Source organism: Stegodyphus dumicola, chromosome 6, assembly GCF_044657685.1.
Source record: "Stegodyphus dumicola isolate Sdum_Otavi_A_Nest chromosome 6, ASM4465768v1".
Classification (NCBI taxonomy): Eukaryota; Metazoa; Arthropoda; class Arachnida; order Araneae; family Eresidae; genus Stegodyphus; species Stegodyphus dumicola.
In genome coordinates, this window is record NC_140773.1 from 138419767 (window position 1) to 138491855 (window position 72089).

The following is a 72089-nucleotide window of genomic DNA, read 5'->3' on the forward strand; positions in this document are numbered from 1 at the left end:
TTAACCAGTAGGAATGAAATAAAACAAATCTCTTTTATTCTTGACATAGCTTTCATGTCATCAATCCAATCCTTTCTCGCTTGCTCTCCTGCTGATTAAAACACAATTTTCGGAATTAAACTTCCTACATATGAGTTCACTCTTTTTTTATACTTCTACTAAATTTATATTAGCAGATAATATAATCAATATTTCTTTAGTAAATAATTAATATATATATATACTATATATATTGTATACGAGCCAATTTCACTTTGAAAGTCCTTCACGAAGACATCTCTTCCCTTAAGCAGATAGCCCTAGTGTGCTTTGCCATAGTAAATTAAACTAAACCAAAACAAACCTAGAGAGCAAATGAATTACGCGAACATACAAAAAGTTTTTAGCCCCGAGCTAATATTACACTGTTGAGGGAAAATGAAAGGGAATTTACGGAAACCTTACGGTTGTGAGTAGGCGCGAATCAGACAAGAGGGCAGGGAAGTCATCGGACAGAGACTGCCTCACTGCCTGAAGGTAGGGGGGCTGGCCGATATTTGGGTCGGAGGTCTTTTGAGACACTGCAACTCTGACCTGCAGTCAATCAGCTGTACAGCGATAAAGTCGCTGAACAGTGGTAGTTCGATCTGGGGTTCGAATCTCGGCCAACGGGCTGGCCGCACGGGGTTTTTCATTGATTTCCTCAAGTGCGACATGTATACGAGCCAGATCCCTTTCAAAGTCTTCCTCGAAGGCATCCCTCTCTTTAGGTAGATTCTCTCGTGTGCTTTGCCATAATCAAATAATTCAATACCATATAACACTGACCTATTTTTTCGGCCCCCGTCCTCAACGCGTTAATCGTCATAAAAATGTGTAGTTGAGCTTTTCCAAGAGAATTATTCAGTCGCTTATTCTCATGAAATTATATGCTAAATCATTTTTCTCCAATTTGTTCATTAATTATTTTATAAGTTTTAAATAAAATCTTATTTTATAAAAACTTCTATTTATTTATTTATTATTATTATTATTTCTCTTTATAACTAGAATTGCCTTCAGGGATTTTTAACTTCCACCTTCCATATAAGAACGTGAGCGATGAGATCTGATGCGAATTGCCATATTCTCGCATAAATCTGTCAAACGCCCGAGAATTTATTCCTTTCGAAATCACAATACATGACATATTTTCATTATGTGAGGTTACAAGAAATAAAAACCTGCCAGAAAATTTAAAAAAAAAAAAAAAAAAAAAAAATCATAAGTCCTTCCCCGCTACGTTTATTTTGTAAAGATAAACTACCGTACCAGTGGATTGATTGTTATCTCGTGTCAGAACAGTTTGCAGTTTGGAAAAAGTTATTTCTTTTTGCCGCCATTGTTAAAGTGCGGCATTAAAACGAAAAGAAAGAAAGCGGACACAATTGAAGGTTCGAATGTAGTATAACTCCTGATGTCACGATGACAAGCCACTTCCTTTAGGAATTGAAACCTCCTGTTCTAACTTTCAACTCAGCGCAGCTCCTCAAAAGCGGCCATGTGTGAACACCACAGACGATAGTTTTAGAAGCGAGCTGTTTGCAGCCAGACAAATGCAATAAACACCTCTCTAAGGCGACCATCGACAGTTCCAGATGATTTTATGAAGGTTACTGTATTTTACGAACGAGAATGCAAACGTGATATCCCGTTTCAGCTTGTCCCACTTAAGATAACAAAATAAAATTGTGCAATGATTTCTGATTATTTGCAGATGGTTCTGAGAGATACACAGAACACGCATCTCTCAGCACCCTCTGAAAATAATCATCAAACCTGGAGAGCTCGACTAATGAAAAATGGAAAAGGTCTAAAGAAACTCTCGAGGTAATTGTATATACAGTGAAACCTCGTTACAACAATATTTTAGGGACCAAATAAATATATTGTTGTAGAGAGGCATATTGTTATATCGAGGGCCCACATATTTTGAGCATTTAATAAGAGTTTTTTTTTATTATTATTATTAGTTTAAGGTGTATAACATACTACTTTTAAGTCTATATTTAGAAGAAATTAATTTGTAAAATACTAATAATAGTGGTTTAAATACTAAAAAAATAAATAAATAAGATAAATTCAGAAAATAAGCACAGAAATATTCACATACCTGAAAACACTTTTTATTGAAAATAATCCAATATTTTTGTTTGTTTATTGATTTTTTTAACTGTTAAGTTCACCAATACTGTATGCATTGAGTCTAGTGCACGAAAATGTTCTTCATTTGTCGACGGAAGGCTTGAAAAAAATGTCCGTAGAGAATTCACAGATTGAAGAGCTTTCTGGGATGACAATAAGGACTGCGATGGACCTGTATTATCATCATCATCTTCATCATTGTTTCCTATCTCATCAGTAATTTCAGAGAGAATATTTTCATCAGTAACTCCTGCGAAAACCATAAGATCATCATCTGCTGTTAAATAGTCTTCTATACTAATTCCAAACTTTTTACCGCTTGTTTCCTCAAGTTGGGATACGGATTTTTTGATGTGCAAAACACATTCTTGATCATCTGAGAGATCATTGTCTATGAAATTTTCATCATTATCAGATTTCTTATCTTCCATAACACAAAGACCGGCCTTTTTCCAGCAATTCCGAATGTTTTTTTCTGTTACTTCCCACCAACTTCCAGCAATATTGTCACACGCTTCCTTGACATTTACAGCTTTGAAAGGGTCTTCTACTTTATTTTCAAAGTTTACAAGTATGGAGTCCACCAACCGTTTTCTGTAATATCCTTTGAAGCACTTAATTATGCCCATATCAAGAGGCTGTAAAATTGAAGTGCAATTGGCAGGGAAAAAAAGCGATTTCGATATTTTGTAGCTTTGGAAATGACGTGTGAGCACCGCAGTTATCTATCAACAAAACGATTTTTTTCTTTCTCTTCTTCATTTCATTGTCTAACTTCTGTAACCATTCGGAAAAAAATTTAGACGTCATCCAAGCCTTATTATTTGCTTTATACTCCACGGGAAGACTTTTCACGTTCTTAAAGCACCTTGGCTTCAATGATTTACCAATGACGAGAGGTTGTATTCTATGCGTTCCTGTGCTATTTGTACACAGAAGAACAGTCAGTCTCTGCTTTGATTTCTTCCCTCCATAACACTTTTCACCCTTGAATGCCAATGTTCGATCGGGTAGGAGTTGGAAAAACAGCCCAGCTTCATCTGCATTATAAATGTCTTCTGGAGCATACTTTTCTAAGATTTTTTCATCTTGTTTTGCCGCCATTGATTTGCGTCGTTTATCGGGGCTGACTTTTTTTCTCCGTGAACTTCTTGGAAAGTTATTCCATGACGATCTCGAAAACGCATTAACCAACCATTGCTAGCTTTGAAAGTTTCGTTCCCTAGCATTGCTGCAAATTTCCGTGCTTTTGCACATAATAAAGGTCCATTTATTGGGACATTTGTTGCTCTCATCTCTTGAAACCATTTTAAAACAGCAGCATCAATGTTTTCATTTGTCGCAACTTTCAGTCGTTTTCGCTCTGGGTTAATTTCATTTGAAGTTACAGCATCTTCGATTTGCTTTCTCTTCTTTAGGAACGTTGTAACTGTAGATTGCTATAATCCATGTTTCTTAGCCGCATCAATCTGCTTCATTCCCTCATCAATATCATTGATAACGTTCAGTTTATCTCGAAAAGATAGTTGCTTTCGCCCTGCCATCTTAGAGAACAATATCGCGTGAAAGAAAGAAAAGTTTAAACCAAATGTTTCGCGTAGAACTCAAAATCGTTGAAGACTATAAAACAACTTTTGAACTCACTTTTCAGTACGTCACTTAACAACACCCCGCCTCCAACTCCCCCTGTTCCTCTAACAAAGGGCACTTGTTCTGTGACAAGGTGACCAGACAGGTCTAGATGTCCTTAAACCTTATCAGAATTCCAAAGCTTACTGAGAAATGAGACTAGGCATACATTTACACTTCACCCCCCTCACCCACCCCAAAAGGGTGGTCTTCATCTGTTTTGAAATCTGAACAATAGCTATTTATTCAGGGATAAGTTGAATATCCACAATGAGTCTTAATAGACGGAAAAAATAACAAAAGAAAAAGAAAAAAAAAAAAAAGCATTTGAAAATCAAAATATTATTATAAAGGGAGAAAATAATACTGAAATTTAGATTGAAAAAATCGTTTTACAGAGGTTTATTGTTCTAGAGAATACAGTCAAAAGTCGTTAATTCGGACACCCATAATTCGGAATGATCTATAATCCAGACCTCAAAACTAAAAACTTTCTGCGCATGCGCCGCGTTGACACATGCGCACAGGCGTTTGCGCGTGCGCGTAAGACCTTTTACGACTGCGCATATGAGTGCGCGCAAGTGCAGAATACGTTTTCGCGTGAGTGTTTTATGTATAATGGACGTATAAGCTAAAATTATCTAATTATCTATTTCAGTTAATGTTAATAATTGCGATGTTCCTTAATTTTCGAATTGGATCCGGTTTATTATTTTTTGCAGACTGTAAGAGCAATTTTATAAAAGTAAGCTCAAACTTTCGATTATATCAAATAGAATTTCCGATATATTTGTTAATATGTAAAGGATCTAAAGCGAAAGTATGTTTTGAAATCCGAAATCTGTTTATCAATTTCACGCTGCTCGGCGGGGGGAACGCGCCGCGAGCGCATAATGAATTGGAAGTTGATCTGTCAGCACTATCCTTATCTTCAGCCAGATGTTTTTATTTTATTTGGCTTATAATTCCTTACCAAATGTAGTATTTCATCTCGATATGCTGATTTAAAACAAGTTCCTCGTCATTATAATTCGCTTCCGATAGCGAAGAAAAGTTACAGAGGTTATTGAAAACGAAAAAATTTCGATTGACAAATTAGTCGGTGTTCTTGACACAGCAATTATAGGACTTGAACAGCGGAACTTTCGGAACGGTAACTGAACAAGAAATTATGTCTGTTTAATAGAATTAAAGAGAAAGTATTAGCACATGAAACGAAGCAAAACTTAAACAACTTACATTGAAAGAAATGTTTAATAAAGTAAACAAATAAATATTAAGCTTTTTCTTTTTGCAAATTTTGATACCCTTTAGATCATAATTGTTCTTTATTTCATAAATTACGGTTTCATATTTTCAATTTTATAATTTCTGCATGCCATCTTGCCAGATTTAAACTGATGATCTATAATCCGGAAAAATCGATAATCCGGAATCACCGAAGTCCCGACGAGTCCGGATTAAAGACTTTTGACTGTATAGCAATATTGAGGGGAGATTAACATTAGTTTATATGCAAAATCACCGGGACCACAAAACATTATTGTAGTAGAGGGAGTTATTGTTGTATCGGGTATCGTTGTAGCGAGAGTTTACTGTATTAACGCTGATGCTGATAATATTTAGACCTACACATATTGCTCCAAACTCAGAACTATCTATTGCGAAATACTATGATACTGAAAATTTGTATATGATAGCATGGCTCATGGAAATCGTAAATACAAAATAGAAACATTTTTCCAAAAATTATTACAGCTAACTCTTAGCTTCCTCACTGTAACTGCCGTATGACACATTTATATATTATATCAGGATTTTCTAAGGGGGACGATGAAATCTTAAAAGGGTCAATGATCAAGGGATTAATAGCAGCCTATGCATTGGCAATTAATAGGCATCAAATTACAAGGAAGAGATCTATGCTGTTGAGGCTGGAACGATAATCTTCGGGTTTTTTTTTTTTTTTTTTTTTTTTTTCATTCTAAATTTGGCTTGTTTTTATTGACATGGAATCGAAAAGAATTCAATTACTTTCATAATTAATACGATTACAATTTATTGTAAAGGACTTTATTTTATCAGAAGATATATATATATATATTATTATACTTACAAGCCACTTACAAAATTTAAAAGAAGATTTTAATGCTCGCTTCTAAAGGTGTTGAAAATTTGAAAGTACCGAGATGTCCTCAGGAAAGCTGAGCTGTGATTCGATACGTCTGATCTTGACATTATGATGAACAGAGAGCTGATAGCCTTGAAGGAGGAAGTTCTAGCAAAACACTTGTCTGTGGTAACTTTTGAAATTTAAGTCCATCCGAGAGATGGTGTGTATTTAATTATGGCAAAGCACACTAGGGCTATCTGCCTAAGGGGAGGGATGCCTTCGTGGAGGACTTTCTAAGGGAAACTGGCTCGTATACACGTTACACGTGAGGAAAACCACGAAAACACTCATGCAGCCAGCCCGTTCCCGGGATTCAAACCTCGGACCGAATTACCAGTGTTCAGCGACTTTACCGCTCGGCCGCTGGTGGGTCCATCCGAGAAAAATTATCCCCAAATAAAAGTTTTTACCGAACTAACATTATTGAATTTTCACGCCTCTTACCAAATGAAGACAGGCTGTAACGAAGCTAATAATGTACTACGGGAAACAAGAACTGGGTTCAGTATTTTTGAAAGAGGTGATTTTACAATCAAGCAGTTTAATGCCAAATATTAAAAGTATTGCATCAATACATCAAGCGCAAGCCATCATATAAATCAAAATCGCATTTCCGCCCAATTATAGTCCGTGATTTTGTTTTTGGAAACTTGTTTATATTTTAAAAATTAATAATAATCATAATAATACAAAAAACAACAAAACTTAAACCTAATAATAAACTATTTTTTTTCAAAACCTTTGTTCATATCCTTAGGCTGATTGTTATCTTTAAGTTATTTATGTACAATGGTTTGTATTATGATAATGTTGTGTGCTAGTACAGACAAAACTATACATGTTACAGACAAAACTGTACATATTACAGACAAAACTGTAAGGAAGTCGATGAAAAAAACCATTCTTTTAAAAGAGGTGGGGGGGGGTTGGATGCAAGAAAACGAATGGGATTCTTTGTTTAGGAGAAAGTAATGCAGTTTAGGATAAGCATACTGATTTTGTTTTCTAAATGATAAATTATATGTGCCTTTCGATTTTCGATTTCAGAAGAAAATTTAGGAAACCACTTTCGAGTTTTCAGAGATTCTAAAATTTTATTTATTTAACGCAGTTTAATTTATCCTTCACTTCAAATGCGTATTATTTTGACAAAATTACATTATCTCTTGAAAACGGCAGGCCTTTTACGGAAGGAAGTCGTAATGTGATTCGGAAGAAAACAAGCACGCGAGAATGGCGGAGCACTTCGGAGTTTATATTTTTTACTTTTATTAATGTTTTTGTGCGATCACTATAAAAGAAATCACCCGACTTCTCGCGGAACAATACCTTACGTACGGAACGGAATTCCCAGGTGGAAAGGGGCAAAAATGGGGAGGGGTAGCGAATTTCCTCTAGACGGGAAATAACTGAAATTCCTTTGTGTGCTTTGAAGAAATTAACACCCGTTGGTAAAGTACGCCTCTTCTTCCCAAAAAATAACTACAAATTCTTCCATTAAATATAGTCGCTCGAGTAAAGATCTAAGTTATTAAACTCTAATAAAAAGTATATCCGTCTTATAAACAGAGGCGGATGGGGCTAACCGGTCAGTTTGCATAATGCATTGGCATCTTTATGTAAGTTGACCAAGGTACGCCAAGGTTGCCACAACAAAGACATAAAAGTGCTCGGCACCCTCCTAAAGTTCAGTATATACCATGAAGAATGCAACCTTCTTCAAGATTCCAGGACATTCCTTTGAAAGTCAAATGAACAGTCGCCGATCTGAATAAATTTGGAGGTCATTCTTCATCAAGATGTAAGTTAGTTCAGTTTATACCAGGAATAATAAATTATCAATCTTAGAAATGATTTGATTCTTTAAATGAAGAACAAACTTCAAATCCATGACGAATAAACTTCACTTAGATCTCCAAATTGGTCTCTGGGAGCAGTGGTGTAGCGAGAAGGGGGGGGCAAGTGGGTGCATTATGCCCCGGGCGCCGCTCGTAGAGGGGCGCCAAATGGTCTCCTAGGTTTACAAACAAGATTTTTCGGGAAATTTCAGTTTTTATTTTGATCGATTTCTGGAAAATATATTTAAAATTAATAACAATATAATTGTATTATAATTAATTATTTATTTTCTTGATTTGTCTGATAAAATGTGTAATAAAATGTTTTCAGTACATCAACCAAAACGTTCTTTCTGACCACTTTATTTCTCCAAAGTAGAGATATATTTTTATTTTTTTAAACGAAAATGCACGCATATCTCCCGCTTTTTATTTTGAAACGATAACACGACCTTGTCCCGAATTTCTCAAACATATCCAGTTTCAATAATCCAATTCTATAATCTGAAAATGACATTTTTTGGGAAAATCCTAACGCTTCCGCTACAATGGATTGCGTTTGACTCTCCTGTAAACGACTGATGGCCTTCCTGGCTACCGATTCAACTAAGTCATCTTGCTGAGACATAGTATATTCACTGCTACGAAGCATTCAACGCATGTCAATTGTTTTTAATCTCCTATTACAAAAGGAATACTGCAGGTCCCTCCGTACTCCTTATCTAAAACGCATAGTTTTCGATGTCACGGACTAAATTTGCATATTCCCAACTTTGTAAACGTTATAATTTTCCTTTATAATTTCCTATTTCCTTTTGTTCAAAAAGGTTGTCGATTATATGGTTATTTCATACCGAACCCACAATATCCTCTAATTGTTTTGAGCAGTGAATGTGACTGCATGATGTTACTCCGCAGTAGAAAAGAAACGGAACATGAAACTCAACTCAGATCTATAGAGAAAATGTTTTTCCAAACCTAAGAGTCGCACTTCCAATACTCCTTACTATTTCATTATCAAATGCTAACTATGAACGTTCGTTCAGCAAATTAAAATAAATTTTCACATATTTACAATCAACGATGGGACAAGATCCCCTAAGTCATCTAGCATTATTAAGTGTGAAAAGAGAAAAATTTGAAAGGATCGACTTTGATGAAGTAAATGATAAATTTGCTTCGTCCAAGGTAAGAAAAATGTATACATAGTAATTAGTTGTATTCATGTATTATATTATTATTAATAAATATATCTATTTATCTATAATGTATATTAAACTTTTAATTGTTTAAAAATTGTACTTTTTAAAAACACTTATGTAGCTATGTAAAATAAATAACACTTTTTTAACTAATTCTAGATCATCGTATGTCTGATTTTTCCGCCGACACAGATGCATTTCCGAATCCAAGGCTAGTGTAGTTAGGTAGTGACTATTCTTAATATATTTTAGAGTATTTTATGGCAGATTCAGCATTTTATTATTACTTGCATTATTTTCTTATTACAAATATATTCCATACATTATATTACTGAAAGTTTTTGTGGGGGAGGGGGGGGCGCCAAAAAAGTATTTTGCCCCGGGCGGCAGTTATGCTTGCTACGCCACTATCTGGGAGGCCAATTTCAGTCATTAGCCGTCTACTTCAATAAAGATGCCGGCACGCATAAGAATTTCAGTTAACAAAGTGAAGAATGCAACTTTCAGCAAGATTTCGGTACTTTCTTTTAAAGCTATGAGTCAACAGTCGCCGCATTTGAATAAAGCTGCAGGCACGTTTTGCATGTTAGCCATTGTTCATCAAGACATGAGGGTTGTCCGGTACCCTTGTGAAATTCAGTTTACATTACGAAGAATGCAATCTACATCAAGATGCCGGGACGTACATCGTTGGGTCGTTATTTTAGTACATTGTCATCAGTGGGCATAAAAGTGCCGTAGTATAGAGAGCAACTTAGAAAGCAACTTTTATTAAAGCGTCCTATCTTTATGAGAGTTTCTGTTTTGGCAGAATGTCCAGCATAAGTGTGCCGGCACTTGTTTACAAGTGCTTCATAATTGGCCAAGGATGTGCCGACCATAAAGGTGCCAGCACCCTTGTGAAGCCGGTAATACTAAGTTCAGTTTATAACTTGAAGGTTGTAGAGACATTAGGTATTTTGTTGGAAGCAGGCAAGATGAAAAATGAGCAATCGCCTTCACCGGGAATCGAGCACGGATCTCTGGAATACCAGCCCAGCGTGCAGAACCACTACACCACGAAGGTATGCCAAGAAGGCGGGAGAAATACCTTATATACTCCCCCTTTTAAAGGGCGACTGGGATTTTTAGAGGACCCAATCGCCAAATCCTGGGTGCGGAGAAATCATCATCCACCACCCTCTTAGTTCGGGCGCCACTGTAGAGACATTATGTATTTTTTTGGAAGCAGGCAAGATGAAAAATGAGCAATCGCCTTCGCCTGGAATCGAACCACGAACCTCTGGAAAACCGGCTCAGCGTGCAGAACTACTACACCACGAAGGCATGCCAAGAAGGCAGGAGAAATACCTTATAAGGTCATAAACTGAACTTTCGTTGAGGTGCTAGTACCTTTATACCAGAGCATTTTTATTGCGACTCTTGGTGAAATCCTCTCACAAAGGTGTCACCAGCACCATCTTAAGATGCTCACCTCTGAATGTGATCGCTCTTTCGGAGAATATAAAGAAATATAGAGAACATTCTCTAAAGTGACTGACTACCCACGATTCGCCACAGTTTTCTTCCTCTGCAGGGGTAGTCGTCTTAGAAAGCTGGTGGTTAGCAGCAATTTTTTTTTTTTATATATTCTCAGAAATGCTAACCACTTCCAGAGGTGGTCCTCTTATAGAGGTTGGTGCCAAAGTGAGTTAACTGTAGCCACCCTGAACGCTCTTTCTAAAGCGATCATCTCTACAGAAGACCTAAATCAACTGGAATAATAAGTAGCTCACGATGCTTCCAATATATTTAAAGGTAATTTAGTACTTGCGCACGGACCGGTTTCTTTTAGAAAATCCCTAACCTTATAGAGTGACAGCATTGGTGTGCTTATATGATTAATAATAAACAGCAGCATATACTCGATTAAACAAACAATATATAATTGCTATAATCAATTAACTAACAAAGGATCACTTATCTGCACTTGTAAAAATAAACTCAGTGGAAAAAAATATTGAAAGGGTCTCTAATTTTTTTAATCTTTATATAATTTTAATAATGATAATATTTAACAAGTCAGAGTACAGTAATATACTAAAATACGATAGTCATATTCTATGAATATAAAATGCTTAAATTACAGTGAATCTGTGTAAGAGAGCCACTCATGGTCACAGATGATTTTGAACATTTTAGAGAGGCACGAGTTCAACACAGATGTTTATTTGTGTTCTCAGAAATACTGCTGATTTTCCAAATAAGTATATTTACATATCTCCCAAGATATGAGCATAGTATCCTTTTATTTCTATGGACATTTTCACCAGTGTTACTGCAGACTGGTGAAATGTGTGTAGTTCAGTATGTGAATGTAAACTTCAGTATGTGACTTCACGTAATGAACTTTTTTCCGCCTTCGAAATCACAAACTTTCTGCACGCATAGAACGTAAAGGGACTTTTTTTTAAAATATCATACTTGTCTTTTTCCTTCTCATCTTCGGATGCGATGCCGAATTTATGCAATTCTCTGATGTGCTTTTTTAGCAAATGGAGATCGCTGTGTACACGAAAAGAACAACAGGGCAAAATTCCAAGAAGTGCGCATGTCTGTATGGAAAAAGACGAATTTTAAGTAAATTATAGGCACTACATTCACATTCAAATAAACATGAAGATACCCAAACAAAGGCTTTCTTCAAAGTCGCCAACGAGTTCGCGACTTTTCGGTGGGGTTGCGGATAATTAGAAAGTACCGACATTTTTTTTTTTGTTACAGGCGTTTTGCTTTTTTAAGCAATCTTGGTTACGGAACCATGTGGTATATGCTCATTTCTTATTTAAACTACACCTGTTTAATATAGACAAGTGATATGTTTAGTCAGGAACTTTTTAAATAAATTCTTTGACTTAGAAAGGCATTCGCTGAGATTAAAAATCTGATGCGAACATCACATGACTGCCTTGAACTTCTATAGAATTATACACATTTTTTGCTGCACTTCATTTAAAATTATTTCCTCGAATGATTCTAACTTAATTAACCGATACTTTAAGACAAGTTGAAAATAACATACAAAGTTATAAATTTTTAAAATTAAATGTACCACTGCCAATTTTTGCCGTACGAGAGCCAAACTTGCTGACTTTTTAATTTCCCTTTGTTACAATTCATTTAATTTCCAATTAATTGTTGCTTATTTTGTACTTCGGAAATTTTAAAACCATGCATTTCGTAATGCTTTTAATTTACGGAATAGGTATATTTTTCGTCGGAAAACGCAATAACCTATCTTTCATTGCAGCTTGTTTAGCAAGAATGAATTTGAAAATAGCAGAATATAGTATTTCTCATTACAAATAATAAGCTGCCTCAAATAAAGTTTTATTCCAAAACATTTGCATTTTTAAAAAAAATTCTTTATCGAAATCTTTCTAAAAATCTTACTCCCTATATATATTTTTTCTTTATACTCTCTGTATTTTCCATGTTTTCGTATGCGAGCGAGAGGGACTTTGGCAAACCGATAACAATATCCGTTTCATAGCCTTAACCGCAATTACATTGATCGGCATCTACTGTAAAAGTAATTCCTTTACAAAGCGAAAGTTCTCGATTCATTTCCTAACAGCAAATCTTCTTTTCTTATTTTGCATTCTCAAGGAAGTAAACAAATCAGCGAGATAAGAAACGAACGTGAAAGCATCAAAAATAGGTCGTCTGCCTTAGATAATAAATTCGCTTCTTTACTGACCTGCCGCAGTGCCTTCGCACATAGGGGCTTGTGTTCTAATTCTCTGCCTCAAATTTCTTTCGAATGATTCCAAAATGTCGGTCATCTATTAATAAGAACTTTCTCCACGAAATTGCGCAAAGTGTTTTTTTGTTGCATTTTCTCCGTAGTCAAGCATTCTTATAAGATTAGATGATATCGCAAAATAATTTTAAAATAAGCATAGCTTTAGAATTTCCGATACACAGTCTTGCGCGCTGGAGAAAAAAAATCATTCCCCCCCCCCGTAGAGTATTGCCATTGCTCGTTTTGAAATCGTCGAGTTTCTTAATCAAAAATTCATAAATGCTTTACATAATATGAAATAGATAATAAAACAAATTCCAAATTTAGGCTTCCAGATGCCCATATTCGGGTGGAGACGTACGTTATTCACATTTGATGGCTCTAGGTACCGTTGTTTTATCACAATGCAAGAAACATACATACATTGATGCAAATTCTTCATTATTTAATTTCTTTAAATGTAATACAGGGCTCTAATATTTGGTTGCAACAACTTAAAAAGTGATTCGCCATTTATAGTGAATCAACGCAAAATGCCAAAACGAAATTAATAGCCCTTCTGGGAAAATTGCCCCTTTGGGCTAAAAATAAAAATAAAAGGGAAGGAATCAATGAAAATTTACAGTGGATCGCATTTGTTTTGGGACACTCGTGTTTTTTCAGTTTTATTTGCAAATGTCAATTACTAAATGTTAGCAAAATGATTTTGCTTTTTTCCCGTCTAGTTTAAAACCTGCTTGTTTTGGAAGAAGCTACTCAAAACATTTTTGGTAACTAGAAGTTACGAAAATGAACTCAATTAAGTATTCGGACACTGAGAAAAACAGTTCATATTTAATAAAAATATGAAAATAACGGGACATTCAACATTTCGTTAGAGAGCCTTTAGCTAAAACGATATTTTTCATGAGCTTTGACAAGGATTCCACTAATTTTTTTCCTGTAAGAAGGTTCCATTTATTCCATTCCTATGTAAGAATTGCTTCCGTAGAACCTTTGAAGAAATAACACATCTCCTTTTTCTTTTCTTCAATTTACTCCTTGCATGTTCTATAGGATCTAATGTTCGGAGAAAATTTAGGAGTTTTGGGGATTTTTAGGACATTTTTATATTAATCACGAAAGAATATTTAGAGCTGTATGTGTAAGATCGTTATCTTGATAGAGCTTGAATGTATTTTGCATGCCAAGTTTTCTTGCAGATGCTTTCAGGTTTCCATCCAGAATATTTATATTAATCCATATTATTTTCGATAAAAACTAAATTTCTTATTTCAACGAGACAACGAAACATTCCCACACTATTAATGCCTCTACCCCCGTGCGAAACTGTAGGCAATAGATTTATCGAATTCAATTCCTAATTCAACTTTCGCCATATATTAATTCCTCTATCTGATCCAAATGTATTAAATTTCCACTTTTCTGCAACTATAACATTGTTCCAATATGACAAAATTTTACTTACTGTGTATTCTGTGAATGCGAAGAGTATATTCCATATTTTCTTGCAGACAAAAAATTTTCTTCTTGCTGATCTCCCCGTTATATCCATATACCATAAATGACTCTTCTAAAAACTTCAGTGTGAACTTTTATTGCGAACCGTTATTCTAATCTGCTGAGTGTTTTAAAATACTAATTTTTGTGTCTTCTTTGATATTTCATAGAATAAATCAGCAATATTTGGTGTTAGCTTCGGGTGTGGCCGAGAATGGTGGAATGCTTTGCATCAAAGATTTTTTGGGTATTTCGAATACTTTTGGCATCTTAAAAAAAGATGAATTATTCATCAGAATTTGTTCTTAATTTGTAGCTTCTAGGCATTTTCATATCAGATATGAAACTATTAATACATTTTGCTAAAAGAGTAACATTACAAGTAACATTGTTTACGGAAAAAATCTCAATAAAAATCTGGAGTGTTCACATTATTATGTTCGTTACTGATTAACTCCTTTTGAACAAATTATTTTATTGCAAGAAATATTTATTTTAGAAAACACAAGGCTTTAAATAAAGGAAAAAATAATATATTAGTAAAACAATTTTAATTCTGTTCCAATATTTATTCGCAGTCTCCCTGACTGTTGCCAAAATGCACGATATTTATTTTTCAGCTTTCGTCAACAAACTCTGCCATTTAGAAATAGAATGTTTACCACTAAATTATATACTATATTTTTTCTACTTTTTAATCTGATTGATTTAAATAAATACACATTCAAATTAAGAGATAACTGTTTAGGAATATTTTTATGAAATTGCACTGGCTAATTAAAATTATTGTTAGTCCAAAAGGTGTTAGCCCAGAAGGGCTATTAATTTCATTTTGGCATTTTGAGTCGAAAACTTTAAATGTCCGCTTCACTTTTCAAATTGTTGCTACCATATATTATCGCCCTGTGTTTATTTAAAGAAATGAAATAATGATGAATTTGCATAAATGTATGCATGTTTCTCCCATTGTGATAAAACAACGGTATCTAGTGCCATCGAATTTTGAATAACGTAATTTTGCACCGAATATGGGCATCTGGAAGCATTAATTTGGAATTTGTTTTACTATGGATTTTACATTTTGTAACACTAACAAATTTTTTGATTAACAAACTTAACGATTACAAAACGAGCAATATCTGAAAGTTTTCAGATTTTTTTAAGATAGCAAACTCTTTTAGGAGGTTGGCCGTATAAGTGGCTAATTTCGCAAAAGGGCGAAATCATCTGGCGGACCTGTTTACAATGTTCATTACAATTACAAAACTATTAGTCTATGACTTAGCGGGCGGGGGGGAGAGTATCATAAATTCTTTTAAGTTGACAGACAAAGAATAAACATAAAAATAATTTTTTCTGCAATTTTTTAAAAGTCACCTACACTGAACTCTCTCTAATACGACTACCCATGGTCCCATGTTTGGTTTCGGTAAAGATTATTGCTTTAGAAAGTTAATACTCAGTACTGATATTTTTCAAAAATTTTTATCACTTTCAGAGGTTTGAACATGAAAATTGACTGTTAAACCTCTCTAGAAAGACTTCAATGGCTTCATATGATTTTAGTATAACATGTGGAAGGGCTCGTCTTAGACAGATGATGTTAAGCATTGATAATTTTTTATAACTCTTAAAAATACTTTAGACCAGGGGAAAAAAAGTTTTTTAAAAATTAATTATTGTCAAAAACTAGCAAATAATGAATGCTTTAAGTTTAGATGTAATAAACATATCAAGATTTAAATGCAAGCGTGTCTAATAATTGTGAATGTTGAAATCACATAGCAGACGGAACAGAATTTTTAATTTTTCGCGTCCTTCAAATTAGAAATTTGACACCTGAAACAGTGGTCTGGTTAACCTTGGGTAAGCCCTGCGCAAGACCAGGTGTACAGGAGGCACCGGAACAACATTCACAGCGATCCCTTGCCCTTCCTCTCACCTGCTGCCCAACAGTGCACGTACGCCAGCTGCGTGCGCCGCCGATTCACCCGCACGCAGACTAGTGCTGCCATCTAAGGAGGAATATTTAAACTATGTCACTTGATCGGTGTCAACAGCTGTTATCTCCACTGTGACAGCTGTTTACACTGAATTATTATCTTTGGAGTTCAGGACATCAGTCGGAAAACGAAAGCAAAAAAGGAATTCCCATAGATTAAGAAGTATGAATCTTGCACCTCTAGTCTAAACTACTAATTTTGTTGAATGGTTTTGGACTTAAAAGGTCATGAAGCTCTTTCATTCATACACTTTTATCCAGTCAGCTGGAACGCAACTGCCTGTCGCAGCTGTTTTCTAAACAATCAGCTGCATGGATGTCGTACCAGATGATCCATGTATTTCAAATGATCACGCCACTCTCTTAACAGAATGGTAAAAATGCGGTATGTGTAACATTCAGGTTTCACCTACTGTTTCGATTCTGTTATTCACTAGAAAATAAATTGCCATATCCGGAATCGTCAGATATCCGAATTAAAGGAGACCGCGGCTCAAATTAAAAAAATCCGAATGATAGTAATGTCGTTACTTCTTTTTATTAGAAACAAATACTTTTTTTATTGGAACGGAAGTAAGGAATTTTTACTTTTCATTCATCTTTTTTTATTAATTTCAATAAAGATTGCGCACTTAAAAAATAAAATACAGCGAATTCTGTTGTAGTAACTGCTTCCCAAACAACAAACTTTAAACGTGAACAATAGTAGGATTCGAAATTATAATCTCTATAAGGTACACCTATCGTTCTGACCATCTACCATAGAAGGCTACCTCTAAAATTCGCAAAGCAATAAAAATTATATTAAATTTGGCCACATCTGTCTACAGGTCTCTCCTTCACACGTCATCTCTCTAACTACGCAGTAAAATCTTTCTACGCGATAACGCAGAGAACTATCGCCAGCCGTTGCAGCATACTCCATATCATCATATTACATATATATATATATATCAGTTCTGACATATATAAAACTAATATGTTAACGACATACATAAAACTGATTAAAACTAAAAATTAGGTTTATTAAGAGGTTCTAAATTGACACCAATATTGTTATAATATATCTTATTAATCTTTCTATTTTTAATCATTGAAGTTATTTTAAAGTTATTTAACTTTCTTACAAATTCCATTATTTTAATATTAGAAAAGTTTAAATATTTATTTTGTTTTCCAATTACTCAAACTGTACTTTGCTCTTCTTTTACCTTGACATGCATTTATTTGATTTATAACACCATTTAATTAATAATTAAAGATCATGAGCATGTGCAGCATTTTCCTAATTCATAAAAAAATTTCGAACTCCCTTATAGTCATATCTCGGCATTTTAACTTCCCCTTTACTCATTTTTTTATATACTGTTTTATATTGTATTCAGGTTTTCATGCATGCAGAATTTCTATATTTTTGTATTGTACTTATGCCGTCTTATATTTAAATGATAATTTTCATAAACTCGCGCATCATCATTCTAGTTAACAGAAGATGTTTCGAACGCGCTGATAGAGATTAATCTTCAATATACAACTTATTTTCCAATCTAGTTTCAGGCTTAATTATTTGTAAAATTAATTATTTGAAATTATTTATAAAGAAAGATGGTCGCTAAATCCCGCTAATAATATTTCTAATTGTTGTAATTTAGAATACAAGGAGTTCATGCAATTTATAATATACCTCACTTATAATTTTTATAAAAATTTTCACCAGTACTGGAATTAACAGCAGATACTCCTAATGCTCACCCTTTTACCGTAGAGAACAATGGTCAACTTGCATAAAGAAACTAGCACTTTATGAGCATTGGTAGCGCCAGTAAGATCATTCAGATCACTCCCATGCACTGAAGGGAAAAAAAAACTAGTGGACTAGGGTAAGGGAAAGAAAACTGGAAAAGGTGACATTGAATGATGGTGATAGCTTAGCTGACTGAAGAGACAATCACTTGATATAGAAGTGGATTGATGCAGTCGCCTCGTCCACCAGCGTCTGAGTAGTAAAATCACTGAATACCGGTAGTTCGACTCTGGTCGCAACTGCATGGACGTTTTCGGGGTTTTCCTCGTGTATCTTTGTTAAGATTCTTGGTGGCACACTCTTCATAAAGGTGCCGACATCAAAATAAAGTTCCGTTTATAACTTGGAGCTACCGGCATATTTATATAATTTATGATGACTTTTGCGCCGCCGAGTAATCGCCCACTTGCATGAAGGTGCCGTCATCTTCAGTGACAAAGCGAACCTATAGCCATCAACACCTGGAGAAATTTCCAGACTTCTCGATAGTACCATCCACCAGTGCTACTGAATAAATATTATCTTTCTAAGATGATCAGCTTCCGCTATTGATTTTTAGCTTTAAATAATGCATGTTTTGAAATGAAATTACAATAATGAACATATTTTAATTTTAAAATTGTTGAATTTGCTGTGTAATAAAAATATAATTCAAATTTATATCCGAATATATACTTTTTTTTAGCTTTAAGTTTACTATATATCAAAGTAAACTGTCATTCACAAATCAGCACTTTTTTTTTTATGCAGGAATATTTCATTTCTACAACAACAATCTGTGTTATATAGAGCAGGAAATCTTTTTTGCTAAAAATTCCGCCGTTTTTGAGCTTAGTTCCGGGCTTGCTCAGTTAGAGAACAAACCCCGCGAAAGAAAACTTAAAATGATGATTAGATTTGGGGAAGCATATTCCGACTTCTAGGTTTGATAACTTTTTTTCGGGAAGGGGGAGTTAGCTTTAAGGAAAAGGATTTGCCTTCAGATTTCCATTGAAACTGAAAGAAAGTAAATGTTTTCCGTAAATTATGGCGCTTTAGTTTTATTTTTGCACTATTTACACTACTCTTAATTTATCGATTATCATGTCACCGCAATGAATATATGGCAATCGGTTATCAAAACTCACGGTACAAGTAGTCAAATAGAAATGTGACTATAATATTAAAAAAAAAAAAAAAAAAAAAAAAAAAAAATCTGGTCTTTGTACTTCTTTGTATTTTGTATTAAATTATTAAACTAATTTCCTCGAAATATTCTAAACCAACCGATGCCTTAAGACAAGTTGAGAATAACGGTACAAGTAGTCAGAAAGAAATGTGACTATAATATTAAAAAAAAAAAAAAAAAAAAAAAAAAAAAATCTGGTCTTTGTACTTCTTTGTATTTTGTATTAAATTATTAAACTAATTTCCTCGAAATATTCTAAACCAACCGATGCCTTAAGACAAGTTGAGAATAACATCAAAAACTGCAAATTTTGAAATTAAATATTCCGGTCAATTTTTGTCGTACGGGTGTCAAACTTCTTATAATTTTATTTTTTCATAACGAGTATAAAACTTTCCCATCTATAAGTCTGGAACCGAAAGACAGCATTAAAAACTAGATATCGTTATTTGTGCAAAAATATTTTTAGAAAATTTGAACTTGCCAGAACATGAATATTTTCGTTATTTAAAACAATTCTGTAATTGGAAGTATACGAGTACGACCAATAGTTGCGAAAATTAAAGACCTGGTAAGGATTTTTATGCACGTAAATAAATTCCCCTCCTTCCCAATTTTATTTAAATGGTAATACAAAATCGGTGTGCCCCCAGCTGCGCAGTCAAGGTTTTGCACTTTGCCTGCCCGGGGAATTTAATGATTTCATTCTGAAGAAGACCTCCCCTTCAAAAAAACTGAGTGCTACTGTTTAATTTTACGTTTCGAAACCAAAAGTAGCCAACAGGAAAATAAAAATAGAAAAATAAAATTACATATTACGAGTATAATTACAACTAAAGAATATGTAATAAACAGGCTAATTACTTGAATAACAGTGATAAATGCAAGCGTTAGAAGGGAAAAACATACATATTAGCATTGGAAACATCCTTCATTAACTATAATACTAGAGCAATTAGTGTTATAACAGTATCATAAACTAAATTAATTATAAAACATACGAATTAAGCATCTCATAAATTACATCTATTAATGATATTATTGACTTGATAGCTTTCTTTGATAATAATAGACATGCTGTCCGGATTAGACTGGAAAATTTAATAATAGTTAACTGGTGTGCAAACGATTATTCGGTGCTAAAGTATAGTTGTGGAATGAACATGTTTAAGGATAGTACTTAGTACTTTCAAGAAGATTCTGGAATAGACATATTAAGCAATTTAGATGGAGAAATAGTCTATAATTTACTGATAGTCGTATAAAGTCTATGTTTTTGGAAAAACTTCTGCATGATTTGTATAGTCGTGCAAACTACCCATCCCATAATATTGTTAGCAGGCCGTCCCCGGGAGGGCAATTTGGTGACTGAGGTGCCCGTCGCGAAAGAGTTAAGTCATTTCTACACAAAAAGCGTAGATGTATGAGTAATAAAATTAAATAAAAATATTTCTTCTCATTTTCCGTAAAAATGAGAAAAATCCATTTATTACACTTTTGTTTAATTCAGTAAGGTTCAGGTTATACCCATAAAGAAATGTTTTGAGTTCTTGGATGGAAGAAAGACATAAACAGCAGATTGATTATCTTAAGAACAATAATGCTCGTGAATGTTGATAAAATAATTTATGAGTCATTTTCTTCCTGCTTTCTGCATGCCGTCGTGGTGTAATGGTAGCACACTCGGCGCGTATTCGAGAGGTCCAGGTTGGTATTGCTCATTTTCATGTCTCCTGCTACAAAATAACCTAATGACTCTACAAATTAAATAAATAAATGCAAAACTTCGAAATTTCTTAACTTCCGAATAAGAACATTCAGAAAAGACAACCTGAGTAATAACTCCAAATCATGTCTCCTTCCTTTGCTAGCCCCACGCCACCTACTTACATTTTATAAACAAATTTATGCGGTATATTACTTGGTTACAGGTTTGGCCTAAGGGTATGAAATAAATAATTGAAACTCTTGTAATGGTTCAACTATTACAACGGCAAAAATATTCAATGTTCGTAAATTTTTAACCGAAAGAGGCGGTAGCCCAGAAGGGCTGTTAGTCTCAAAACGGCATTTTGTGGCGTTTCACGATAAACGGCGAATTACTTTTTAAACTATTGCCACCAAATATTATCACCCTCTATTATAGTTAAAGAAACTGAATGATAAAGAATATGCATGAATGTATGTGAGTTTCTTGTATTGTGAAAAACACGACGGTACATAGAGCCATCAAATTTTGGATAACGTAATCTTCCACTCGCACATGGGTACCTGGAAGTCCGAATTCCGAATTTTGACCTTCAAATTTGTTTTATTATCTATTTCATATTTTGTAAGACTTTAACGAATTCTTGATTAAATAATTCAACGATTCCAAAGCGAGTAGTGGCAACGTAGACGGAATAGAACATTTTTATCTCCAGCACGCGAGACTGTCTATCGGAAATTCTAAAGATATGCTGATTTTAAATATTTTGTGATATTGCTGTTAATGAATTTTATGTAGTTTAAGTGCGAAGACATGCTATTTAATAAATAGATATAATACACAAAATGTTTAAAAAAAACGCCCCTTTGGGCGTAATATAAAATCTGAAATTTTTCAGATTTTTAAAAAAAATTTTATGAAGTTTGTAAAGTATTTTATTTGCTTCAAGACTAAATTATTTGTTGGAACGAGAACAAAACAATTCAACAGAAGAATTCAAGCAAGTCAAGGCTGCTATAATAAATTTCCAGCAGATGGCGACACTTGATAATCAGTGTGAGTTTTATTTCATGAATATTTCAGGAATTTCAGATTTCCAGTTAAAGGAAGTTATTTTTTACATTTTTTGATAAAGAGTCAAGAGTAATCATTCAGCTCTTGAATAAAAAAAAGAACTCTTTGTACTAAGCAACTATGCATTATTTTCTGAAATTGTGGGTGAAATATTTTAAAACTAGTTCTTTTCTGAGAACTGCAAGCCAGATTAACTTGTAATGATGGCAAAAATCTGCATTTATGAAAAATTAAAGGATATTTGCGTTTCGATAGGGAGTGGATGGCGTGGTAGTTACTAAAGAAGACAGATATGTTACATTATCATGGGCAGACAACTTTTTTCCTTACAACTAACTGTTAAATATGGGTTTCTTTGGCCAGTTATTAATTTGTAATTTTGAAAATCAATAATTTGTGAAATCAATAATTTAATATTTCTGATTTTTTAAACATAAATTAAATAGTGTGAAAACGGAGAAAAACTGTGCATTTATTGACTATTTAGTTTTAATTTCTTGGCAGCTCTGTTTAGCGTATTTCAAACAGTCAAAGGACGATCTGAATTATTCTTCTGGAGATCTTCGTACTCATCAGAGAAACGAGCTTCTTGGAAAACATTTTGATTGCACTTTGCGTCCTTTAAAAGTCTTTTGATACTTATTCCGGCATGCAGCGGGAGATGCACTAATCCCGCTATTTCCAGATTCCTGAATGAATCCCCTTAGGGTCTTGACATATGCAAAAGTTCAAAAATGAAGATTCTCCAGTTGAGGTAGCCTTGTAAAAGTAATAGAGAAGTGAAGCTCTGAGCTTCGGTGACCAGCAAGCCATGTATGGGGCAGAGGCAGAAGGCCACGGTGGTGAGGAAAGCTGGTCGGAACACATGAAGAGATTTGTAGAATCCGAAACGTGCTGAGTTTGCAAACTACTGAGTGTGTAAACTCAGCTCTCATTGGTCAGTTTAAGTAGACTGTAACATGTGAGCGGCGAATGGGCGAAGAAGTTTATCTTCATCAAGAATTTCGTAACTTAAGATATTGGCGAAATTACCCGGGTTGTAGCTAATCGCTCTGTTGAAGAATTTTTCATTGATGCGATTAATAAATTCATGAATTTGTTAAATCCGAGTGCAGACTACGATTTCTAACGAAGTAGGGAGCTCCGGTAATTATTCTGAAGAACTTGTTTTTATCCGTTAACCGTTAAGTCTGACGACCGTTTAAGAAATAAGAGCCAGAGATTCTTTGTAAGAGCAAAGAGAATATACGTGTGCTGCCATCTAGTAGTGGTGACACGAAATTTAAAATTTATTTAATTATTATTTTACATTTTTATTCATCTAACTTTAGCTGCTACAAAATTTTTAACAAGATCTTTAGATGAAGCATTTTCTATTAATAGCATTGCCTAAAGTTCTTCAGGTACTGTTGATCTCTGTGACATCGTTAAATGAATATGCAATCCTTTGAGAGTCCGTGGAAATTATCTTTTAAATTATATCGATATAACACCGTAGATACTAATTTCATTCTTCTGATTGAAGAAAAATTTTTCACATAAAAATCGACATTTTATAAATCGGCTCAGTCGGTTATGGCAAAAAACATAAGGATTAGCTGCCTTTTAGAAATTTATATAGCAGGAGTGATCAAAACTTACATCAGTTGCAACCATATAATAAAATTTAGGAATGCTCGAGTAGCTGCAGCTGAGTTTCCAGCAGCCACAGCTGTACATTTATATCTTTTTAAAGAAAGAAAACATTTTTTAAACAGTAAAAATAAATAAATAAATAAGCAAGGGTTTTTTGTGCTTTATTAGAAAGTTTTATCTTACTATTGCTTATTAGCAAATTCTTATTAATCTTTGATTCCATTCAGGAAAGTATTTTGCTATGCTTTAAAATTAAAAAAAAAAAAATATTATACAATGAGCGCTCCGATTTCCTTTTCCTTTTTTCAGATAGAAAACCAAGTATTTTTTCCTGGCTTTCAGTTTTCTTACATGATTATAATTCTCAAGTGGTTTTGATAGTCAACGCTAAAACGCTAGAAAACAGGGAAATTTTGCACATTAAATCTCTGAAACTCTTCATTCAAATGGAATAATAACGCAATAATTCAATAAAAAATACAAGCGTTTTTTTAATTTTTTGTGGAGTGGAATGAATAGAGTTGCAGAGAAATTGCAATTTAAGATATGAATATTATTTTTAAATAAGCTTTCAACAAAATATTCCTGCAAAAATTTATTTCAGCATAAATATAAAAATACAAATTACCTTCACGGCAAATAATTATGGATATCAAATTTAGATATAAATCTTTCAGTTATATAACTTATTTCATGAGAAATGAGCATCGGATATATCCTATTTTTTAATGAAATTACAATGCAAAACTCATTCCGCCTTTCGCTAATATTTGAAATGCATCATCAGCAGATCTAATTTTCCGCGTATTTACCTTTCGTAATATTCTGATAACCCATTTTCTATTGCCAAAATAGCCATTCCGTTCTTAAACTAACATCACGACCTTAGAAAATCACAGAAGTGCATTATTTGTTTTTTTTCCCATATTTTGTCGATAAGCGAACGACCATCGGTTCAGATCTACTTAAAATTATCCTGTTAATAATGTAATTTAAAAAATAAAAGTAATTAAAAATAAAATTATTGATTGTAAAAAAGGATGATTTATGTTTCAAATTATATTTAAAAAATAAAATTATTGTTTATTACAATGTGAGCCGCATTAAAGGGACCAAGTGTCACATGCAGCTTGTAAACCGCGGTTTGGGACATGTCTGTTATATAGTGTTAATATTATACAATATATTCGAAAGTTTTAGATTAAATATATTCGCACAGAAAACAAATTATGAAAGCATGTGACATATTAAATCATTCACAATTATAGAAAGAAATTTCTTTTCAATCTCACTTTTTCGTATTTACATTAAAGAAATTTACAAGCATTAAACTAAAATCACATATCTAAGAATATCCTCAAAAAATACAAAGTTACTGGCAATTAAAATATTTTCTTCCGATTTTTCTCTTTTCACTGTGCAGCAGTAACTGAGCGGGTAAAGGGGTTATCACATCTAGCGACAGTTCCTGCTAGACGGGACTTTTCTGAGAAACGAGATTCTGATAGCACTGGTTTAAGCGGAAGGATTCCTAGAAAAAACAACTACGCTGGAAGCGAAGTCCCACCTAGCTACGGAAACGACGTACCGGCTATGTGGGATTTTTTGAAACCTCGCCGAAAATGTTTCGGCTGCAGCTCTATTCCGGGTAGAGATCAACCAATCAGACAAAAGCTTCTGAAGGATCATGTGATCCCAATTTGAACGATAATCGATTACTGTTTGGCGTTCAAGTCTTTGTAGTAAGTGAAATGGTAACCTAACTTCATAGGTTTCGTGACTTAGCCACGTAGATAGCGGAAACATGTGATTGAAACGTTAAGTGCTAGTCGAAAAATAGGTTACTTGTACGTTCGATAGAGTCAAAATGGTCATTCTGGGACGCAATTCCGGAAACCTGAACGGTTCTATCTCATCACATTTTTTTTTTTTTTTTTCTTCCAAAATAAGCATGTTTTTCACATATATTTGAGATACGAAAAAACTAACAAATTACAGAAAAATATGAAGTGTTTTTTTTTTTTTTTTTTATAAAAGATAAACATCAAATGAGATTAAAAAAATGAAAGAACAAAAGGTGCTCAGAAACGTCTCGTATAAAGATGCCTCAGAGTTCGGAAAAAATATGAAAATATTATAAATTTTGTAAAGAATCGGGGGGGGGGACATTCCCCTCTGAAAAATATCAAAAACTAATGATTTTTCATTTATTTAGAAACATTTTTATAATAATTCGAATATAAAAAGAACGATACTGAGTAAATTAATTTCTTGTTTTTTTATATTTAGCAAGGTATTTTTTCTTACTTCTCTAATAAAGTAAATTACATTCGTGCTAAAAAAATAAGCGACAAACGCTGAAAGGTACGGATGTAAAAAGGGGAATTAAAACATACAGTTTACATATGAGGTAGAGGTTGCGTCTCCGAATGCAAATAGGCAGCCGAAATTAGCGTAAAACGCAATCCCGCAGTCACGACACAACACCTTAAAAATGGGCATGCCGTACCCTATGCGTGAATTCGCTAGCAGCGATAAGTCCATGTCATCCGAGATAACCAAAGCGGAAAGCATGTACTGAAGACACCATTTATATGATGAAATGTCTTGGAGGGCTGTGAGGATGTTGCAAGTTTGTGCAAGATAATCCGCTGCTGCGAGAGAGCTTGAGGTACGCGCTGCCGCTACAACCTGATCGAAGTGTGCATCGAAGTGTCGTCAATAGGCTCTAGAATCATTACCAAAGCTATCAAAACCCCTGTAGACGTAGGTCTGACGCCAGGGGATTACCACAAAGGCAGACGATCGCTTTCTGTTGTTATATGCAAGACGCCGTAGATCACGAGCAGCAGAGCGGCTGGAGTCGAGTCTGTGTGCTGCTGCAGGACGGTCCGTATCCCACTATACTGTGTCGAGTCGACTGGACGAAGGTGGTCTGTACACCCGACGACCTGCGTTTTGTGTTCCTTTGTAACTATCGCATGTCAGGGTTGGGCCCGTGAACATCGCAGATGGACACCAAAGCAGTTGGTCCACGTACACTTTACAGATGAGTCGCGATTTAATATCGAGAACGATCTCCAAAAGGCAAAGACATGGCAAAAGCCAGAAACACGCTATCGAGCGCCAAACATCGTGGAAAGAGACCATTACAGAGCAGAAGGCTTACTTGTATGACCTGAGATAGCAATGCTGTACCCATCTCTACATGTTTCTTGGTCGCAGCCGTCCCATATTGCGACGAAATTCTACACCCTCTTCTGCGTCCTTTTATCGCTGCAATAGGTGTGCGCGATATCTATGGACGATAACGCTCGCCCGCATAGAGCTCAGGTGGTACGGAGTTGTCTGGATAGTGAAACCATTCCACATCTGCCATGGCCTACTAGATCACCGGACCGGAATCCCATACAGCCTGTGTGGGACATGTTGGGAGGGCGGATAGCAGGTCGCAGGAGGCCGTCAGACATTCTCCACGAACTTCTACGCAGGAATGGTTGCTACTGCCACAGCAAGCGTTCATACCTTTGTTGCTTATTTTTCAGTGGAAGTGTATATATTTTTTCTGAGTTTGATTTCTTAATTTATAATGAGTGCTTATTCTTGAATTATTTAAACATATAAATTCTTCGTGGTGAGCTAAATGAAATTAAATTATGGAATATAATTTTCCATATTTTAAGTAATTTATCATGCAACCTGTTTTTCTATTTGAGTTGCTAGTAATGTCTAGAAAAACTTCAAAGGGTCTATTCCGTTCTTTATTACTAAAATCCCCAGTATATTTTTCAGAAGGTTTTGGTATTCCATTCATTGTAAAGCATCATATCTAAATTGCCAAACATTAGACTACTTTTTGTATAATTATCAGTTCTTTCTTAAATCTTCAGCAGATAAAGTGGGTATAAAAGATTTTTATTTGTTCTATGAACTTCAATAATGATTCCAATAGATGTCTATAGGTTTGTCAGATAATAATAAAGTATTACATAAGATATCTGTTTTAATTTTAATATATATACTAAAATTAGTGATAATTATTCACTTTCTAATTTATAATCAGGATTTGCAACATCTTTATATAACATATTTTCATTTTTTTTTAATTCAATTTTCATTTCAAAACCTATAAATATTTTTAACAATGTTTAGAAAATAAACATTTTATTTAATAGCGTCTATTTTGTTATTGTTTAACTATTTTTTGTTAATTTCTATCTTTTATGAAATCCTTCGTTATAGTTTTCATTTTCTGAAACTTATTCAATTCTAGGTGTTTGGGCTGTCATTGTTCCATCATCTTGAGCGATGTATTTTATTCTATCAGTAATGTGATTCGAGTCAAAATAACAAAACACATAAAAAAATTAGAATTAAAGAATTACATAGCAGTCCAACAGAAGGCCATTTTGCAATACTGAAGACTTTTGCACAGAGCTCTAGAGCGCTTCTACTGGAGTAATGCAAGGGCTGACGTGCAAAAATGGTGCCAATCAAGCGATGCTTGTGCGAGTCGGAAAGGACCGAAGAAAGCTGCAACTTTACAATGTAAGTAGTGTCTTTTGAGCGCATCGCCTTTGACAACCTATTACTTCTGCGACGAACTGCTGATGGCAACAAATGTATACTTGTTGTTATTGATTACTTCAACAAGTGTCCTGAAGCGTATCTTATTCCCGATCAAGAGGCTGTCACGGTAGCAGAGCTAATGATATAGCATTGGAGTTCGAGATTCGGAGTGCCTCATCAGTTACATTCCGGTCAAAGAAGAAATTTTACCTTGGCTATTATTAAAGAACTCTGCAAGCTACTCGGCATCAACAAAACCCAAACGACGCATTTACATCCCCAGTCAGACGGCATGGTACAGTGGTTTAATCGAACCATCCTTAATAACCTGTCGCTAGTGGCTTCCAGAAACCAACGGGACTACACACATATACGCACATACATACATACATACACACTTGCATAGATATACACGTTTCCTGAATCCAGTCCCGATAGTAGAAGAGTTCCTTTTCTTTGCAAAAACTGTATTGCAGACTTTTCGTCATTGGGCAATTCCTAAATTGTTAGATCTGTAGCGTTTTCAAAAAAGAATTCCAAAAATTAAAACAGTAACTCGATGGCGAATTAAAAAATGTAGAACTGTCTAAATTTACTCGCGGTTAAATGGGCACAACATACGTTAAGTTATATATCAGACTTCTAATCCGTACATTCGTGCTTCTCAAAACAACAACATGTATCGCCTGCTGCCAACCAAGACTATATGAGTATCTCATAATTAACGATTCATTTTTAAAAGAAAATGCTCACACAAGATAGATAAAGTTTTTGATGGAAAAGCAGCAGACAATTTCCTGCATTCCTCGAGACACAGAGTTCACGTACTGTATAATTTAAATGATGCTACGCAATATAGCATCATTCAGTAATAGATAGTGACATCAACAGTAATTGAGTACATGTCTAGTATACGGTTTAATTTTTTATTTTTAAAATCAAAATATTAACTATTTTTAATCTGCAACCGTAACCTTCCATATATACTTTTTCCAATAAACAATAGTAGCTCTAAGACGTCACTTCCCATAATCCAGTACTGTCTTTCTTGCCATCAACAAAATATTTATATTAATATAAATTCTTCCTCTCCAAAAGAAATTTACCGTTGTTAAATATTGAAAACATTTTACATCATGGAGAAAGAAAATATGAATCAAGGTCCTGACCTAGAAAGAATAGGACTGTTCAAAGAAATGGGATACATACATGAATATGTTCCAGTTAAAATATGTAAGCTGATATTTTCATTTGTATTATATGATCTACTGGATGTACATATTTTACTAACTCGAGCACACGACATCAGGCACCTATTGCCTTAAGCCTTTTTAATGTATACAAACAGAGCTACATACTCTGTTCACAAAATTCCTTATGCGGACTTTTGCAACCATTGGTCGTAGACATAGACTTCCAATTACAAAAATGTTCCAAAAGATCCAAAGATTCGTGTTTTTGTATTTTTGTAATTTAAAATTACGAAATCTAACGCTTTATATGCTTTTCCAGTCCCTATATTTAAATTTAGGACAAGATTGTATAAGGTATTTCTCCTGCCTTCTTCGCATGCCTTCATGGTGTGGTGGTCTGCACACTGCGAGCGTATTCCAGAGGTCCCGGCGAAGGCGTTGCTAATTTTTCAACTTTCTTGCTTCCAAATAACCTAATAGTTCTACCATTGTACTCGATATAAAAAATTAAACAAAAAAACATTTTTTTCTCGTACGACAAAAATTGACCGACGTATTTAATTTCAAAATATACAATACCTGACGTCATTTTGAATTTTCATTGAGGTGTCGGTTACTTAATAATTTGGAATAATTCGAGGTTGATTTTTTTCCCACTTAAATGGCATTCAGTGGAATTCTTTTGTGATTTACCAGTGTCTTTAATTTATGATTTTGTTACATATGGCACATTGAAAGAATTTCCACACAAGTAATTTATTAAGTTTTTTAAGTCCATATATATGCTGTTAATATTCTCATGAAATTTTATTACTTTAGAATCATAATCTAAAATTCATTGAACAACAAATATATTAATTTTTAATTAATGAAAACAGTATTACAAGTTTACTACGTACCAGTACTGAAGCCTGTCAGTGTATCCTAGGATAAGAATTGTATAAAATCATGTAAATAAGATTCCCATTAAAAAAAGGGGACGAAGTTTCCCGTCGAACTTTTGCGGAAATTTCGGCAAAGGTCGCCCGTCGCCAAACATTCCTGCTTAATTCTTAAAGGCATGGTCATCCATAATTCTTGTTAAATCACTTGATTTGGCCAGTGGAGGAGATTAATATGCGAATACCAAAAAATTATATTGTTCAAAATTTTCATAATAATGCATAAATACAATGTGCATATATATATACTAGAAAGCCCGGCGGTCATACGAAATGACCGCTGTTTTAGATATTGTAAATTGTAATTAAAATGACTTGTGCAAAGGTGTCTGCTAATTTAAACTGAATTACCCAGGGCAGGCGGGGAGGACGCCCCTTTGCTTATTGCCCCACGGGGTTTCCCCCTTCTACTTGCTTAATTGCTTAAAGTAAAGTGCAATGAAGGAAACCACTGGCGGTACATTTCTTAAGAGCCACCGCTAGCTCAGTCAATAAAGGTGATTTAAATAATGAAATGTTAATTCACACGTCAAAGATCTCTTTGTACACAACATTTCTTGTGTAGATCTTTCCATCATTTTTAAGCTCGCCTTGCAGAGGACCATCCATTATTTTTAATTTTACGTCCGTTCTTTCACGAGCTCTTGAACAGGCAACATAAAGTTGACCGTGTCCAAATGCAGGTAAAAAAATGCCAACACGCTTAAGTGTTTGGCCCTGAGACATATAAACGGTCATAGCAAAGGCAAGTTTTACAGAAAATTTTCTACGTCTCAATTGAAACGGCAACCCTGTGCCGTGGCAACTTCACCCCATTGGCTAGTACAGTTACGCAAGCAACCAATAAACTATCGGCGACAAACAGACACTTATGCCGCATATATATATGGGGTGAAGAAACATTATCTCCTCCGAATCGGCTGCCTCCCGGGCTTAGCGAAGCACATCGTTGGATTCTGCAAGGTCCGTGGCACGCCATTTTTACCATTCGCGTCTTCTTGGAACTTTAATTAGCCGAAATATTAATTAAAAACTAATTTTCCCCTACGTTTTCCCTATATTTTCTTCTTTCTTTCTTGGGTTTTTCCCTATTAGAGGGATTTGGCTACGTGCCAAATTCTTTTTCTCGAATATCTATGGAACGGCGCCGAGTTGAAATTCGAGACGCGTATCCTCGGATTCCAAAACATTCTCCGAATCCATCGATACCGTTCTCATCTTCATACGACTATAATCGGCCAAAATATTAATTAAATACTGCGGAAATATTAATTTCCGCTCTCATTTTTCCGAGTGGCAACAATAAACTATCGGCGACACACACTTTAGCCGCTTATATATATATTACTAGAAAGCCTGGCGGTCATACGAAATGACCGTTGTTCTAAATATTATAAATTGTAATTAAAATGATTTGTGCAAAGGTGTCTGCTAATTTAAATTGAATTACCCACGGCAGGCGGCGATGACGCCCATTTGCTTACTGCCCCAAGGGGTTTCCCCTTTCTACTTGCTTAATTGCTTAAAGTAGAGTGCAATGAAGGAAACCATTGGCGGTACATTTCTTAAGAGCCACCGCTAGCTCAATCAATACAGGTGATTTAAATAATGAAATGCTAATTCACATGTCAAAGATCTCTCTGTACACAACATTTCTTGTGTAGATCTTTCCATTATTTTTAAGCTCGCCTTGCAGAGGACCATCCATTATTTTTAATTTTACGGCCGTTCTTTCACGAACTCTTGAACAGGCAACATAAAGTTGACCGTGTCCAAATGCAGGTAAAAAAATGCCAACACGCTTAAGCGTTTGGCCCTGAGACTTATAAATGGTCATAGCAAAGGCAAATTTTACAGAAAATTTTCTACGTCTCAATTGAAACGGCAACCCTGTGCCGTGGCAACTTCACCCCATTGGCTAGTACAGTTACGCAAGCAACCAATAAACTATCGGCGACAAACAGACACTTATGCCGCATATATATATGGGGTGAAGAAACATTATCTCCTCCGAATCGGCTGCCTCCCGGGCTTAGCGGAGCACATCGTTGGATTCTGCAAGGTCCGTGGCACGCCATTTTTACCATTCGCGTCTTCTTGGAACTTTAATTAGCCGAAATATTAATTAAAAACTAATTTTCCCCTACGTTTTCCCTATATTTTCTTCTTTCTTTCTTGGGTTTTTCCCTATTAGAGGGATTTGGCTACGTGCCAAATTCTTTTTCTCGAATATCTATGGAACGGCGCCGAGTTGAAATTCGAGACGCGTATCCTCGGATTCCAAAACATTCTCCGAATCCATCGATACCGTTCTCATCTTCGTACGACTATAATCGGCCAAAATATTAATTAAATACTGCGGAAATGTTAATTTCCGCTCTCATTTTTCCGAGTGGCAACAATAAACTATCGGCGACACACACTTTAGCCGCTTATATATATATTACTAGAAAGCCTGGCGGTCATACGAAATGACCGTTGTTCTAAATATTATAAATTGTAATTAAAATGATTTGTGCAAAGGTGTCTGCTAATTTAAATTGAATTACCCACGGCAGGCGGCGATGACGCCCATTTGCTTACTGCCCCAAGGGGTTTCCCCTTTCTACTTGCTTAATTGCTTAAAGTAGAGTGCAATGAAGGAAACCATTGGCGGTACATTTCTTAAGAGCCACCGCTAGCTCAATCAATACAGGTGATTTAAATAATGAAATGCTAATTCACATGTCAAAGATCTCTCTGTACACAACATTTCTTGTGTAGATCTTTCCATTATTTTTAAGCTCGCCTTGCAGAGGACCATCCATTATTTTTAATTTTACGGCCGTTCTTTCACGAACTCTTGAACAGGCAACATAAAGTTGACCGTGTCCAAATGCAGGTAAAAAAATGCCAACACGCTTAAGCGTTTGGCCCTGAGACTTATAAATGGTCATAGCAAAGGCAAATTTTACAGAAAATTTTCTACGTCTCAATTGTAACCGCAACCCTGTGCCGTGGCAACTTCACCCCATTGGCTAGTACAGTTACGCAAGCAACCAATAAACTATCGGCGACAAACAGACACTTATGCCGCATATATATATGGGGTGAAGTAACATCATCTCCTCCGAAATGGCTGGCTCCCGGGCTTAGCGAAGCACACCATTGGATTCCGTAGGTCCGTGGCACGCCATTTTGACCATTCGCGTCTTCTTGAGACTTTAATTAGCCGGGATATTAATTAAAAACTAATTTTTCCCTACGTTTTTCCTACATTTTCCACTTTCTTTCTTGGGTTTTTCCTATTACAGGGATTTGGCTACATGCCAAATTCTTTTTTCTCGAATATCTACGGAACGGCGCTGAGTTGAAATTCGGGACGCATATACTCGGATTCCAAAAAATTCTCCAAATCCATCGATACCGTTCTCATCTTTGGACGACTTTAATCGGCCGAGATATTAATTAAAAACTGCAGAAACGTGAATTTCCGCGCTCATTTTTTCGATTGGCAACAATAAACTATCAGCGACACACACTTTAGCCGCTTATATTTATAAAGATATATAATAACAATATAAGCAAAAGGAAAGAAGGACTATTAAGAATCCTGCGCCTAAGCTGCAATGATTTAATCAAATGAATGAAAGGGAAATATTAAAATTCCAAAAATTCCAATTAAAATTTAGAATGTCAATAAAGAAAACTAAGAATTACAATTTGAAGACTACATCAATTCCAATCTACAAAGTGTAATAGGAAAGGGAAGTAAGAAAAATTAAAACCATAGATTATAAGGCATTTCTCCCGCCTTCCTAGCGTGCCTTCGTGGTGTAGTGGTCAGCACACTGAGCCGGTATTTCAGAGGTCCGTGGTTCGATTCCCGGCGAAGGCGTTGCTAATTTTTCATCTTGCCTGCTTCTAATTAACCGAATGTCTCTACAGTGGCGCCCGAACTAAAAAAGGATGTTGGACGATGATTATCCTCACCCAGGATTTGGCGATTGGGTTCCCTAAAAATCCCAATCGCCCTTTAAAAGGGGGAGTATATAAGGTATTTCTCACGCCTTCTTAGCGTGCCTTCGTGGTGTAGTGGTTCTGTACGCTGGGCCGGTATTCCAGAGATCTGTGGTTCGATTCCCGGCGAAGTTGCTTGCTAATTTTTTGTCTCTTTTGCTTCCATAAACTAACCTAATGTCTCTACAAGGTAAAATAAAAATTGATTTTATTTTAAAAGAATTTGAAATGTTGTAAAAGAAAAAGTGACAGATGTAACAAATTCTCTTACAAGCACTAACTAATAGTAGAGGAAATGCATATAAATTAAGTTGCAAAAATTTCAAATAAAAAATATACCAATATCATAGAAAATTAAAGAAAAATGAACAATTGTAAAGATAGCGAAATAATACTGACTCTTAGGGGGAATTAGCTTATTTCACACTCTTCCCAACTACTCAGACATCGTTTCGTCCTTGCCATGCATATGTAGATTCAAAATTACATTAAATAATCATTTCCCCAAATTTGGCTAATCAAATACATGTTAAGAATTCTCCCCATACGATCTAAATCAATTAAAAAAATATTTATAACATTCATATAAATGAAAAACATTATTCAAAAATGAAAAAATCGTTAAAACAATACACAAGTATTAAATCTATTATACTATCAAAACATTTCAATGCAAATGTAAACAAAAGGAGTACACCTTACATTAAAAATATTTAATTAAATGAAATTGTCATATTTAAAATAATAAATTGGACCAGAATAATTTTAAAAGCTATAATAAACTTACTCAGTCATCATACTTGGTAACTAACAATAAACAAATCCCAAGAGCAAGCGTGTTTGTCTGTAGTTGGCAAGTTTCAGAGAACAATAAATATTAGGCAGGTGAATAATAGAAGTTAAGGCATGGCTAGACAGCGCGACTAACTATTAAACCGAATAAACAAGAAATTCCTTTCTAAAATTTCTGACTAAAAGTCATGAAACAGAAAATAAGCTAGAGAAAAAGATAAAAATCTTCACCCAAAACGAGCTGTAATTGCGACTTAAGAAAATAGAATAGCTGTTGGTTAGTAAAAGCTTAGAAGCCAGAAAAAGAATATTATACATTTATACATCGTACTGTTTTACATTTATACAAATCTTCCAATCTAAACCATCCAGCTTTACCCTCCTTATTATAAAGGCTTCAGATAAAGCCTTCATGTCTCAGATATTAACAGATTAAAATTTAAAACTAATGCCTACTATTCTGAGATCGAAAATATTTAATACAAATTAATATTTTCTATTACTTTTTTGGAAATGCTAGAGTTCCAATTGATTAATTTAAATAGTAGTGGATTTAAAACCTTTTCTTTTGTCAAAAATTTTAATGGGCAGATTTTTAGTCTCTCTGTCACCTTATTGAAAGTAATAATATCATCTATGTACTTGTAGATATTGGCAAATAGTTAATTCTTGTTCTTTTAATCTTAACTGAAATTGGGTAAACAGAAATAAATTACAAATCTGTGTTGAGCAGTTAATTGTGCTGTGTAGAGCATAAATTATTTTATGGAATCATTTTCATTAATGCATTCTTATTTATTTGTATTTATTTTCATATTTAAAAGTCGTGTTTTACAAGATAAAAATAGATAATTAATTAAAAGCACATATAAAAAATAGATTGATATATAATGGCATATATAAAAAATAGAGAATTAATTAAAAGGAGTAGATCGCATAAAACATCATCACCCAGCATTCTATACACTGAAAGTAGTATTTTGTTCGTTTTTACGTTAGCAAATCATCGATAACTTTCCACAATTTCGTGTCATTAATCCATTTGCTCTTTCGTACAGTATATAGATTTTGTTTTAATGCAATGGCGGGCACTCGCCTATTTAGCATTCGCCGCTTCTAAGGCCAGACCTGGCGGCCATTTTGTTATAGAGGCACCTAATAGGCGGCCACCTTTGCCTTCTGTGAAGGGTCAGAGAATTATAACCATGCTTTCTCTAGGATTCGAGCCCGGGCCCTTCGGCACCGCAGTAGGCTTCCGTAACCACTATACCGTCTGGGCGTCTCTTACAGTAAGATTTCTTAAACGCAAAATACTCATTTTAATGCCGTATGTGGTTCTTAACCGATTTGTATTTAAAAAAAATTTCTTTCATTGTAAGTAATACTTACAGCGTTTGTGAAGAGAGATCGTAGTGGTATTACAGTGTTGAACTGTAATACCACTACGATCACTTTAATACCACTGGGTACTGAAGTTTTTATTTTAGAATAAACTGGAAAAATTCAAAGCCGCTATTCTTCCTTCCCTTTTCTTTTCTTAAGCAGTAACGGAAATAAAACTTTAAAATATTTCTCTCTCAGCGAGAAACTTTTCCTTATTCATGTTCATAATTTATTTTACATTCTCATTTTTTATTTAAAATTTTAAAGGTGTTAAAAAAGAGGAATAATAAGAACATGTAATGGTTGAAATTTCTTTGAAAATTCTTTGGATATTCTATCCAGTGTAATAACAATTATCTCCTTATTTCAAATTGTTATGACATCTTCTGATGCTTCACTTCACCAATGACAGAGTGGATAAGATTTGTGAATAGTTCGATCTCGGTTAGAGATCAAGAAACAAGATATTTATACGAGTATTTTCGTGATTTATCTCATGCGCAATCTAGGACATGCAATGGATATTTGTCTTACATTGTAGCTTGAAGAGAAAAAGTGGTTTTATCAAAAGTCGAGTTTAAGAAAGCGCGATTTGTTGTTATTAATATAACGAAAACTGTTGGTTACTTGAATATGGCGAAATTTACGAGGGCTATCTATTTAAGGGTAGAAGCGCCTTCGTGAAGGATTTCCTAAGAGAAACTGACTCTCCTTTTTTTAACTAATTTTACCGTCCGAAAATCGAGAAGAAAAAATTATTTTGCTTCCGAAGAACAGGTTACAGTAAGAACATAACGAATGAAAAACCAGTCATGGATAAACTACTGGTAACTCTCACAATATGATTAAAAAAAATACATTCCAATAAGACTACGTACTACTAATAATACTACAATATTTCGCAACAATAGAGCCCGTATCTGACGGTAACTGAGCCGAATACGTCGCTCCTGTTCAATATATTCGGCTTAGGTGCAACCCACAGTTCCTGAGAGAAACATCGGACGAATGGAGGAGAAGGGGGCAACAAAAGATATGGATTTTTTGAAAGATCGAAGACTTTACTAGTAGACAATACTGGATATTTCTGCGTTCGATGAAGTAGCCTCTGATCACAATCCGGGCAGAATTATCATGGACATCAAACATCATATTGCAACGGACAGAAAAGCAAGTATTACTGACTAGTGGAAATAGGGCAAAGTTCTAAACAATATTCAGTACACTCTGCCAACAGTTCATTCGGGAATAGTATTTATAGTCTGGGAAGAAAAAAAAAAAAAAAACCCAAGGAACTGGAAAAACTGGTTAAAGACTATTTTTTTCAAAAGACCAGACATCTATATGATAAACAAAGGTTAAAACCACCTGAATGACACAGTAAATCTCTTACCCTAGTCCAGACACAGTTCGACCGGATGCATATAAACATTCTGTACCGCTCCACACACATAGGAAAAATCCCTCCTCACGACTGGATATGGCTTTCGATGACATCTTTGTTTATATTTGATAGTATTGACTATACACCTCCATACGTTTGTTTATATTTTGATAGTAGTACTTTGATACCTGCGTTGTATTTTTGTTGCTATGAGATTACTCTTCTTACAACACTGTAGTGGGGTAAATTTTTGTTGCTATGAGATTACTCTTCTTTTCTCCGCTCCACACACATAGGAAAAATCCCTCCTCGTGACTGGATATGGCTTTCGATGACATCTTTCCTGTACACTTAGGAACGCTTTGACCTTGCTTGGCATTGACTATACACCTCCATACATTTGTTTATATTTTGATAGTAGTACTTTGATACGTGCGTTGTATTTTTGTTGCTATGAGATTACTCTTCTTACAACACTGTAGTGGGGTAAATTTAATATAAAAAATGTAGTGATATTTTTTCCTAGAGAGAAAGAGTATTAGTTCTTCTTGTGCTAACTCCGTAAATGTGTATTAATAGTAAGTGCAGAGTTTTTAGTAAAAGTATGCTTAATTTAAAAACTTCCCATTAAATTTGTTGTGATTCTCTGCAGACGCAATCTCCGAAAGTATGAGACAGTTTTCGCAAATAGGGAAAAAAAAAAAAAAAAAAAAAAGAGTCGTTGGAAGCTGACGTAGCACACAGTAAATTCACAATATTCATAATCAGTCTGAAAAAGTAAAATTTAGTCTTGAAGTTAAGACTAATCTAAGTTTGGAACAGAGAAATAGAGATACATATTTTACACTTATTAATATTACTTTATGAATATTTATGTTTTTTTGTGTAATATCTTTTCATAAAAATAGTGTTTGTTAGAGAAGGAAGTTCCTTTTCTTATACACGTGTATTAAATTCGGCGACAATACTGAATGCACTATTTTCTTTCATTTAAGGCAACGGAATGTTAGAAATGACTTGGACATTAACATGAAAATAACATAACATTTGCAAAGGAAATATTTTCTTATATAAGTTAAATAAAAATAATCAAGGGAATATAATTTGATAATAAACTAGTCCGCAGAGGGAAAGCTATCTAGAATTAAGAAAGGAGTTTATTATGGGAGTATTTTTAAAACTTCCAGAATCTAGCCCTAAAAATCAAGGGAGAAAAATACGCGAGAAAATGAAGTAAATATAAATAACTAAAAATACGTAACTAAAAATTATTCTATTTATTAATGTAATTTTTAATTATATTAAATTATAAATTTCATTAATCTTGAATCCCGTCCAATAATGCAAAACAGAAGTCCATAAAGAGAACTGTTTTATGAGTTTTTTATCTATATACTTCACCAATGCTTCTCAATATAGCCAAAAAATAGTCATCACTTTTATTAACTGATGTCCATCATGTTTCTCCAGATAACATGGTATTTGAGGTGTGGTTTTCCGCAACTTGTTTAGAATCTTTAGCATCAGAATCCTCTAGCACGATTCAGTTGCTTGAATATTAGTACTGCCTAAAGGATCGAAAAATTTGTTTGTAATTTATGGTTCTATGATCGTATCTTAATCGGTTAAACCCTTTATAAGCTTACCATTATTAATGCCATTGCTTAATTTAATAACCATCAGATTTAAATTTCAACTGATTTGTAATTCGATTTAGGCACAATTGATTTATTAACATCACAAAATAAAAAATCTGACTTGAGCATCACATGACTGTCTCGTACGCTTATTAAATTACGCACATTTATTGCTGCATTTCATTTAAACTCATTTCCTCGAATTATTCAAACATAATTAATCGATCCCTCAAAACAAGTTGAAAATGACATAAAAAATTGTAAATTTTGAAGTTAAATGTCTCGGCTAATTTTTCTCTGTGGGTTGCAAACTACGTCATTATCAAAACCAGTTTCAGATCAGCAGTGGATCCAAAGGAGGTTTACTTGATCTTTCTTTCCCAGTTCGGTCTTTTAAAATGATTAAAAGCGTTTTATACTCATGTCCAAAATTATCTTTACATACCCAAAAATGATGATATTCAATGAAATATCGAATCAATGTGATCCGTATTTGCAGGGAATGTGTGAAAACCAAGCCTAATTAGCATTATCCAATCAAAAGTAATCAAACGGTTTGTGATATGCAAATCTAGGCGTTACGTGATCCAAGGGTGAATCAAAGGCTTTGCGCAAATTGAATATTTGAGTGAATTTCTGCAACATAACGTTTGATTTCAGTGTGTAGGGACTCAAAGCGGTTTGTTATGGCTTCGAAGTATCATTTGGAAGAATCTGTAAAGTGGCGAATTATCGGCCGTTTAGAAGCAGGGCAGTCAATCATGGAAACAGCCACATGTCTGAATATTTCAAGACAGACAGTCTCTAAGCTATGGAAACAGTTTCAAAATGATGGAAGTGTTGTAAGGAGGCCTGGACAAGGTCGGAAACGAATGACAACTGCTTCTGAAGATCGGTATCTGGCATTAACTGCCCGTCTTAACAGAAAGGCTACTGCTCGCCAGTTAAGTTCAGAGCTTGCAGCCGCCACTGGAACTGTTGCATCACGGCAAACAATATACAGAAGGCTTAATGAAAAAGGCCTTTATGCCAGAAAGCCAACGGTATGTGTTTTACTGTCTTCACAGAAAAAGAGGGATCTCTTTAATTGGTGCAAAGAACATCAAAACTGGACTGAACATCAAAGGTCCCATGTTCTCTTTACTGATGAGTCGCGGTTTAGTTTAACTGGTGATTCTAAACGTGTTTACATCTGGAGGGAGTTAGGAACACGAAATGATCTCTCGAACATTGTGGAACGTGACCGTTTCGGTAGTGGAAGTGTGATGGTATGGGGTGGAATAATGATGGATGGACGTACGCCCCTACACGTGTTCAGCAGCGGATCTGTGACAGACCAGATATATCGAGATGAGGTCTTAGATCCTTATGTAAGACTTTTCAGGGGTGCATATGGATCTGACTTTTTTATTTATGGATGATAATGCCCGTCCACATCGAGCAAACCTCGTTGATGAATTCCTTGAAAGTGAAGACATTAAGCGAATACCTTGGCCACCAAACTCTCCTGACCTTAACTCGATAGAGAACTTATGGGACTACCTTGGAAGAGCAATTGCACGTATACATCCTCCTCCTAGAGATGTAAATGCTCTGAAGACGGTATTGCTGGAAGAGTGGAGATTAATTCCCCAAACTGTGGTTAACAACGTTATTTCCAGCCTTAAAACACGTTGTGATATGTGTGTACAAGTCAGGGGAGACCATATTCCATATTAAATTCGTAAGACTTAATTCTTTTTCTGAATCATTCCTTTTTTTCTTAACTCTCTTTGTCACACTTTATTACCATTTTTATTGTTTCATGCTACAATTTTATATCATATGAGGTGATCTTCAATTTTTTCTTTTGCATTTATGTGTCATCATGTTATGTATGATTCCACGAAAATTCATTAAATTATAAGTCATAGTCTCTGAGAAATCCGTGAATTTATGCATGTAAACATAATTTTGGACATGAGTAGATCTGATTTACTCTGGAGGTTAATTATTTGCATTCATGTTTTCAGCTTTCAATGATTCGTCAAAGAAAGGAAAGCAGATGATGACTAACTGTACTAAAAGTAAAGCAGGAACTCAAGATGGCTATTTTGCCAAGGAGTATCCTAGGGTGTTTGAAGGAGAAGCATACACGGACCCTATTCGCGCCAGAAGAAGATCCCGCATCGAACAGGCCCAGAAATGTCTGCCACCGGGATTTAAATACTCCTCTCCCCCCAAAAAACCGTAAGTGATTAAAACGTATTGTATTTTAACTGTTTTGCAGCACACTTGCGCATGAAAGATATAAATTATTTAAATTGGGCAACAGTAATGGTAATTTAAATCTCTGAGTTTGTTAATCATAATTTCTTTAAGTTTGCACAAAACAAATGAATAATAATAATAATTATGACCACCATCACCACCACAACAATAATAATAATTAAAGAAATCTGAAGTTCAAAATTTGGGCTTCGATGTGCACATGTTCGGGTGGAAGACGATGTGCGCTAAAAATTAGCCTGCGGAAACACTGTGGAAAAATGGCGACTCTAGGTACAGCCGTTTTCTACAATGCGAGGAGAACGCTTACATACATACGTGTATGCAGATTCTTCATTATTCAATAATTTACATGGTTAACAATAATTAACATGGAAGTTATCATTTAGTGAAGCATCAAAATCTCTCGGCACAGTTCAGCGTTTTATACACTTGGAGCTTCTTTCTTGTGATTTGAAAATACTCTAGATTAAGCTGCTCTGGCATGTAACATTATCACCTTATCATAATTAAAAAGTAATATTCTTTCAGAATCAATATTTAAATAAGATCTGCATCCAGTTGTTGACAGCTTGAAGGGCCTTTTGCTTTATTTGCGACATAAATACTGTGCCTTTCATGTGTGAGACCTGAGTCGATCGCGATTCCAAGTTACTAGATGGATAGTGCATTAAGAGATGTCCTAACAAAAAGAGCAGTGCTTAAAACTTGAAATAATTATAATATCCGAAAACTTATTCGTCCAAACAAACAGACGACACCAGATGTAAATATTAATTGATATTTTGTTATTTACGTATTCGTAGTTAATTTCGAGATATATAATTTTCGACTTAACGGCTGTTTTTTGCTGAATTTCAATTTTAGTTGCGGACTGGGTTCAAACTACGGAACATTCACGGACTACGGTAAAAAAATCGAATATTTCAGTTCGAAGGGACGAACGGCTGTGAAAGGTTCTCCATCAAAGAAAAATATTTTAACGAATCCTGCGAAGAAAGGAAGCGGATATGGGTAAGATCAAACATTTTGTACTCTTCGTGCCTTTAAAAGCTTGAAACAGATTACTTATTATTTGAAGAAATAATGTGTTTTATGATAATTACATTTTTTTCGCAAGATATTAAATTAGAATCATTGTTGTTCGAAGCAAGTAGGAAATATAAAATTTCTTCGTGTTTCGTTAGTAACACAAATTCAGAAAGTTGCAAAATCTTGTAATAAATCGTTAATGGGCTACAGTACTGGAACAGCTGAAAAAATGAAGTTTTGAGATAAAGGAGTTAAAAGATTTTCCTTAATTTTGAAATGCAGGAATCTCACATTTAATGGATGAATTAAGGAGTGAGCATCACTAAAACGCTTCGTAGGAGTTCCATTGATAATAAAATATTATAAAATTAACATTATTTAATAATAAATTTTATCAAATGGTGTTATTTTTATCTATATTTTTCCTCCTGCATGGTGTTGCGCGAAAAAAAATAAGAGACAAGAAAATAAGTTTTGCTGATATTATTACCGCATTGTGACACGTATTAGAAAGCTATAAAATGACATACTTACTGTTGCAATTTTTTTTGAAACAGGAGACGTGAAAAATATGTAATGCCCTAGCTGGAACTCAAACTCTAGACCTCCCGAATACGCGTTTAGGATGCTTCCATTTACACCATGAAGACATGCGGAAAAGGAGGGAGAAAATAGTTTATACACCCTTAAATGAAAATTCAAAACAAAGTGAGCGTCAAGAACTCAAGAACAAACTATATTTACATAAACTAAAAAATAAAACTTATTATTCAAATTCTAAAATGCTCTAAAATGCTGAATAACGGCTTGGTTATTTCACTGTTGGTCATTAAACTTTGGAGATCATAAATTTCTTCTTAGAAATTAAGAGCGTTTGTTGTAAGCATTTTTTTATGTTCCTCCGGGAAGGACTGCAGACTTTTTTTGCGTCGAGGGTTTTATACTGGTAGTTTTAAAACCTATTTCTTTAAAAGAAGCCTGCTAGAAGAAGTAATCCAATGAATACTTTTCTACTTTCAGTACAAATGTTGAAATGTGCATGTTTCAGTACAATTTCTGAAATGTGCAGTGTCATATTTAGAATTTACGGTAAAATTTTGATATGTCTGATTTGTCTTGTTCTTTAACATCAGCAAATTCGTCTGGTACAAAGTGAGGACTGGAAACCTTATTACAGCCAATATAAGAGAGAAATCAAAGATTGCAACAAAGATCTGTTAGTGTGTTGCTGAACTAACATATTTGCTAAAGTTGCTGCACCAAAGCAGACAGTTTTACGATGCTGGGAATGGCCGTAACTCAAAACTCGTAGTTTTCGAGCTGTGTCAGTATTGCAGCCCATAAACGAAATGGTTTGCCAAGTAAGCCTTGTTTAACACAGAAAATATATAAGGCAACCTTTAGCCATCTTAATTGATAACAACGTTTGGTGATTTTTAGCAGTTTTATACCAAAGCTTTTCTGATGAAGCTTTGTTGACGGGAAAGTATCTAAAATTTCTAATAAACAGAAATAAAATTCAAAATAAAATAAAATAAAAAATGCATAAAAAATTTGAAATGTTTCAGATTTTAACAGTCGCCCAAAAGGGTTTGTTAAGATTTTGTACGCTCTCGCTGAGCTCGCAGCCTACCAGTCCGCTGTTGCACTCCCTCCTACTAATTCAATTTTTTCCCCTTTTTAGCTTCATTATTAAGCATCCGTTTCTTCGAACTTGCGCCACATACGATTCAACAACAACAACAACAACAACAAATTCAAACTTTTTGAAAGCATTCCGTTTTTATTTATTTTACTTTCCTGAAGCAGGTGAGGAACCCCCCCTACTCAATGCCAAACCAGATCTCACCAACTCGTAATGTGTTAGTATTCCATGAACTGTTATAAATCTGGTCCTCCAAGCACTTACCAAGAACATGTAGAATTTATGCTGTGAGGGGATGGTTTTGCATACTAGGAGTAGAGCAGCACGATATTAAAATTACGGTTATTTAGATTATTAAGCATTTAGGAACTATCCCTAAGGGAAGAATGTTTTTCTGAAGGGCATTTTAAAAGACATTTACTTGTAGTCCTGTTACACAAAGGAAAAATCCCGAAAACTCTCCTACAGCCAGCCTGCTTTCTGTGATTTGAACTTGGATTCGGACTAAGAAATTTTAGCAGTTTTATAACTCCTACTGCTGGCAGGCATACGATGTTAGTAAAGTGGTTTGAGCTGATCAACAAATAGCACAGAAGATTAGCTAAATTTTAAAAAAGGACACATTTATTTTCTCTTGCACGTGGAGTCACTTCTAGTCTGCAGTGTATGTTCTTTTAGTAAACTTCTGAAGCAGCTTCTAAAGGTTTGGTTTGGTAGATTATGGCAAAGCAAACTAGGGCTGTCTGTCTAAGAGGCAGGATGCCTTCTTGAAGGATTTTCTAAGGAAAACTGGCCGGTATACATGTTACACATGGGAAAAAAACCCCGAACACGCCCATGCATCCAGCCGTTTGCCTAGAATAGAACCCAGGTCGGAACTACCAGTGTACAGCGATTTTTACAGCTCGGCCTCTGGCTGCCAGCAGCTTGTAAAGAGACTTCAGGAATTTTTCGTTGTTTTAATGACAAAAAAAAAAAAAAAAAAAAAAAAAAACCGGTTTCTTTGAGCAAAGTTAAAATTCGATGAAATTTTTATGCTTTATAAATAAATAAAAATTTAATTGTACATATAAAAACTTCTGTTTTAAAAAATTACACAAGATAAAAAACAATTTTCTCTTTTGTTGAACTATATATTTTGTAATTAAAAATAAGTAAAGGATGTATTACTTATATTGACGCATTTTTATTGTTAATTATATATTTTTGCTGAAGACAGAAACCTTTATTAGTTTCAAGTTTTAAAATATGTCATTTACAATTCTTTGAAGAAGTTCATGATTCATAATTAAGACGTAATTATTATTTCGAAATGGAAAGTCCATCACAAAAAGGATTTTAACAATAAATTTATTCAAATCGTATAGAAGTGGAAATTTTAATAACTTTTCTTTATCCTTAAGGTATCCTAATATCACAATAGGGAAGCAGCCGCCTTACTTTTTAGAAGAAGAATATGAAGAACTGAAAAATGCTCCGGTATACTTCTTCTTTTCTCTGTTTCATATGCTGACTCTGATATTAAATTTTAAATAATACAATACTGTATTTACTTGCACATTCCTCTCCCCCCACCACCAATTTTATCGTAGGAAAACTTAACGGAGAAAATGATGCGAACAATTTATCTCCGAAGGACGCGGTTATAGTAAGAGCATGCATGACAAGTGAAACGTAGTTAAGGATAAACTACCAGTAACTGTCGCAATATTATTTACTTAAAAGATGCCTACGTTTTAATAAAATTACGTAACGCTATTAATATTACTAATACTTTAGATAAAATCTTAATTTGTATTTCCTGTAACTGGAATCTCGCCCCCTCTCACTGCAGTCAGCTGTTCCTCCCTTGGCCTCAAATTATGTATTTTGCTAAAACTGCTTTCCGTGTGATTTGTAATGGTCAGCTTGCAAGTTGTCGCCATAGTTATTATCATCGTCTTAATCACCGTTCACTCTGTGTTCCAACGCGCAATGATCTTCTGAACCACGCTCAGCATCAGACATCCCGGCTTTCTTGAAGCTCTTCACTACTATTGCTTCATCAGTCAGAGGCCATACACTCAAAATTCACAAGCAAATCAATTAGTAATACAAAACTAATCACTAAGTGGACGAGGAGTGTCTAGACTTTAGCTGCCGGTCAAAAGGGCTGTTTTAAAGTTTAATCTGGTTTATCAGTAGTGATTACCGTTACGCCCAAGTAGAACAACAGAACATTTTATAAGACAGACGGAAGAAAAACACGGCAAAGTAAAATCTAAAATTAGGCAAAGCAACAGCTTTATGTATGGCGTAAATTTTAGTCAAAACTATATCGGTTTCGAGGGCTAACAGGTGCATGCTCTTCTTCATCAGGAGTAAAGAAATCTTCAACAAAGAGTAAGTAGCTCCATCTGTCGGCAAAAATAATAATGAAAATTAAAAAATTAAGTTAATAGAATTGGTTAATAGTATTGGAAAAATAGTTAATAGAATTGGTTAATAGTATTAGAAAATTAGTTAATAGAATTGAGTTAATAGTATTGGGAACTGAGTTAATAGAACAGTTTGACTTTAGGTCTGCAGTTTCGTCCATTGGTGAATTGGATTTTCTTGAAGCTTCTCACATTCACAAAGATTTATCTTGTTTAGGAAATGGCTTTAATCTAATCCAGTCCTTTCTAGATCTTTTAAAATGTTATTAATGACATACATATAAATTAACAAGGGAACGTTATACATATCATGTCTATCTGAAGAGTGAAGAAATACACTCTGTTGCAAAAAATATATGCACCCAGAAAAAATTCAGCAACAACTACGAAAGACGGCATGCGAATGTGGCTTGGCGCGTTGTGTAAAGAATAAAATTGCTGTTCCAGTCAGCATTGTGAAATAATACAATGGGCGTCTGAAGTTCGCAGCTGGTGGAATGTAAAAGGGCAGACTGCGGCGAGTGACGAGCATTTGCAGCCGCGTTGACGGCTTGGATACACACCATTGTAAAGTAACATACATTTAAGACGTACTAGACGGCGTTACGAAAAAATTTAAGACTTTGAGAGGGGTCGCATCGTAGGGCTAAAAGTGGTCGGTTGGTCGAACAGGCAGATCAGCCGGCATATTGGTTAAAGCGATACAGTTTTTCCCCATTGTTGGAATCAGTAGCTCAGGGAATGCACAGTCAACCCATAGTAGCCCGGGACGTCCCGGGCCACTGTGGGATGTCCTCACTCACAATTCAACGCCACTGTCCCGGGATATCCAGAGATACGATTTACAGAAGATTAGGTGACGCTGGTCTCAGATTTAAATCGTCATTAAGACGCTTGCCATTGAAATTCCACCATAACCAATGTGGTCTTGAATGATGCCGCTGCCGCTCAAATTATACAGTGTCCGGTTAGAGAAATGCGATCTTCAGTGACAAATCCCGCTTTTTTTTTTTCAATGTTAATAACCACCGCATACGTCTCTGGAAAAGGAGAGGTGAACGGTTCAATGAACCATTTGTTTTCGAGCGGCACACAACCAGAACACAGGCTGTGACAGTCTGGCGAGCGATCAGCTGCAACAAGCGTTCACCATTAGTCATGCTGTGAGGTATTCTGACTGTTATCAGGTAGGTTGACGACAGTTTTGCAGCTGATATTACTTCCTATGTAAGCAGGTCGTTCAGGTCCTGTTTTTCAGTAGGACAGCGTCCAACTACGTCTTCTGCTTGTAAAGGTCCTCAATTGGCCTGCCATCGATTGGCTTCAGACCTGTCGCCTATTAAGTATGTTTGGGGCATGCTGGGCAGGCAAATTCAGCCGTGTACAAATACGTCCCAGCCCGCTGACCAGTTGCTCCATCTGTGGCATAATCTACCGCAAAGGGACCATTAACAACGTAATAGATTCCACGCCCAACCAAGTATCGGCTTGTATAACTGCCAGGGTGGCCTATACAATTATTATACAGCTTATAAAAAGCTATACAAGCTTATACAAAGCTTATCACACCATCAGCCGAATAGACTATACGAGGAAAATACAGACAGAAAATAGTTCAGTGCATGCGAAATGAGATACTTATATAGCAGTCTAGAATTGATCAAATATATAGTGTTAAGTAGATCAAATATATAGTGTTAAGTAGTGTTAAGTAGATAGAGGTTTTTCAAAAGTTTAGTTGTGCAGCTCGCATAATTACTAAAATGGCGAATGTAAAATAAGAACTTTTAGTAAAATTATTCGTTAAAGTGCTTGTTTGCGAAAAAGCAAAAACTTTAAACTGAGATATTTGAACGGAGGGCGCTTTAAAACTGCTTCCTGTCCAAGCAAGGAACACGATTAAATTCTCTCTTACCAACTCGAGGTGTTTTTTAAAGGAGATACAGCAATGATTGAGATACATTCTGCACACACCCACACACGCAAAAAAAGGGAGAAGGTATAGTTTTATGTCTCCCATTCTTCTGGGTCGATAAACGAAATTTAATTTGCATTTTTCATATCTTGAAAGCGCGACTTAACTGCATTAATATATAGCATTGTTCTAACATAGGTATTCTACGTAAAATCGCATTTTTTTTCAAATGGCATGTCCATTTTTTTTATGTTTCAATTCTACGTCTCAAATTATTCCCAAATATTAAAGTTTGTAAAATTTTGTGAGAAACTTACCAGAAATTAAAAAAAATTTCTTGGCGCACCTTTTTCAGTTTGCGGCAAGAATAATCTATTAATCACTTGCCGAAAATCTTATTTTATAGCATCCTATTTTCATTTCCCTTTGCTCACTGCGCATGAGCGGAAAAAAACTGCATCATTCATTTTTTTTAATAATTTTAACAACGTGCGTGAAGCACATTTGGCGTTATTATCGCTTATAACAAATATGTCAAATTTAAAACAAGCCAATAAGTAAATTCACGTATATCTTAGAAAATTTTGTATAAAAATCTCTAAATGCGTCTACTTTAGGACGACGGTAAAAGTAACATAGATTACAATTCAAAACATTTTTCGAAAAATTTATAAAAAGTACTAATAAATTTTAAAGATAAATCATAAAAATCTCTGCAAATTTTATTTAGATTGAATCTAAATTTCGAACTGTGAAAGAAGGAATCAAGTAAGTTTAATAATAATAATAAAAAAAGAGTGTTAAGATAATATATATACCAAATTCAATTAACATTGAAGAGCTAAAAGTTTGAGAGTCAATTTTTTGTAAACTACTCGTGAGGTTTTTACAAAACGTGGCAGTTTGGCATAATTTGAGTCGTAGAATAGAAATATGGAAAAAATAGATATGTAATTTCAGAAAAAGTTCGATTTTATGTCAGAATATCTAGCAGTAAGAGACTATTCGTATGAAATGAAAAGTTACATTATTGTGCAGTGGCCTAATTTTTTCAATTTGTTTAAATTTGTACACTGTTTAAACCTAAACTTTTAGGGGATTAGTATAATTCAAAATGGTAACAGACCAAAACATCCCGGTGAAAGCATCCTGGACAAAAACATTGCGAAGAAAACAATAAATGGGGAGAAAGAACGTCGTCCTGCAAAACATCATCGGAGAAAAGAAGGCAGGAATACAAGATCGCAGTTCTTAAAACATCGTTGTAGTAGAAAATAAAGCATTGAAAAAGCTTCAGAACTTCAAAATTCGTTCTAAAAAATACCATGGTAAAACATAAATCACCTAAATATCATCGCATGATGATATAAGATTGCGACAAGGTTAATAATTGAAACAAAATTTGGGTAATAATTTGTGAGGACAAGAAAGAGTAAGGAATATTTTTTCTTAATATTTCATGTTTCTTTTACTTATAAATTTGACTGGCAACGCAAAAAGGAAATATAAGCATTCGAAAACTGAAAATGAATAGAACATTAATGCTAAGTATAGAAATTATTAGAATTTTGAACTTAGACAGTTACGCGATAAAGGACATTATTTATTTAATCTCTTTCCTAAAGCTGGAGTAGTAGCGTTCACATGCGTTTCAAATTTTGAAAAGAGTCTGCGCCAGAGCCCATGCAACCAGTGCGACCTTATTGGGCCACAGAATTTGGGGCTGCAAAATGTTTAGAATTCAAGATGGAACCGGGCGGCAGAATTTCGAAATCGCAGGCTTTGTACCAGGCGCCAAGATGTGCAGTCGCGGTTCTGCTTACATGCATTAAAAAATTCAAAAGTCTGATAACACATGTCTCATCATCATGCGATGATCTGTAGGTGCTTTATTTTTTGCCACGGTATTTCGCACGACCATCTTTTAACATGTGAAGTTTTCCCCCATTTATCTCTTACCACCTTTCAAGATGATCAGCTTTTAGTTTTTATTGATAATTTCCAATAATCATAAGTATTATCGCTTACAGAGAGAACCCAAAAAACCGGAGCCTCGTCCTTTTGCACCATACAGAGCAGGAAAATTTCAGCAAGGATACTTTGACCCTAATCCGTATACCTCTACCAAGGACATACCTCCACCAGTTGTTGAAGAAGAAGAAACTGAAGAAACAGCCACAACTCCCTTTATTCCAAGCAGTCCCGCTAAAAAGGTTGCATTTTTTATTGTATTCTTTATAGTTTTTTAAGTATGCAGATCAGAAGACAGATTCCATACAATTGTTCAAGCAAAACATTTCAGCTTTAATTTGTTGAAACGTTTACCCGATCAGTTATAGTCAAAAGGAAACAACAGAAGATTAAACAAGGAATGAAATTCAGTAAAACCCTCAGTCAGCCAAATTAAATGAAACTTGGATGAGTTCAAGTAACAGAATTTGTATTTTGAAATTATTGTGAATAGGAAATTTCAGATTCCAATCTAACACCACAAAGGGAAGGATTTTTTTACTTTTAATTTTTTAATTTTAATTTTTACTAGCCGATTATGAGACCAGTCTCCGGCCTGGAATAATGATATATACTCCAGAACTTATTTGTTCGTGTTGTGTAAATTGCATATAACTTCGAATGTCTGTTTGCTTACAAGATAGTTGCCATAGTTTTAAAAATTCCTGTGTATACAAAGAAGCTTCATGGCATTATGTACACAGATGAACATTTCTCGGTCAATTTTATGAAAGTCTGCAATTCTTCATCAGCTCTCTTCCAAGTAACTTTCTAACTCTATGTGTCACTTCTGCTCCACCTGATCATCTTTCTCCTTTCCTAGTACATAACCGATTATTTCACCGTCATCTTAAGAGAATGTAAAAGAAACCAAATTGTCTACATTCATCCAACCTGTGCCTTCTCTTCACTAATGCTAAATTTCCTTAACATGCAACTAAATCCAAAATCACGGCCACGGGCACCGAATTTGTTTCAAATCCAAGAAACTCTTCTTCACTTGACTTCTGAAAACATAATCATAGGGAACAATGTACGCCAACAGCAATGTAAAGTTACGTTCTCAACATCTTTCCAAACAAGAGACTAAGTAAATCTGCGTCGTTCAGTGGGAACTGTTTCTGAATATTACGGATACTACCTTCTAAGTTCACACTTCGGCGCATTGAAAGAGATCGGCATTAATCTTTATTTTCGAATAGATAAGTTCCTGGTCCACTGGCTGGATCGCCTTGTTACGTTGAGTGGCAGAAGCATAGCATAAATGTTTTCAACATTTAAATTTAACCTATTATGTAATTTTTTAATCTCATAGGCCTAAATTCCGGATTTAAATTTAGATCGTCAAACGTTTTGTTATTTTGATATTGCCGATTAAGTGATATTTTACTGTAGTTAAGTCTAATCATTAAAAAAGTAAAACAAAGATTTAAATTATCATGAAGTGCATTTATAATATATACGGCACTCAGTTTGTCAGTACGTAACAAATTGGTTAATTTCGAAAAATAAAATAAAGATCGTATCCTTTACGGGATGGCAACACTTTAAAAATCGTCTATATACGACGACATATGGGATATAAATTAGAAGTTTTACATTTCCGCGCAGTTGCAAATGCCCTTCAATAACAGTTACTGACTTCTATCCGTTCTTTTCATTTGTTAATTTCGGAAGTGTGATCCTGTCTGCAGATTTCATTTTCTCAGTACAGGATATTGTGGGTTAAAGTGAAAACGGTTATAGGAGTGTATATTTTTAATCTCTCCTGTTCTGAAATAAGCTTATTAGTCTCGACAGTGGGGTCCAAATTGAAAGATAATTGACAACACTAAGCTTTGGCGATAGGATTCCAGCCTCCTCAGCTGACCTTTAAGTGGGGGAACATCGTAAGATATTTGCGCTCTCCCTTATGTTGTGTCTTCGTAGTTAGAGTTCATTTGAAGGGAAATGCAAAATTTTCTCTTTCCACAAACCTAATGACTCACTTAGTCAAAATTGCTAATTCACCTTTTAAATCTGAAAACCAGTTAAAAGCTTTTCCTGTCCCCAAGATTTTAATCCTATAATAAATAATCCTATAGTAAATATCAGTTTTAGTGAAAATATACACACCTTGTCCGCAAAAGGCCTTGCTCGGCATTTATTTTCGCAACCATTGGCAGTAGACGTGTACTTCCACTTACAAATATGTTTTTAATTATACAGGTTTATGATTTCGTATTTTTAAACAAAGAAAATAATTTTGTATAAATTACAAACTCTTTACTAACTTTTAACAAGTTCGTCAGGTCACTACACTTGTATTTAGGAAAACCTTTACTCGATATAAAAATTCAAACACAAAAAGTTTGACGCCCTTACGACAAAAATTGACAGAGATATTTGATATTAAAATCAGGAATCGTGTTCGAAAGCCGCACATCAATTGAGGAGTGAAATGTTTGCTTTTGTACGTAATTAAAATACAATATCGTTCAGAAAAAGATTTCTGATGTTATGAGATCATGCGAGAAGAATTTCTATGCAGATTATTATAAAAAGTATTGATCAACATAATTTGTTTTTCAAAATAGAGGAATCTTGTAGCATTCATGTTACAGAAAACACTTGCAGACTTCGGTATGATCACGTAATCAACTGGTAAATAGTATTTGCATTCATTAAAAATGAAAAATATATGTACTTTAATAAATTTTTTATCCGGTTACCAGTTAAGGATTGGTATGATTTATTTTCATTATGGCAAAGCACGTGAAGGCTACCTGCTTAAGGTGAAGGATGCCGTCGTAAAGGACTTTCTTAGATAAACTGGCTCGTATCGACGTTAGATGTATTACTAGATTAGAATTCTAAAGGAAAAAAACCTGAAGAGAATATTAATAACTCATTTTCAAACTTCGAAAACTTATAAATTATTTGTATGAAAAATGTTTTAGCATCTTAAATGTAATAAAATTATAAATTAAAAACACAAACAAACCCCAAAACAGCAGCACCGAATAGCGGTTAAGGGAAAAAAAAACACCTCGATTTATTCAAATTTATTTATTAAATTACTTGTGACATCTCAATACAAATGGAGGATGACGTCAAAAATCGATGTATTTGAAATTAAATATCTCAGTATATTGATATACGGATGTGAAACCTTTTGTGTTTTACTTTTTATAATGAGTACAAATGTTTCCTAAATATAAGTATAGGGAACGGAGGAACATCTAGAATGATAAATTTCGCATGCTTATAAAATAGATTTCTTTATCTTTAGAAATTCCAAAACATTAGTCTTTGCGTCATTTAAAATTTTTCGCAGTTGGAAGAATATGTCTGCCACCAAGTACTCGGAAAATAAAGGGCAGGTAAAGGTTTTTGTGGACACGGTTTATGCATAGCATGTTACATTACATAGTAGATTTCGCCAGTTCAATTATTATGTGCCACTAAGGACGATACTTTTATTTGAACAGGATGGCGGAATGAAGGCTGGCTGTTTGAATCAGTTCCCAGAGTACACAGGAGAGCCTCTTCCGAGACCTGATTTGGTACCCAGAGGAGTTAAAAGGTACATCAATGCAGAAAACCAGATGTTTCGTCCAGTACCTGGTCCCAAGCCGTACCCTGTCAAGTCAATTATCAACAAAAATGTGCAAAAGTAAGTAGCACATGCCAATTACATCATTCAACTATCTTAACTACTCGAATGCATAGTGTATTATAAATTAATTAAATATCAGTACGCAGAAATAACTTATACTAGTTAAAAGTTAAAGAATGGGATAATTACATGAATAACTGAAAATCAAAGGAAGGAAAGAGCTCTCATAAAATAGAGGTATTTTTAACTTTCCGCTCTCTGTGAAAGTCTCTTCTAGTTGACGGGGAAAGAAACTCTTATCTTGTACTGCAAGTCTTCCCATAAATGTCTTGATAATATTAAAGTGCAGCAATAGAAGGCATTATTTCCGTAAATCTGTAACAGTGTTACTTAAATCTCACTGGAATAGTGTGGATCATATTAACACGAAAAACATTCCAGCAACTGTGTATTTTTGCAACAATAAAGTAAGATATTACAGCCAATAGCTTCTTGCTTTCGATGACAACATATACGACCAAGAGCTTGTAGAGACATTAGGTATTTTTTGGAAGCAGGCAAGATGAAAAATGAGCAAACGCCTTCATCGGGAATCGAACCACAGACCTCTGGAATACCGGCCCAGTGTGCAGATCACCACACCATGAAAGCACGCCAAGAAAGCGAGAGAAATACGTTGGGGTTTTTAGGGGACCCAATCGCCAAATCCTGGATGGGGAGAAATCATCATCCACCACCCTTTTAGTTCGGGCGCCACTGTAGAGACATTAGGTAATTTTTGGAAGCAAGCAAGATGAAAAATGAGCAATCGCCTTTGCTGGGAATCGAACCACGGACCTCTGGAATACCGGCCCAGTGTGCAGACCACCACACCATGAAAGCAGGCCAAGAAAGTGGGAGAAATACCTTATAAGCTTACATCTTCATTTATTCCTATGCGGAGGTTATCGCAGACGTAAGTTCAATCTACATAATCTTTCATTATTTATTATTATTATTACATATTTTATTTACCTTGTTTACAGTCTATATATTAAATAGTGTATAGTAAAGGTTTTGATCACACTACTGGACAATTATTTTTCTGGTCAGTTTGATTAAAAAAGGTTTTATTGATTTATAGGGCTGAATTCGAATTCCCCACTATTAAAAATGCTGCGCCAGAATGGATAACAAATGACAGAAACTTATTTGTTGGACATATACAATATGATGGGAGGGAAACATGATTAAATTTTCAAGTTATTTGGGGTACACGGCTTGCATTATTCAGTACACAAGCTGCTACCTCTGGCAGCAACAAAGGCTCTAATCTGGTTGGGCATCGAGTAGGACTGAGCTTGGATATCAGACATGGGTAGTACATTCGAGGCTGCTTCACCTCTGCGCCTGATTTCATTTGTCATAATTGCCGGTAAGTGGTACCGTGCTAATCTCTTGGCTCCGCATGGCCAGATGTTCTCAATACAAAAGAGATCTGGAAAACGTGGCGGCCAGACTAACGGTCTAGCGCCCGAGGATGGTCAGGCAAGGCAGCATCCTGTCGTGCTTTATCTTGTTGAAAGATAGGATTACATAGGCTTTGAAGATAGTGTCAAGCCATTAACGTTTCAGACATGTAGCGGCGGCTGTCCAAATTACCGCCTGTTCAAACAAGAGGTGACTGGGATGTGTATCCAGTTGCCAGGTACTGGACCCATATGACAATGATGAATGCAAGCTGACAACGTTCGTTCACCACGCTGTCATCCCACACGGATACATCATGATACTGTACGTAGAATCGAAATTCATCAAAAAAGAGAAATCGCTGTGTACACTGTCCTTATTCGTCGCATTACAGCAGACGTGCCTCTCTCTGCTGCAGATCAAGCGAGGCCACAACAATGGTCGCTAAGCTGATAGTCTATGTTCCTGCAGACCTCGTCACGCAGACACTTGTCATCCTGGACATGAACAAGGTTCCTGATTAAGGCCACGTAACGCGGCTGCACGATCCTGCATGGTCGAGAGAAGAACGTGTCTGTCCTCTCGAACGTTAGTTGCCGCCTGCATGGCGTTCAGTATTGCCCATTTGGACGGAAGAGCAAAGTACATATGCAAGCGTCGCTGCCGACAGCTGTGTAAAACTTTCCAGAATTCTGCCTTAAATATGCTTACTCATTTGCAGCCTCGTGAGAGCTAACGAAAAGAAGAAGTGACAGTATAGATATAAATTATTAAAAGATGGGTTAATTATCATAAACTGTCTACAGTTTCTCACATGCATAGGAAATAACCAAATCTTGGACATATTTTTAAGATCGCGATAGAATATTAAAATTTGAAAATGTGAATGCAAACGATAATTTGCTGCTTGTCTTTATAAATTATCTTGCATTATTAAGATGTAATGATTGTAAGATTTTATATATCTATATCATTACATATCGAATACTAATATATTTTTCTTTTTACTTAGAAAAGTGAACCCTCTGAATTTTAAAGCCATTAAAGGTGTAGTATATTGCAAGAAATAGCTTCATTATTTTAATAAAATATATCAAGCTGGATGTACTGAAAATACTTAAAATTTAATAAATTTTATTTTCATAAAAAAGGGCTACTGTTTTTTGCAGAAATATACTACTTTTCGTTTTGTTGGAATTTTTATGAAGTGCGGATATGTAACGATCTCACATTCCATTTACTCAAAAAGATTTGCTACTTAACGTGCATTAAAATCTATAACACTATTTTACAAACTTCAAAACATTTTATTTTAAAACATAAATTAATTTGAAATCTAAAGGAAGGGAGGAAGAGAGGAGGACTTAGGAAGTTAAAATAATGAATAAAAACAGCAATATTAAACAACATCTGTAAATATGTTATGCCTATGTCCTGAAGCCAAGGAAAAATTAACTTTTATTAACTCTTTTTGCAATATGAACAAGAGTAGTGTAGTTTTGTAGATTGTGTAATATTACAGGAAATAAAAATTAGAACTTCCATTTACATACTTTTGTAATTCCATAAAATATTTGTATCTTTCCTATTACAAGAGAAGCACATGAAACTCATCCATTTTTCTTAAACTCTGCATAATTATCATAGTCTTCAAAAATAAGAAATGTAAAACACTTAACATGAACCTTTTACGAAAAAAATGAAGCTAAATAATGTACGAGCAACACTCTGAAATTTGTAATATACAGCTAAATGATACAAGTTAAACTTACCAAATCTTAGAAGTGATCAAAATAGTCTCTTCCTACAAAAATACACTTTTGCAGGTGAATTCACGAAAGATTAAAAGTTCTATATTTAAATCTTGGAATCGATGAAATATATGCTTTTATGGGCTCATCAATCTCATCTTTGAAATGAAACTATAGGCATGTAAAATGTTTTAAGATTAAAAAAATAGGCAAACGTCACACAAGATCAGGAGAAAAGGGAGGGTGTTCTGTAACTTTAATGTGTTATTGTTCAAAGAAATTTCATTGTCAGTCTTGCTAAATGAAAAGATACGTTACCATGTTGAAGAGTAAGTCCCCTAATTTCCATTTCTTAAAGAATTCTTAGAGTAACTTTCTTCTGGCCCTCTAACTTACCAAACTTACCAAATCTAACTAACTAAGTCTAACTTGATAGATTTGACGAGTTCCGTACTTAAGAAGAAAAAGTTACATATTAGCATTTTCTTGGCTCTTTTCACCATTGTTGATTTGGGGTTATCTTCAACAATTCATACACTAATTTTCGGATATATAGGAGCGTTAAAAAATAGTAGGAATATTTCATCGCTAGTTATGATTTTAGAAATGATGTGGTGTCCACCATAATTAAGTAATTTTAGGGTTTCTTTACTGGTTCTAACTCGCTGCAGTTTTACGGGGCCCCCAACAATAAACTGATTTTTTTAATATGCAGCTCCACATAAATAATTTTATGTACAGCTATACTGAGTTCCTTATGTATCATTTGATAGGTACCACGATTATCCGGATTAACATTTTTCATATGGACACATTTCCTAGGGCTACAGCTGATACGGACAGAATACAGGACTGTTTATTTCGAAACGGTTTGCAAAAGTTTAAAACAGATTCAAAAGGTATTTTTAAGCGACGTCTTGTACGTACGTACATATGTATGTATGTATGACACATAACTCAAAAACGATTAGCCGCAGAACGTTGAAATTTTATAAATGGGATTGCTATAACATCTAGTAGTATACCTCCTTTTTTATTGCAATCATCGGTACTAAAAGTATGTATAATGACTCACCCTCTTAATCGGCTAAGAGTATAGACACCTTAAATCCTTATTCGGTCTTTATGTTCGCAAAAGCCGGGCTTAGTCATATACTTCCAGTTACAGAAGTGTTTTAAATGAGAAAAATATTCATGTTTTGGCGGTAACAAATTTAAAAAAATTAATTTTCGACAGATAAGGAAATCTAAGTTTTAATGCTGTCGCTCTATTCCTATATTTATATATACGAAAGTTTTATAACCGTTATGAAAAAAAATAAAAATAAAAATTCGACTCCCGTACTACAAAAATTGACTGGGATATTTAAATTCGTGAATTTACAATTTTTGATGCCATTTTGAGTCATATGGTGGCCCCGTCAGAATTTTAAATCACAGAAAATCCTAGCATGATAATGTTCTCGCGTCTGCTCTTCTCCTTTCTTTCAAAATTTACCTTACTATAGATAAATTGCAGTTATTGTCACAAACTGTCATTTGCGTACATAAAGGATTACGATATACATACCTAACGAATAAATGATTTTTAGCATTTTGTCTGCCCTCCGCTTCAAACCTTCGTTATTACATAAGTACTTTTAGTCATAAAAGATTTATGGTAATCTAAAAAATAAATTACTACTTTTCTTAAAAAAAGTAGTAAAATTGTTTATGTGGTAAATCTATGTAGTTCTTTTCTTTACTTGACTAAGATTATTGCTGCAAAAATGGTTTTACAGGCAAAATGAAAATTGCGTAATACATGTACAGATTGGGAATCCTCCCATTGAGCCGTGTGGGATCATTCTGGCATTTGAGACTGAGATTAAGAGAATAGTAGAGGCATTGTGGGAAAGGACACTACAACACAACTAAAAAGGAAGGGAGAAAAATCGAGCGAAAAATCATTTTGGGCAAAAGGGTCTACGTAATTGATTAACAGGCTAAAGCCGAGTTCAATCGGGCGGAAAGCGTTGACCAATCCGAAGCGAGATCAAAGGCGGCATTTTTCGGACGACCGGAGAACGCGTGAGTTGACTTAACTTCAACTTTTCGACGCTTGACGCGTCAGTTTCAGGCACCTCGTTTCAAACGTCCAGTTTATACTACGGTTTTTAAATGATTTCACTTTAAAAATTTCTTCTTGGTGGGGGGGGGGAAGAAGTCAAATGGACTGATCTTAATAAAAAAATGCAAATGCTAATAGAATAAAAAGCTTTATAAATTATATAAAGGAAAACTCTCAAATTTATTAGCAGCAATAAACCTTAATAATCAACCATAAATTATATATGATTGACAATTTTTACAGAATAGCAATAGATTATTGCGAGAAAATAGTGATGGATTTCGAAATCCCAGATTTTGAATTTTTCTTAAAAATCTATCTAGTTTGGATTCAAGCGTCACCAGGAGTGGTGTTATAATGAAGTTTGTATTTTTTTAAAAAAATATTTACAGAAAATATTATCGCTAGTTTCAGAATAGCCCAGAAGCTTCTTCAGTTTCCTGTAGGGTAAAGTGTGAAAAACCATACTTACCCGCAAGCTACCTTAGCGCGGAGGTAACAAGCTCAAGTAGAATATTCAGATGGTACTAGGTACTTGTATTGCCTTTGATGATGGTACGAATACACCAATTTTTTTAAAAATCTACCGCGACTTTTTTTTTTTGGGGGGGGGCACAAGAAGCTTGCATTTATTTTTCATTCCTCATTCATATAAACCTAATTTTCGCTTGGCATTGTGCGCATTATCCTTCTTTTGAAAACGAGCCTTTGGTACAATTTATAAGATGATCTGATTCTGTTTATCATTCATCAATTATCTTTTAATAAAACTCATAAATAAATTAAATTAGATATAGAAAACTTTTTTTTTTTTTTTTTTTTTTTTCTGGAATATCCTATCCCTATCTTCCAAACGATTCTTTTATGCGATATTCTGACAAAAAATGGTGTTCTGCTTTTGAATAAATAGTTTAATGAGGGCTAGAAATTCATCGAATTGATGAAATGTCATGCGAAAGTAATTAAAGGAAACTTCATTTCGTTCAAGCGCATTTCTTCAATTCGATTATTTTTATCTCCTTGGTGCCGTCATCTCTCACATGTTAACCACTGCATTCTGCTACAAAGCAGGAAGTAAAATAAGTTTTAATCGAGCAGAAATTAAATTCCTTTTAATTAAAAAAATGTAATCGTAAAAAGTCAAAGTACCACACAAAAATTTCACGTCCCCCCCCCCCCCTAAGTTTCCGATATGAAGAGCCATCTAGGGCGAGCATATGACAACTTTTAAAGCGAAAGTCACCGCGTTGGTGTGAACTGAGGTATACAAAAAGCGGCCGCTTTTCGTCCCAACGTACCAATGTGAACGCAGCTTAACAGATAAATGCAACAGTTTTCGGCATTAAGGGAGAAAGCAATTCTGATTAATTGAAAACTCGAGTTAACCAGACAAAATGCGTAAAAAACATAAGATATTTTTTTAGTTCATTTTTAAGAAAGATATTGATAATTCAAATTTTAGATTACCCAGATTTTTTTTTTCTAGTTACACTAAGCGCCGTTTAATGTGATCGTGTTATTACAAGTCTATTTCGATAACATTAAGTGGTGAGAAAAACATGGAGGGAGTTAAAATTATTTTTTATAAATATAACTAGAAACTATAAACATTTACTTTCACTGAATTTTGATAAGGAAAGAAAGTTATTAATTAACAGTTGATTATCCAGAATCATTACACAAAATTTCATTTATGAATTGTATATATTTACAATGCTTCTGGAAATTATTTGGTCGATACTATACGCCTAATATTCAATATTCATCCTTCATATCAGCATTTGTAAGAAATTAACCAACTTCGCCATCTTCTTCTAAAAGTTTATCAAATATGACTGCTTGGATTTGTTTCAAAAAGTGATAGGCAGATATACTTCTGTCATTGATGCTGCAGCTTGAGTTTTTTCACTAATATTCACTCATTCCTCAAAATTCATGTTAGTTTGAGAGGATCTTAGTACTTCAGTTTCCTTTATTTTATCTTAAAAATCTTATATGAAGACATCCCTCTTCTTAGGCAAATAGCCATTACGTGGTTTGCCATATTAAATTAACCTAATCTTTATTTCATCATTAATCGAAAGGCTGGCATGCTTAAAATAATTTTTAACTGTCTTTTTTGATATGGTGTTCCGAACTTAATGTTGCCATAAATCAAAATCAAGATGGTAAGGCACCTTAATCCTTTATGTGGCAGCTTGTTTGAGTTATTTGGCAAATTCTAGACACTACTTTGACTTTATTTTTTTATTTGGTGACATTATTTCAGTTTTAAAAATGCATTCTATAACAGTTTGATAGCATAACCAAATTGTTGGTCACAGAAAGCGATGTATTTTCCATGTGTTCGTATTGAAACGGGCGGAACTTTGACAATGCGATAACAATACCCGAATGGTAACATTAAGCGGCGCCTATTGCATTTCAATTTTCGCTGCGTTGAAATGTAATTAGACTGTGTGTTGACTGACAGCACTAAAAGATATGGTGGTCCGAAAAGTACTAAAATTTGAAGAATATTTTTAAATAAAAAAAAATGAATGTAATGTAATACCGCTTGTAAAAGTTTCGATTCGCATTGCCCGTTTACAGTTGTCGCATAAGATTTAAATTCTCCTGGAAACTCTGCCGTAAAGAACTCTTTCCAAAGCAGATTGCTGTCAAACCCACTGCATTAAATTATTAATTAAAGTATCTGGACATATATAAACATGTCCATCAGTATGCAAGCGTTAAAATGCGGTTGTAGGAGTAAATCCCAGCGGAAGGTTGGCTGCATGAAGGATTTCGTTGTATGTAACGTGAATATAAGTTTCTTCAAAATACCTCCCAGAAAGTCATTTCTCAGGCAAATAGTCCTTGTGTGCTTCGCATAATCCAAATTACCTAACCGAAATATTAACGAAACTCTCAAAAGAAAGCTGTAGTTATGTTCCGAACGCTTGCGATAAAATAATACTACACAATGCAGTACGCCAATGCTTACGAAAAAAGAATTCGACGCTTAAGGTAAGATAATACTGCGTAATGCAGGAAGTTACTGGAATCTTTCGCTAAATGTTAGTGTCTTCAGTTAAAATTCAAGTTTATTAAGTTCAGAAAACAACTGACGCAAATTTTACTAATTTAACATTAAGTTATTTTACGACATCTGACTTTCAGATATTTGCTGATGTTTAGTTTTTGGCAAATTTAGAACAATTCATATTGATTGAAATAATCAAATGATAAATGACATCATTACATTTTTCCTCTTGAATTTATAAAAATTGTTGTGATGAGCATCATCGACAGCTTCAAGCACAATTACAGCCGTTGGTAGACATTACTAACACTAACAAGTACATTAAGGTATTTACTACCACTGTTATCTTCTCTACATATAAATAAAAGAAAGAGTCTGTCTGTATGTCTTTCGTTCGCGCTGCGCGTAAACTAATAGACCCACGGCTACGAAATTCGGTACATAGGTGCATCTAGACAAGAGCCAGTGCACCTCGAAGCGATTTTTTCGAAATTCGAATTCGAATTTTTTTAATTTTATGTTTTGTCGCAAAATCGCGTCATTTTGAGACATAATGGGCTATAGGAAAGCGAGATTTTACTCTACACACTCCATTTTCACATCATCATGAAACGTAGGCACTTAACTATTTTACGAACGTCAAATAAATTACGTGTTTCAATAAATCCATTAAATAAGAATTTACTTAACAAACGGAGCTTAACACCTTTTCAAAGGGATTTTTTCTAAAAAAGTTTATTTTAAAAAATGTACAGTTTATTTTTCTTTGATTTTTGGACACGTGAAACTTTCATCCTTGCGACTGCTTTTACAAAAAGAATTTTGGAAAAATGATAATATTTTGTATTTAAAAAAAATTAAATGAAGCTTCCGAATACACTTCTCACATCTTTAAAAATGTGATTTTGGCAACAATTTTCCTGTCTTATTGTTGTTGATAGATTTTTGATGAAATCGCATCATTTTGAATAGTTTCATTCTTTTAGAAATATAGGTTTGGTAACAATTTTTCAGCGTATTTCTTATGTCACTGTTTTTAAGAGATTGGCGTATTTCATTGTCATTTATATATATATATATATAATACATTTTTATTGATAAAGTTGTTCGCGGAATTCTATGTTTTTTGAGTTGCTTTCATGTTATTTTTTGCTTATTTCACTGTTTGTAAGATATTGAAAAGTTTTGCATGATTTTTTTTCTTCAACGGAAAGTTGGTTAATTTTTTATTAGGATAATTAATATTTTTATTAAGGGATATTGCTTATTTCATTGTATTTTTTTTCTCTTGAAAATATAAGATAAAATATCATTAATTATCATTAATAAAATATATTAATTATACTTTGCTTTTCAGAATTTTTTGCTTTTTGTATTCTTTTATGTTATTTATTGCTCATTTCACTGTCTTTAAGATATTGAAAAGTTTTGAGTGATTTTTTTAGGAAACAAAGTTCTTAACCTCCTTTATATCATTTGAGTTCTTAAGATTTTGCAAAGGGAAGTTGGTTAATTTATTTATTAGGATTATTAATATTTGTATTAAGGGATATTGCTTATTTCATTGTAATTTTGTTATACGTAATAACTTTTTTTATGAAGTTGTTCTGCAGAGTAAAATTTTACGCAATTTTTAAATTTAACGTTTTGTGTTCCCTTCAGCCATTTTTCCGGTACATTTTAACCTTTTAACTGTCATGCCCGAGATACAGCACTGGTGTTCGAAAATGTCACGCCCGAGTATTTCTCGGTGTAATTTTTTTTTTTTTTTTTTTTTTTTTTGAGTGCATCGTATTGTCATACCCGAATATATATCGGGAGATGTTTATTTCGGCTACATTTGGTTTTTCCAATAAAAAAATTTGACAATTTGTGTACCCAAATCATCAAAATAACTTGACAGTTAAAGGGTTAAAGCCAGACGAAGGCTGGCAGCGAAGCTGCTAGTTCATAAATAAAATCGTGAACTTCATAAATCCCTTTTGTTGTCTGTGCCTTAAAATTCTAGAAAGTAATGCAAGTAATAATATTTGAATTTCAGATGCTGAAACTCTGATCGTTCTTGCTTCTAATCTTAAATACTGCCATTTATGTCACTTAATTAATATACAAGAAGTAATAAACTACTGGAAAAATACATCCTCATAAAAAATTCATTTCTATGCACTAGCGCAATTTTTTAATTAACAAAAGCGTAGTTTTATTGTTATAAAGAAGCAAACAATACAAAGCTATTTTAAAACTCCATATCCTTTTATTAATTTTACTAGCTGGGGTACCTGGCTTCGCTCAGGGAATTGATGTGAGACTATGTGGTATTCGGAATAAAAGGATAAGCTTCAAAATGTAAGAGGTAAAATTTTTAATTTTTTTTATTGAAAATATATTCTAACTATTTACAATACTTGTTTATAAACAACATTTTTCCTTTTGTTATCCGAGATATATATGTATAATTTTTTCGAATTTCCTACTCGAGAGTAAGCTACGTATAGCTGATCGGGAGAAAAAGCAGGCGTCTCTGAGGCTAATGCCATAATGTTTTAAATTTTGTCCTTGCATTTTGTTAATTGTAAAACTATAGGCTAATTTGATTGGAAATTGCAGTCTTTGAAATTGGAATGGCAGTTCAGTAGACATCAGTGGTATTCAGGGGATAAATACTGTGCATCCTTTGTCCTTTCCAGTCATAAGTTCGGCTTCGATGATGTTATTCGATAGTTGTTTGACGACCATCCTAGTTCCATTAAATAGTTGTGGTGAGTTGAGATTTCTGAGTAGTAGTATCATCGGAGATCCAATTTTCAATCGAATACAGTGTAATGGCATTCTTGGTACTTGCAAAGAGTTTAAAAATTCTGTAGTCAACACTTTCTTCAACATTTACCATCGTAGACTAGAAGAGAAACACGCTAATGTGACAATCGTAATCGTAAAAACAACCTTGTATTTAGCGTAAGTATACTGAAACACTCAATCGATTTTGAGGGGAGCTAAAGGTCCCTCCTCATCAGGAGAAAGAAATACCTAGAAAGAAGAAAAACAAAGGGGAAGCTGTCTCAGAAACACGTGGTCCTTATCAGCACTGCACGTGGTTATAATCGGATTTTCAATCAGTTACACTGCCCGCCTACTTTTACTGAGCCAGGCTATCTGATTAAACATGTAACACAAAGTACAAGAAAATTAGCGAAGTTTAAAATAGGGAGCGAGAGGTAACTGCACCTTCACGCTCAAAATCTGAACTTCGAATAATATTCGAATATTATAGTGCAGTGCTGATAAGGACCACGTGTTTCTGAGACTCCTTTCCCTTTACTTTTCTTCTTTCTAGGTATTTCTTTCTCCTGATAAGGAGGGACCTTTAGTTGCCCTCGAAATCGATTGTTTCAATATACTTACGCTAAATACAAGGTTGTTTTTACGATTTTGATTTACCATCGTGTCAATCGATTTGTATATTCTCTCTTCACCGGGAATTTTCTTTTGAATATTAAAGTTGTTATCGTCGACAATATTATTGTATATTCTCTCTTCACCGGGAATTTTCTTTTGAATATTAAAGTTGTTATCGTCGACAATATTATTGTATATTCTCTCTTCACCGGGAATTTTCTTTTGAATATTAAAGTTGTTATCGTCGACAATATTATTTTTAGTTGCCAAAAATACCCTAGAAGGTATTTCTCCCGCCTTCTTGGCGGGTTTTCGTGGTGTAGTGGTCTGCATGCTGGGCGCGTATTCCAGAGGTCTGCAGTTCGATTCGAGAAGGCGTTGCTAATTTTTCATCTCTTTTGCTTGCAAAAAATCTTAATGACTCTACAACCCTTTGAAATAGCCACTCCGGATTGGTATGGTTGTGAACACCATATCAATGTACCAATGTATATTTGACTAAATTTGGTCGATAAGTTCGTTTTCACTAGTGGCTATGTTGCAGAAATCACTGTTGAGTTCAAAGAGACAGGTCGTCTGGTCAGTAGGATATGTGCCTTCTCCTATTGTAAAAGTTTTTGAACAAAATGTGCTGTTTTTTTGTCTTTCGACAGTTCAACTCTCATATTTTTTCTGAGTCGCAGTATTTGTATGTGTGGATAAACATGTGATTTTTTTTAAACATGCATTGATTTCACCTGCTGGTGTTAATTTGGGAATAACTGGGAAGTGTTTGTCGAAGTCTCCTGAGAGTATGAGTAGATCCAATTCTAATACACATACCTTAATAAAAGTAGACTCAGAAGAAAGCTAATTTTTTTCTGTTTAAGTAATGTAAGTTTCAAACACTAGCAATAATATTAAGTATTTTTAAATCACAATATTATTAAGAAATTCGACCAGATGCCATTGTCTTGCCCGCATTAGCAATGAGAATAAGTGAAGAACAGAGTTCGAACTTACAAAACCCAAATAATAAAACTGAATAAATAATACTTTGATAAAATAAAATAAGCGTTGTGCAGTCGAAATTTTGAATAACTGATAAGCAATACCTAATATAATGTTATTTAATTAGAATTAATTTAACAGACTTTAACTGACTACGCAACACCCCCCCCGACGGGTAAGAAAAATTTCGCCAAAAATTTTTCGCAGAGAAAAGGGCAAAAGGTTTACAGGCGAGTGGACAAGGTAACCAAAGGTGCAAAGAAATCCAACTGGTACCAACAACTGTCAATCGCGGGAAAGAGTAGCAAGACCCTACCTCTAAACTTAAGTAACCTGAAACACCGACTTAGAACAGCAAAATAATGCCAAAAGAATATACACTGAAAGAAGTTAAATATGTCTGAAGGTCAAAAGGTCTCCCACGAGTACAAACTACACACAAAGTAAAATAAAAAAATAAATAAATAAAATAAAGTGTTGGCAAGCACTACGTGACATGCCCAAACAAAACAATGCCAGTTATAAGAATATTCAATGACCCCCCCCCAACAAGGCAATAGAATTGTACAAAGATATACATATCAAACACCAAATATATATATTTATAGGTGCTAACACAGAGAAATGTAAATTCAGAAGCTATAATGAGCTCACACACAAATTTCAAGAACAGGCCTATAAAATGTCCTATAACATCAATCACAATACTACGGTGACAATACTAAAAATAAAGATTAAGGTTGTATACAACGGTTTACTAATCCTGAATCTTAATTCAGCGTAGAAGAAAAAGCAGTGAATAATTCTACAGATTCACTGGCACCAAAGCTGTCCCAGTTCGGAACTGAAATAAGAGAAGTGCTTAACAAAGCAGTAATTTTACAGCACAGAACTAACTACTAATTAATCCCTGTCAAGATCACAAATGAATCGTGTAGCATAAATTATAATGGAAGGTACTACCACGGAGAGTTGGCAAATAACAATTCTGTCAAAATGAGCCAAACAAACCCCAAGCAAAAAAAAAAAAAAAAAAAAAAAAAAGCTATTGAGACAAGAAAGTTAAAATCCATGACAACATGATAACCGCCTCACATGCATAAGCATGTAAAAGTACAAATGCAACACTCGACCAAGGATAAGCCAAAGAACACTAACTAATACGAACAAAAATAAAGAAATACAACTTTTGAAAACACGCGGAATAAATAAATTAAATTGAACTGAATCCAGTACAACAAAATATATTACAGACGCCGTAATTAATTCCTAGCCATTATTTTGACAAAAAAACCGTGCACAACCCTAGTCCATAGATGGTAAGTGAGTTATGTCATGAGTTTTGAGAATGTTCAGAAGATTTAAGTCACAATTCTGCAAAGTGGGAAAATTAATTTTGTCTGGCACCTTTGGGAGTCCATCAACGTGAGTCCAGATTTGTGATCCAGATTTGTGACAATTCTGTAGACTTTAGTCACCTGCTCAATAACCCTGAGAATTCCCTGATTCAGCTTAAAGAGTTTTCTGGCCATACTAGGCCGAACTACCGGAGTGTATAAATACACTACATCTCCCACCTTAAATTCTCTTATCTTGAGAACTATCACGAAAAGTTTCTTGCTTTTCAGCAGCTTCCGTTAAATTCTTAGTAACTAATGGGAAAGCCTTCTGCAGTCGCAAAATTAAATCCTTGGAATAATTATTTGTGTCATAATAAGTTCCAAAATTAGTTTTCAATAATAAATCAATTGACAAACACAAGTCTCTTCCATATAATATATACGCCGGACACTCCTGAAGAGTACTTTCGACTCAGGGTTCATGATGAGGCTGCATTATCCCTTTTGGCATGCAGATAAGATGTCTGTCTTCTCGGCTGTTATTGATAGAGGGGCCGCTGAGATCCTGCACGATATTTCGTATGACTATCCTAAATCCATCCATTTTACATTCTGTGGACAGTCATGGGATCTCGACTGGCACGAGCAGCAATATTGCATTGCAATAAACCACAGTCCCGGTACGCTATTATCCTTCTTTGATCAAATTCAGACACATGCTGATACTTCTTACATGAGGCATTAAAACAACTTTCTGATCCCAAAAGCTATGTTCAAATGCAAATTGAGTAAGAGAAAAGTATTGTGATACTATACTTTTAAAGCTTCAGCTGGAATTTTATCCAGCTATTACTGGAACTTCAAATAACCCTGTAATACACATACAATACATCATAGAAGAACCTTGATTAGGAACTGCAGGATAAGTGTGAGGAGATGGCCGAGGTGAATTGCATTTAGCTAAGCTAGAAAATTAGTGCGTGGTTTGAAATTAAAAAGAGTAGCACAAAAGGGAGCCAATTAGAAGAGAAAGTAACTTCGGAAAAGCAAATTCTGATTCGCGAGGATCGGTCATGTGAGTGGTCACTTCCGAAATGCTGCTTGAGTTTGGAGGAAGAGTTATGAAAAAATGTTTTGAGTATTATGCCAGGTTCCTAAATTAATGATTGGCATGAGGTCTTAAATTTATGTGTATTTCTAGAAGTTCATACTTAAAATTGTCCGAGTAGTTAACGTCTTCATTGAATACTGCTTTATTATAGAAGTTATTATTAAGTTTATGAAGGCGGTCAGATGTTGAATTTTGAGATCCCCGTGAAGTTGCTTATTACGAACGAGCCAAGGCCCTCCTGTGATTTTACGCAGATAATTGTTCTGGAAGGGTTGGAGTTTGTTTATGTCAGTATTGGAGGTTGAGCTCCAGGCAGCGGAGATGTATGTGAGGATAGGTCTTAGATTGGAGGTGTAAATACGTTTTTTGTGCGTTAAATCAAGTGGGAACGAGGCGTTAATAATTGAATGACGTTTCCTGGAAACTCCGATGGCATTTCTAAGAGCCACGGATATATGTTTATTCCAGGTGAGCGAGCCGTTGAAATGGACTTCTAAATAAGTAGTCTGATTTACTTTTGAAATTTTTTCATTAAATAGGGAATATCAATGTCAACATTTTTCTTCTATGATGCCCTATGAGAAGAAGTTTTGATTTGAACGCGTTTAGTGAAGTCCTCCATTTCTGACATCATTCCTGGATCTCGTGTGTGAATGTCTGGATCCTTGTGATGGCATGTGTGGGATTAAAAAAGCTGAAGGGAATTGCGGTGTCATCCGAGTAACAGGCAAGTGATACAGTTTGCGCTGTCAAGCATGAGATCTTTTATATATGTTAAATAGAGAATTGGTCCAACAATACTACCCTGTGGGACGCCATTTTTAATTAAGGTGTTTTCAGAGAGGCGGACTCTCTGTCTTACACAGAAGGAACGGTTATTAAGAAAGGAATGCAGGAACATTTTCTAAGGGAGATCCAGGAAAGCAAGCTTGTAAGTGAGGCCGCTATGCCAGATGCAGTCAAATGCTTTTGCCACGTCTAAGGTAAGAAAAGCAGTTGTTTGGTACTTATGTAAAGCAGTGTTCACAAATTCGACAGTCCTGAATGAGAAAAGTGCAGTCAAATCTCTGGTTTTATACACATTGCTGGTGTCACTATTGCTGCCTTCTTTGCATGAATGCGCTGAAAATTTAATCATTTGCACATCACAACATGTTCTATCTATCATGCAAATTTCACGTGAGCAGGGTGCCGCCTTCCTGATGTAGCAGTTTTAATGTCCAGTAATGTGTATAATAACGTAGCTATAAATCTAGGAAAAAATACTTCAGTCTTGATATGATAAGCTTAAATAGCTTGATAGATTATTCTATCAAGGCTCTACCGCAGATAGTGAGATCATGTTGAGAATCACAGTGATGTTTTCAGATGATGGAAAACAAGTTTTATCATATGATTAGTGATTAAAGTAAGAGAAATTCCACAATAAGTTTATCCAAAGTGTTTTAAAAAATATAACAGATTTAGTGTTTAGTAATACAAATGAATCCTTCTGCTATATAAAAAAGAGTATTTTCTATGAGTACATATGCCTAAATGTCAGTAGTGTGAATTATTAGGATTTTCTGTATGTATTTCAACTAAACTGATTAAAATACATTTGTACTAATTTAAGTGGATTTTCTGCAATGAAAAGTTATCACACCTGAATTAAAAGAATTTTGTTCCAAGTCACTGGTGTTCATTTGCTGCCTATCTGGTATAGTAATTAATGATGCTGACTGCTGTACCAATGGGTTCAGGTTTGAATTTCAGAGAAGACATAGATGTTTGTAAGCATATAGTATCTGTGCAGAAAGGAGACACTCAAAATACACAGCAGACCCAAAAATCTTTTCAAGAAGTAGTGGTAGGAGAAGAGGGACAAGATACCCATAGACCATCTCCCGAAGAATTCATCCTTAAAACTTAGATGCAGCTGCACATAGTAAGGCAGCATTATACTTGTAAGATCAATGGTGAATTTCTGGTATCCCACCCATTTTTACTAGTAACTGGTATTGATTTACATTCAAAATTAAAATTCATAAAGAAAGAAATCCATATAAGTTTGCATGTAATCTTGAAAGAAACTGCAAATGTAACATGCATAGTTTTTTAAAAGCAAGAAAAAGGTTAAATGTATGTTATTAAAATATGTAAATAGAAAGTGAAAAAATAAAATTTGCACATGCTACACAGTTTAGTGAACCTTTAGAATAAAGTAAGATATGTAATATAGAATCCAAGGTAATTTTCTAGAGTGTTTAAAAGTTAAAATCTTACAATAGAGAAGAAAGAATGTTCTGAATATCTATGATGAAGTGTTGTAGCATTAAAAATAAGAAATGTAATATTTTTCGTATGTATTCCAACTAAATTACATATGTACTGGTTAAAGTTGATTTTATATTACAAAAAAGACAGTAACTCTTACGGAGACAGGATTTGCAGAACACGATTTTGCATATATAA

General features: G+C 34.5%; 1 protein-coding gene across 1 annotated transcript; it reads left to right on the forward strand.

The window, feature by feature from the left end:
* The first annotated feature begins 29273 nt into the window (after positions 1–29273).
* LOC118192477 (cilia-and flagella-associated protein 96-like) lies at positions 29274–56982 on the forward strand. Its single transcript, XM_035363465.2, has 7 exons — positions 29274–29482; positions 41591–41807; positions 42714–42860; positions 45927–46002; positions 50886–51068; positions 54336–54520; positions 56925–56982. The coding sequence occupies exons 1-7, from the start codon at positions 29386–29388 to the stop codon at positions 56980–56982; spliced, it is 963 nt and encodes a 320-aa protein (XP_035219356.1). The 5' UTR covers positions 29274–29385.
* Positions 56983–72089: the final 15107 nt, after the last annotated feature.

Coding starts and splice junctions, on each gene's coding strand:
- LOC118192477 (XM_035363465.2), top strand. CDS start 29,386: ATGGAGAAAGAAAATATGAATCAAGGTCCTGACCTAGAAAGAATAGGA. Junction 46,003..50,885: donor AAGAACTGAAAAATGCTCCG/GTATACTTCTTC, acceptor TATCGCTTACAG/AGAGAACCCAAAAAACCGGA. Junction 51,069..54,335: donor CAAGCAGTCCCGCTAAAAAG/GTTGCATTTTTT, acceptor TTATTTGAACAG/GATGGCGGAATGAAGGCTGG.